This window comes from Scardinius erythrophthalmus, assembly GCF_964197995.2.
Source record: "Scardinius erythrophthalmus genome assembly, chromosome: 1".
Taxonomy (NCBI): Eukaryota; Metazoa; Chordata; class Actinopteri; order Cypriniformes; family Leuciscidae; genus Scardinius; species Scardinius erythrophthalmus.
In genome coordinates, this window is record NC_138221.1 from 28,202,298 (window position 1) to 28,274,386 (window position 72,089).

At 40.2% G+C, this 72,089-nt stretch overlaps 2 protein-coding genes and 1 pseudogene across 5 annotated transcripts in view; 1 reads left to right on the top strand and 2 right to left on the bottom strand.

Annotated features, from left to right (window-relative positions):
* Positions 1–9,506, bottom strand: part of ubn2b (ubinuclein 2b) — a 15,761-nt gene extending 6,255 nt beyond the window's left edge. The window contains exons 1-11 of one of the 3 annotated variants that reach the window (XM_081370868.1): positions 8,929–9,506; positions 7,557–7,673; positions 7,319–7,420; positions 6,884–7,015; positions 6,127–6,224; positions 4,837–5,290; positions 3,867–3,937; positions 3,547–3,783; positions 1,231–1,341; positions 686–829; positions 542–592 (exon numbers count right to left, since the gene is read on the bottom strand). In XM_081370868.1, coding sequence (XP_081226994.1) covers positions 542–592; positions 686–829; positions 1,231–1,341; positions 3,547–3,783; positions 3,867–3,937; positions 4,837–5,290; positions 6,127–6,224; positions 6,884–7,015; positions 7,319–7,420; positions 7,557–7,673; positions 8,929–9,198 — 1,787 coding nt within the window. In that variant the 5' untranslated portion in view covers positions 9,199–9,506. Of the gene's footprint in view, positions 1–541; positions 593–685; positions 830–1,230; positions 1,342–3,546; positions 3,784–3,866; positions 3,938–4,836; positions 5,291–6,126; positions 6,225–6,883; positions 7,016–7,318; positions 7,421–7,556; positions 7,674–8,923 lie in introns of all 3 variants that reach the window. The other 2 variants (XM_081370866.1, XM_081370867.1) reach the window with 2 other exon arrangements.
* Positions 9,507–13,507: 4,001 nt separating this feature from the next.
* LOC308693518 (nuclear factor 7, ovary-like) lies at positions 13,508–26,908 on the bottom strand. The gene is made up of 6 exons (XM_081370442.1): positions 26,504–26,908; positions 26,279–26,374; positions 21,417–21,647; positions 21,264–21,286; positions 21,064–21,182; positions 13,508–14,074 (listed from the first exon to the last, which is right to left on the bottom strand). The coding sequence occupies exons 1-6, from the start codon at positions 26,900–26,902 to the stop codon at positions 13,554–13,556; spliced, it is 1,389 nt and encodes a 462-aa protein (XP_081226568.1). The 5' UTR covers positions 26,903–26,908; the 3' UTR covers positions 13,508–13,553.
* Positions 26,909–41,843: 14,935 nt separating this feature from the next.
* On the top strand, positions 41,844–59,848 carry LOC308695660 (interferon-induced very large GTPase 1-like; annotated as a pseudogene). The gene is made up of 7 exons: positions 41,844–42,150; positions 49,096–49,708; positions 53,112–53,319; positions 53,474–53,593; positions 53,687–53,851; positions 53,937–53,976; positions 55,327–59,848. The product of its transcript is annotated as an interferon-induced very large GTPase 1-like (transcript).
* Positions 59,849–72,089: the final 12,241 nt, after the last annotated feature.

Here is a 72,089-nt window from a genome sequence, read left to right on the forward strand (position 1 = left end):
GTTCTTTGCAATGATGAAAATATGAATATATGATGTTATATGTATTAATGACTATGTGGTGAGCTGTAATTTTTCCTCATTTTATTATTAAATTCTATTTTTCAACCCTAACCACCGGTGACCGTTTCAACTTCCTAACATGAACTAATGAATCGCTTACAATAGATCTGTGAATGTGGACTGTAATGAATTAATCTAGATTCAGCCGTTAGTAAATGTTTAAAAATAACCAGAAACGCCATGATAAATGTTATATTAACACTCCAATTAATACTTTAAAAAAGTACATGGCATTAATCTGGTTCATTGATGCATGTTACTCCCCTAAAATGATTAAATATCAGCCCTAAATTGTGTCCCAGTCATAAAGTGTCAGATTACGAAAGCAAAATAATTTGTGAATGCCACAATCGTTTGCAGACGATCTGTGAAGAGAAGAAGGTCAAAAAAGGCTCCATGTTGTGAATGAAAATCCTAATGAATAAATCTAGATTCAGCATCTAGTTAGAGTTTAAAAATAAACCAGAGTGGAGAAACTCACGTGTTTCCAGTGAGATGATTGTGAGCTATTCGGCTCTCTTTAAACAGCATTCTGAGAAGCAGAGAGAAAGAGATGAATGTTTAGTGAATCAACGTTGTTCACCAGCAGAGGTCCGAGAACTGGTGCTGTGGTGCCGAAACCCACCTGGCCTGCATCCATCCTTTGGGCCAAAGCGGTTTGACCTCCGTCTCCATGAAGACCTTCAGGTAATCCTCAGGTGAGAGTGAACTCTGAGCCTCCAGCGCGTAACAGCCCAGCTTCACCCGCACCAGATTACACAGCAGAGTCCTGCGCAAACACACACAGATATCAAGCTAAAAATAATATATTTTCAACATTTTTGTGTTTAATTAAAATTAAAAATATAAAAAAATATTTGTAATGCTTAAATGCAATTAAAATCATTTAATGTTGAATTAAAATACAAAATTAGCAATATTTTTTATGTTTTAAACTCCTGGAAAGTTTTCAGTCCAAGGATCCAGTAAGCGAGTTTTTATGTTTTTATGTTTAATTAAAAATTTAATAACATTAAAATAATAATAATAAAATATTTGAATGTTTAAATGCAAATAATATAATTATATGTTTAATTAAAATACATAATTGAAACAATAAATTAGCAATATTTTTAGCAAATGCAGGTCTGTCTCATGACGATCGCGTTGGTGATCATCTATGACTTCCACCTGAGTTTGTCGTCCCACACGAACTTCTTCCTGGGTCCCATCACTCTTCGCCCTGGCTTCTCATCGTCTTCCTCCTCTGAGCCGTTTCTGTCGCCGTCTTCGGTCTGCTGCCTGCACACACACACACAATGGTTATGGTAAACACACAGAAGTCTCTTCGTTTATTAGGACCCTATTAAAAGTTTTTTTTTTTACGTATTGATTTTTATATATTTTTCCGGCTCCGTTTGAATGGTTCAATAAAAATGTAGTAATCAAAAAGCACGTCTAATTAATTGAAATCATGAAACTTACAAAATTTAACAACAATTTATTTAAAGTTGAACAAAGATTATGTGTTTAGGGCCGTACGAAATACAATATATTCGCTAAATACATTCAATTCCCTATCGTACACCCCAGAACACTTGGAATATACGACAGGTGTCACATGGGATCATTTTGTGATACTTGTGTCTTTTTTTTAAATAACTTGATGCTGGTCGCCATTCACTGCCATTATATGGACGAGAGAGAGTGGGAAATGTTTTTAAAAATTCTGTTGGTCCTGTTGTTAAAAATGGTCCATAAAGAAAGAAGAGCATACAGCTTTAGAATAAAACGGTTGCATAAACTGCTAAGACTAGACTAGTCTTAAAAGTTAGTCATCACAGTTTTTTCCTTTTAAACTGTTCATAACTGGTTTAAGTCAGTTACATATAAACGTAGTTTGGTCTAATTTGATACTAAAAAGTAAGACTGGTCGACCCTTGACTAACCCGTTAGTTAAAGGGATAGTTCACCCAAAAATGAAAACTAGCCCATGATTTACTCATACTGAAGCCATCCTACGCACAACGGAATGACGAATGAGGTTGCCCAGTCCTGTTTGTTTGAAGGCGTCAATTGCCGTCATTACGTTGTGCGTCAAGTTCAAGTGTCAGGGTCCGAAATTAACTTTTTGGCTCACCTGCCACGGGGACTGGTAGATGAAAAAATCCACCAGCCAAGCATATTTTTTACCGGCCAAAATAATAAACAGCCTTTTTTTGGTCACATATACATTCATTTCAGTACTTTTAATTGAGATAATAAGGTAGGCCTATTATGTTGAATACAAACATAAAAAATTGTCCAGAGCAAAATTTGAAATGTATAATAATGAAAAAAAAAAAAAAAAATTGTATATATATATAGATCAAAATGTGGGGGTCTATCTATAGAAATATTATCATTGGGGTGAAATAAAAAATGTTTTTGTCAGTTTTGTTACCTGACTTTTGTTACCTGACTTTTTACCTGACTTTTGACAGTTTTGTTACCGGCAAAGCGGCGGAGTATGCACGATCCGCGAGTGCTGAAGACGTTCTGCACGGCTTTGATGGGTGCGCACTGCGCAGGAGGACACAAATGGGCGGTGACCGCTTCTTCCAGTGGCGGGAGCTTTTTCCTCAGCGCCGTCAACAGATAGAGCGTTAACTGTACGTACACACCGCCGTCGACTTGAGCTGCAAAGAAGCTCTCGCCGCCCTGTCAAGGACGCTTGTCAAAAAGTACAGGGAAGCTTGACGCTTGGCCGCTCTGAATAGTGAGTGCCGGGCGCAGCCGGGGCTCTCTCTCTCGCGCGCACGCTTAAAATTTCATATTTTGGTATGAACATTCACCCGATAGTGTGGCGGATAGCCTTTTGAGATTTACTCGCCAAACAGAAAATCTACCCGCATTTGGCGCTTGGCGGGTGTTAATTTCGGACCCTGCAAGTGTTACTCTTTTGGTGTAAATCGATGCGTACGGCCGTCTGCCGGTAGCAAGTTACTTTAGTTGATAAAGTTTTAAATATGGATATTTTTCTTACACGAACGTATCGCTTCACTTCACAAGAACTTTATTAACCCCCGGAGCCGTCTGGAGCACTTTAATCATGAATAGATGCACTTTAATCATGAATAGATGCACTTTAATCATGGATGGATAGGCTTTGATGGACTTCCAAAGACATACACACATTCACTGCCATTATAAATCTTGGAAGAGCCAGGACATTTTTTAATATAACTCTGATTGTATTCGTCTGAAAGAAGAAAGTCATATATAGGATGGCTTCAGGGTGAGTAAATCATGGGCTAATTTTCATTTTTGGGTGAACTATCCCTTTAATACAGTAGTCAACATTTGAAGTGGATCAAAACCTTTCATCAGTTATACATGAATTCTGAACAATACCCGTTCTTGTCTTAGGACAACTTTGATGAACTTTTTTGATCCACTTCAAATGTTGACTACTGTATATATGTATAAAGCTTTTACTCCTTACTCAGTAACACTCCAGTTTCTTACTTGGCAACTTTGGCCATGCAGTCCATGTTGTATCGAGCGATCTGCTCCGGCATGACGCTGCACACGGCCAGCTTGAGTTTGAGCAGCGGCGTCCGCAGCCGGTCGTCCTGGATGTTCAGACTCAGCTTCTTCAGCCGCTTTAGCAGAGCCTCTTTATTACACGGCACGAATGCCTCCAGATGAGTGTAGACGGCGGCGCGTACAGACGCAGACTGTTCCTGCACCTGCAGCTCAATACTGCACACACACACAGAGAGAGAGTGAGATGATCGAACCAACCAGAGATGCTGGGAATGAAAACAACGGCCAAATTAACTCACTCCAGCAGGATGTTGTTCATGTCCAGCGTGAAAAACTTCTTCCTGCCCTCCATATCAAACTGACGAGACGCCTGAGAGGAAAACAAGCAGTTAACGACAGCTCAAATGTAATGGCTATCTTCATGCCGACAAATACTTTAAAAAAGTAGCAAAATATGAAAGGAAAAACAAGAAAATGTACAATTCATCTTCCATAAAACTAAAGCTGCAGCTCATATATCACTTCACAATCCAATCAAATCATGTTTACTTTAACACACGTTTCTGGTCTTGATGCGTTTTATAATTGTGTTATTAGCAAAAAATGATAAAACGTCACCATCACATCAAATCCTTATGGATTAAATCAAGTCCAGTCCTACATTTTCCAGCTGAATATTCTGGTTCACTTGGAAATGCATCACATTATGAAAGTAAAATAAGTTGCGAATGTCATACCATGTTTACTTCAAAAGATTGAAGACACCTCCCATAATAGACATCAGAGCAAAACTGCATCTTCTGATTTACTGACACTATTATACCCTGTTTTCCACCGATCTCCATCTTTCTAACCTTCCGCTCTTCCTGTTCTCCCTGTATTCTGTCTATTTTCTCTCTATCATGTTGATCTTCTCTTCCTCCTACACCTCTCTCTACCTCGTCTCCTTCACTCTCTCTCTTTCCTCTGGAATCTGCCTGGAAAGAAAAGATGGCACACACACAATCACACACACACCCACACACCAACAAACTCGAACACACACACAAATCACAATCACACACACACACACACACACACACACACACACACACACACACACACACACACACACACACACACACACACATCCAAACAAACACAAACTTTTCAAACTGCATCTCAAGAGCCGCTCCTTTTTCTAAAAGTGTCTCATGAAGATCATGAATTGTGTTTATGCAACTAAACGCAGCGACTGAGGTGCGTGTGTGTGTACAGGTCAGCACTCACCGCCCGCAGATCCTCTATGCGCTTGATAAGCGGAGCAGGGAGGCTGCTGGGAAGCGGCGGCGGCGGCACCAACCCCGTCTTCTGCACTCGACCCGCGACTCCGGGCTTCTGGGAGCCGTTCTCGCTCTGCCCGGGACTTGCCGGCTGAGGAGAGTCCAGAAGCCCGAAGTCCAGGTCGCCCATCAGCTCTTGCAGCATGTCGTTCTCCGTGGCTCCGCCCAGCAGCGACATCATCGCCGGGTCAGAGGTCAGGTCAGCCATGGAGAGGTCGTTGCTGGGGGCGACGGCGGCAGCGTTGGGTTGTGCGCGGACGAGCTTGACGACCGACGCCGGGTGCTTATTGCGGATCTCCTCTTTCTCGCGGCTGAAGCGACGGATCATGGCCGCCAGAGACAGAGAGTCCTTCATCAGCTTCTTCCTCTTCTTCTTCTCCGGCCGGTTCAGAGCCGACACGCTGTCAGAAAGAGAGGAACAAAACTGGTGTCATACACACTAGGGTTTGAAAGATTGGGAAGAGTACGGAAATTTATGCTTTTAGTCATTAAATTGATCAAAAACACACATTTATAAATGTTACAGAAGATTTATATTTCAAATAAATGCTGGTTTCCACAGAAATATGAAGCAGCTCAACTGTTTTAAACACTGATAATAATCAGAAATGTTTCTTGAGCGTCAAATCATCATATTAGAATGATTTCTGAAGGATCATGTGACACTGGAGTAATGATGCTGAAAATTCAGCTTTGATCACAGGAATAAATTACATTTTAACATATATTCACATAGAATACACTTATTTCAACTTTAATAATATTTCAAAAGTTTACGTTTTTTACCATATTTTTCATCAAATAAATGCAAACTTGGTGACCAGAAAAGACTTATTTCACAAACGTTAAAAAAAAAATCTTAATGACACCAAGGTTGAGTCTATATGTGCGTTCCACAGAAAAATACATTCAGGTTTGGAACCACAATTGTAGGTTTATGACACAATACAGGCTTATGACTTATTTACTACATATTTCTTTAAACATTCATGAACAAACTCTAATACTCTCAAAGACCCAAATGCGTCCCTTCAGCAGCAGCAAATGAACACACACAAAAGGACCGTTCATTCAGAACGTTTTTGCGCTTTAAAAAAGTGAGATGCAAAGCTGAACAATGGAAAAGGCATCGGGGTCTCGGAAAAAAGTAGTGAGACATGGCGCAACGGTCAAAGACGCGCATCTAGTATTGTTTAGCTCATAGCGTACTGAAACACAAGAAAGCATCTGAACTCACCCTGTCTTGGGTACTTTGAATTTCCTGGGTTTCTTCTCCTCCAAGCCGCCGTCCTGCTTCTTTTTCCTTCTCTTAATCACCCGCTCCTCTCCATCCTTCTGTGAACCAGAGTCGAGAACATCATCTCAGTCAATCACACCATCACAGACTCAGAAAGTGGATCAGATCTCTGATAGAAATCCCTCGGAATATAAAAGACTGACCATTAATAAGAACAGCATTACTTGGTAAAAAAAAAAGTCATATTGTGATTATTTTGAACTGCGATAAGATAAAAATCCACCAAAAAATTATTTTCAAGTTATGGCTAATAATCAATAAATAGGCCTATATTACAATTATAATTTAATTTGTTAAAAAATAAAATATAAACATAGTAAAAACTATTGTTATATGTTAAAAAATAAAATTATATATATATATATATATATATATATATATATATATATATATATATATATATATATATATATATAGTAATTTTTGTGGCTAAAAGTGTGATTAGAACAAAGTAATTAATATATTGTTGCTAATTCGATATTAAAGCTAACAAACAGAGAAACATGCTTAACAGAGTGTGTGAACAATACTGTATACGTTTCATCTTCAGCCTTCTGTGTTTAATAATAATCAGGCTAGGACATGTTACAAAAATGCAACACCACCACTCATATACTCATAAAACACATAATTCTGGCTGTGCTAAACCTGACACTTCCTCCACAGCATGTGCCATGATGATGATGATGAAGATCACCTTGAAGTGATTGGAGTCTTTTCCTCCACCCTCTCCCTCTGATTCAGACGCGGCCCTGAACTGAAGCATGCCGGTGTTGATGTAGAAACCGCCGAGTTTAGTGGTCAGGGACGCAGGAACGAGTTCGTCGTACTGCAGAGACACAACAGACATCATGTACAGTCGGCCTGCAGGTCATTAATGCAGCAGAGTGAAATATAGAGCCTTTACATTCATCCAGAAAAACTCTTTCATATGTACTTTGATAAGGATGAAGAGTCAGAATGGATTTCAAAGTAGTTTGAGATAACGTGCATGTGGTCAAGCACAAAGCTGTGTCTGAACTGACTCGGATACCCCATCATGTGCTGTCAATCATGTAACGAGCGGTCACTGAGAGCATTTCGGGAGGTAATCAGTGGTGGACTTCTGGGTGAAGCTCTCTCTGATACTCACAGCCTCGGAGTTGTCGATAAACGGATCGGTTTCATCATAGCCGTAACCGATATCGATGAGATCCTGCATCCGGTCTCGCCGCTTCTTCTTAACAGTGTTTCCCTGAGATGATAATACACTATATTCATTTGACGTGTCGTGATTAAGATTACATGTTTTCTGGGTAAACACACACGCACACACACACACATGTTGGTTGCAGGTGGATGTGTGCATTCGTCAATAAAAGAATACATACATATTTGCTCTCAAACTTCCTGGCGAGAGCCTCGACTTCTTGCCGCTCTTTGTCTTCGTCTGCAAACGGGTCGCTGGGATCCAGAGCAGGTTTGAGACCTTGAGGAACTTTCCTCACCTTGAGGAGCAAATTAAACCGGTCAGACACAACCAATCGACTCATTTACATGCAAACAAGCACCAATCATACCAATAACCCTTTATATTTGAAAGATGATAACCGACATATTGGCCGATAAATCTAAATTTTTGTATAATTTTTGAGAGCCTGATTACAAAAAGAACAGTCTCTCCATTAAAAGCCATGTCCCAAACACGCGATTATAATGTCATTATAATTTTATGTAGCCGATATGACAGTTGCGTTCGTTGCAAGTTGCACTTTACTTGATTTTCCTTTTCTGAAGTGATTCCCATCATATTTCAAGCAACTCAAAACATAAGCGTAAGTGTCTCAGCTGAAGGAAATACTCCATTATTTATCAGCTTTAATATATTGGCAAAATGTTCTTAATCTGGCCAATGATAACATTAAAACATACCATGACCGATACCGATATTTACTTTTACTTTACTTTACTTTATTGTCCACGTAGTGGAAATTTGTCTCTGGCTTCACATACATCAATACAACAACACATAACACATAAAACACAATACAATGTAATAATGTAATAAATATAAATGTAAAAGTATAATAAACAAAGCACACATCAATCATGTGGTGGCTGATATATTGTGCATCCCTATACAATATATACAATTCAATAATAAGGTGTGATATACCCGTGTGCAGTTGCAGTATTTTTCTGGATTTTACAGTGTAGGCTAATAGCTAATACTTACTGACATAAAAGGAAAAACAACATCAGATCTGTCAAGCTAATGTGAATAAACAAATATCACCCAAACTTATTTACTACTCATACTACTCACTTCATAAAACTGAGGTTAAACCACTGGAGTCACATGGATGACTTTAATGATGTCTTTACTAGCTTTCTGGTGCTTGAAAGTGGTAGTTGCGTAGGCTGTCAATGGAGGGACAGAAAGCTCTCAGATTTCTTCAAAAAGAAAACTAAACCACCCATCATTAATCTCAATCCGGCTACTGATGTAGTTATACTGTTACACTGAATTAACGATCCCTATATTTACATTTGACAGGTTGACAGAAACTTGGCTTCAACCTAAAATCTTTCAGCTTCCAGTTCAGATATTTAATAACCACTAAACCACACACTAGTCACTTATGTGCTGCTGTGGTTAAGACAAAAAGTAACTCTACAGTATCTAACGATGTATTTACTACAGGTTCGGTTCACCTGCTCGAGTCTGGGCTCGAACCCTCACCCGTTCCCCGCGGACCTCACCTGCAGGCTCGAGTGGACCAGCTCGCCGTAGTTAAACTCCGCTGACTTCTGCTCACTCGGTTCTGACAGGCTCAGGTTCAGGCGGACGGTGCGTTTGGGTTCTCCGGGTTCCGTTGCCGGTTTCCCGGCACCGAACACCCCCGGGGCGGTGACACCGGGACTTGGTTCATTCTCTTCGTCCTCCCGTCGGCGTTTTTTTGGCTCGGTTGCCGGCGGTGTGGTGCTGAACGAGGCGAGGGTGACGAACGGCACTTTTCTCGGGTCAGCCATTGGACTCTCCGGTTCTGCTGGAGCCCGAACACACACGCGCGTGCACGCGCGCGCTCCTTACTGTTAGCTTGAGCTAAAATTAGCGCTCACACTATTAAACAACAGTTCAATGCTGACACGAAACGAAATGAAGTCCGTTTTAAATTATATAATATTTCCTCGCAGCATTCGAGTCGAATCCGTTTCATTTAGTCGATTGTAAAAGTAGTTTTTGTTTCTCTCTGTGAAATCTCGGCAGCATATGTAGCGGCCATTTTCAGTAGCAGTAAATACAGGATGAGGCAGCGGCCAGCGGGGTCACTGATCATGCGCAATGCGCGCGACGCTGGACTAGGACCAATCAGAAGTCTCAGCGCACTCTAAGACCCGCCCACTTCCAAGACTCCAGCGGGAGAGGGTGGAGCCGCTTCCGTGCGCGCTGACCGCGGGAGATTCAGAACCGCACAAGTAGAGTGATTCATCCCAAAGAGTCGAATCTTTTGCAGGACAGGTTCACAAATTGACTCGTTTGCAGGACAGGTTCACAAAATTACTTTTTTTGTATATTGTTTGTTATCATTATTTTATTACAATTACCGAAACCTTATTGTCTCTTTCCCGTCACTGCTTTTCTTGTGTGTTGATGGTTTGAAAAATACTGTATGTTAACAAAGTATTTTGATATTGAAAAATGTAAAAATCCTGTAAGTTACACAATTACACCAGGTGGCGACAATGACTTTTGACTTTTGAATATAAGTAAGTATTTAAGCTAAAACCAGCTGAACACCAGCTTTGGCCAGCCTGGGAGACCAGCTACAAAGGCTTAAATTCCTAATTTTTTAGTCGAATATCATACATATTTACTGTCTCTCTATTTTTTTATTTTTTTTTAGCTCCTTCTTCATTTGTGCATTCTAACGACTGATCATCTTTATGTTAATTATGATATTTGGTGCTTCGCTGTAGCCCATCTGCAGCACTAGAGGGCGACACAGTCAGAATCGCTGTGGTAGCCTACTGAAAGTGAAACGTCCTGCATAGCCTACTAAATTAAATATTTTCATCATATAAAGCGATCGTGTCTCTTCAGAAAATTTGGAGTAAACCAATGAAATCAAATTAATTAGTTTTACGATCTCTTCATGAACTTTTTGAAGCATTTTAAACTAGTTGCGTAGCTGTCAATGGAGGGACAGAAAGCTCTCAGATTTCATCAAAAATATCTTCATTTGAGTTCCGAAGATTAAAGTCTTACGGGTTTGGAACAGGGCCGGATTCAGCCAGCCCCACTAGGGGGTGTAGGTAGAATATCAGGGGGGGCCAAGTCATTTTTGGGGTGTCAAATCCCCCCAAACCCCTAAAATGCATAGAAATCTATACTAACTATACTATCATCATATCAGTTCATCTATTCATATATCTTAGGGCTAGGCGATAAAACGATAACGATATCTATCGCGAAATAACATTTTCTCGATAGAAATATATATGAGACTATTGGATAGAACTCATTTGTCCAATTTTTTTTTAAAATAGACATAAGAATAGCAAATCAGAATTTAGTAGCGCTGTGCCGAACCAATCATTGTGGGAACAGAGCCATGTTCCCAGACTTCCCACTGTTACTACAGCACTTGTGAATTAGCAAGCGGTAGGCCTACACATGTGGATCGATGTCTGGGCTGCAGGAGTCGACCGGGCAGCGGAGAACATTAATGTTCCGTCTGATGAAAAATTTACCGAGAACTCCAGCGTTATACCATAAGAGGTAAGAAAAACAAAGAGATGTAAATATAATATTGGGACCGGCACAAATAGGACACTGGCTTGTGCCCTGTTGAGGCTGCATTTATTTATTTATTTATTTATTTATTTATTTATTTATTTATTTATTTATTTATTATTTTGTCTGTCTGTCTGTCCTTTCGTTTTTTATTTCAATCTTTTTTATTTCTTTTTTGTTTTTGTTTTCATTTCTTTAGCTCTGTACACTAAAAGATTTATGTATTTAATAGGGATGGGCGATATATCGCACGATATTGTTATGCGCATCTCATCAGTAAAGCCGGTTCCTTGATTAGTAGTAAATCGCCTTCACCTGCTTTCAGATGGAGCGGCATTTACTACAAAGAGCCGTAGTTAACTGACAAGCTGAGCAATATCGCATTAATATCGCGGACGTATCGGCAGCAATAATTAATGCGATATGGCTCAGCTTGTCAGTTAACTACGGCTCTTTGTACACAGCAAAAACTCCAGTGTTAAATTAACACTCCTGGGAGTGTATGAGTCCACACTCAAGAGTGTTTAAGTTAATGAGATAATTAAGTGATTAATTTAGTGATGTTTGAACATTATTGAAGACACCTGATGTTAACAAGCAGAATCACTGAAGGAGAAAATCACAAATTGTAAGTTACCATTAAGGTGATGGGTGTTTGCTTTAGTTGGGCTCTTGGCCATTATATGTTTACTTTAGATTTTGTTTGGCTGTTGTATCTGAATTATAACTGCCAGTTGAACAAAGAAAAAAGTGATCTGATGATGTTGGTTAAATTATAACATTCATCATTTGAACTTGATCACTGAACTCATTAAGATCCTTCTTTCTGACTTTGATTTATGTTGTTAGTTAAAGCATAACTGTGAATCTGCATAAATGCCCAGAATTTTTTATATAATATAAAGGATTTCTTAAAAGTTTTTAAAAAAAATCTTTCTTTTAGGCACACACAGACGTCAAGATTCAGTCTATGCATCTCAACAATGGTGATGAGCAGAATATTCAATTAGGAAAAGTAAATTACATAGACAATTCAGATCATAATTTATTCATACCGCAATGCATGATGGGAGCCATTAATGAGTTGTGATTGGTGGCAGCCACTGCAACATGCTTTATTATTGTCACCATTGTTGAGATTCACAGGCTGATTATTGATGTCTGTGTTTTAAATGAAGCAATCTGAACATCTATTGATCAGAACAATGTTTATTAAATATTTTGAATTATAAGTAAAGTACTGATAATCATAGGCTGAAGAATCACAAAACTGCTGCTAACAAGTTAAACCAAACTATCTCAATAAGTTTCCTTTTTCAGATCACAGCATGATTATGTCAAAACATAACCAACACTATCAGATCACATTTTACTTTGTTCATTTAACTGTTAGAAATCAATAACAGCAGACAAACAACAGTAAAAATTAAAGTAAACATATAATGGTCAAGAGCCCAACTAAAGCAAACACCCATCACCTTAATGGTAACTTACAATTTGTGATTTTCTCCTTCAGTGATTCTGCTTGTTAACATCAGGTATTTTCAATAATGCTCAATAGTCACTTAATTAATCACTTAATTATCTCATTAACTTTAACACTCTTGAGTGTTAATTTAACACTCATATTTTAACACTTTACACTCTTGAGTGTGGACTCATATACACTCCCAGCCCCAGGAGTGTTAATTTAACACCGCTCCATCTGAAAGCAGGTGATGGCGATTTACTACTAATCAAGGGAACCGGCTTTACTGACGAGATGCGCATAACAATATCGTGCGATATATTGCCCATCCCTATTAAATTGCATATAAAATTTCCATCCATTTGGATAGTTTTAACATAAACCAATCAATAATCTGAATGTGATTCATATTTTTAAGTCATACATAAATTAAACAGATAAGACTTATATAATTGTATTAATAAACTGAATGTGATTCATATTTGTTAGTCATATGTAAATGAAACGGGTAAGATTTATGTAATAGTACACAGAAAAACGCCCATGTTAAATGAACACTGCTCAGTGTTCATATGTGTGCACACTACAGAGGTAAAGCAGTGTTGAAGTTAATGAGATAATTAAGTGATGATTGAGCATTAATTATGAACACCTGCTGTTAACAAGCAGAATCACTAAAGGAAAGAGAAACACAAGAACTACAACTGACTTCAGACACAGCCTTAGATGAAATCAACTGAAGAGAAAAGAAGACATGAAAGCCCGGTTTACTGTTTTGGTTGATCAGATCACAAGTAGATGACACTAAATACATGTGTAAACGGAGTCTAAACGCTCATGTGATTGAATGTATTCGAACAGCCACAAAATACCATCTTGCCAATGCCTACTGACCTAATGAGTAATCCGATGGGATTTAAACTGTCGGCCGAAGGCCCAAGTTTGGTTTGAGGATGAAAAATGTATTAATCTCAATGTTTCCTCAGCAAAAATGTTACCCTTTTGAGTGGATCACCCTTCAATCTGATTTGCTGGATACACACACACACACACACACACACAAATTATATATATTTATATAAAATGGGTTGGGATATTTATTACATTTATTCATTAGCAGAATCAGATAGAGCAGTGGTTTTCTGTTTCTGATACAACTAGTTTAACTGGTAAAATCCTTATCCAGTTCATGTCCTCACGATTACAGAAGAATGGAAAGAGTGTGTCAGTGAAGGTGGTGGTGATTGAGTGTACATGTGTGTTAGTTACAGGATCAGAGAATGACACCGTTCCTCTGTCATAGTCCAGATCAACTCTCACACGCTCAAGTTTCTGTTCAACAGGAAAACCAGGTACAGACAGTCCGTACTTCACACTCCAGACATCAGTGTTATAGAAACATCCCTTCCTCTGGTTTGATGCTGTAGTTACTCCAAGACTCCAGGATCGTCTCTCTTTAACCTCCACATCCCAGCTGTGTGTTCCTGAGTCAAAACCCTCTGAACCCAGAACACAACTAGCCCCAAAAAATCTCTCTGGATTATCAGGAAGAGGTTGACAGTTCCCGATGTCTCTCACACTGGTCAGATCATCAGACAGGACGAGATGTGGATTTGCAGTGTTTGGATCCAGAATCACAGGAGCTGATGAGACACAATCAACAGATGCTTTTATCTAATGTTCAAATAATAATCAAGACTGAACTGTATACTGATTATTATGATTTATGAACACCACTGATCAAAGGCATCAGAGATGTTTAAATCTATCAATCTTCCCCCATGCGTCATTTCCAGTGTGTGTAACCAAAACAGCAGAAGTCCACACACTGGAAATATGTATTCAGACTAAAAGATGGCTGAAACATCTGCTCTCTGGTCTGTTTTTAACTCTTTCCTCACCAGCAATATTTTGTTGTATGAATATCTGAGCATGCAATCTATCAAAAGAAAGAACAGAGCCTCTGCTTTTAAACAACCAAAAAAAAAAAAAAAAAAAATTATATTCTAGCTTCATGCATTCTTGTTTCATCAACACTTGAATGTGGGCAAGTTTCATTAGAAAAGCAACATATTGAGCAAAAAGCTGAGAAAATCATGTTTTTGTCAAAGACTATCCATCAGATTCAGAACAATGATCAAAACACAGATGGAGTGGATCGAGTCCATCAACACCCCTAACGCTTCATATATCTTCCTGGGTCAACATTTCATTCAGTAACATTAGGCAGTTTTGATTTAGGCCTATATGCTGTTTAATGTTGATGATCGCGTTATTTTACATATGATTACATATGCTATCGCTTGTTTCTGTGTCGTCTTCTCCTGTGTTTTGATCAGGAGATTCAGATACTCTTTCAGATGATGTGTAATAGTGCCCCCTACCATATAACAGTGAAAACTCGGAAAGCAGGAAAATATGTCCCATTTAGCCAAAGGTATTATTGAGCATATACTTTTTACTCAAATATAATATACTTATGGAATATTGATTGTATGTTTCGAAGACACTCATAATGAATTTGTAATGCACTTGTAACACAAATAAAGTACACTTTATTATCATTAATCAAGCATGTAATTAGTCCCTACACAGGCATACACTTAAAGTATACTAAGTATACTTTATGTTGATCCAATTTAGCACACAAAAGTAGACTAAATACACTTAAAGTTATGCTTTACTACAATTTAATTACAACTAAAATATAGTTTTCATGAACACACTTTAAGTACACAGCAAAATCCCCAGTGTTAAATCAACACTGCTCAGAGCAAATATGGTCCCACTCTACAGAGTGTTAAAATAACACTGAAGCAGTGTTAAAGTTAATGAGACAATTAAGTGATTAATTGAGTGATGATCGAACATTAGTGATGAGCACCTGCTGTTAACAAGCAGAATCACCGAAGGAAAGAGAAACACAAGAACTACAACTGACTTCAGCCACAGCCTTAAATTAAATCAGATGAAGATAAAAAGACATTAAATCTGTGAAGATCTCAGCAGAGGAGGATTAAACAACTCCACAAACAGAATTACCAGCTTCACTTATTACTAACCAGACTGACTTTATTTCTGTCATATGTCTATGAACAGAGGTTTAGATGTTGATGTTTTAAAATGTTTGACCACCATTATGGTGATCAGTGTTTCCTTTAGTTGGGCAGTTTGAATCTTGGCCTTGTAAGTACAATTTGGGTCTTTGTAACCATAGACATAATAAATACATAGACGCCCTATTGGCCGCTTTGGAACGTTGCTGCGATACGTCAACGCGTCCGCCATTTTGCGGAGTGCAAGACTGCGCTGTAATCAAATGCAAGTAAACAGGTGAGCTGCGGTTTTTCTGTATAAAACCCCCCAAAAATATATTTATCAACCGATTTCAGTGGTTTGTATGTGGTGTACAAAAAAGTTCCATTTCTAGTTATTTAAAATCTCGATAGTTAGACTTATAAAATGTATTTATTTTTAATAAGGAATGGCCAAAGCTCAGGGTTGTCATGTATTTGGTTTTTCATTCTTGGATAAGAATTGTGAACACCCCCATACTGAGATATAATTTAATTTTCACATTAAATTAAATAAAGTTTTCTTATTGTGGGAAAAGCATTGTCACGGAGTCACTCAACAATGACACACCTCAATCAGCCTTAACTCAGCGCACCTGGTCCCGCTCATCATCTCCGGAGTTCTAATCATCTGCACCGGCACCTTATCACCACTCACCTCTGATGCACACTCTATATAAACCTCAGTCACTCTACAACCAGCGTCCGGTCTCGTCCTTTGACCTGTGACTCCCTGGTTCTCACATCGTTTGTCTGATTCCAGGAATTACCTCTTGCAAGTACCTGTTGTTATTTCCTAACATCTTGTCTGTGTTCCCCAAGCAGCCGCTGGCGTGGTGAGCACCCCTGAGCCCTTCATCTGTGATCTGCTGATCTTCTCTCCGTCTCCTCTCACGTGCGGTGATATTCCTAAGACTGTTCAAGCTTCAGCATCTATAAAGTCTGTTCACACTTCAGACAGCATCCATAAAGACTGAGATTTGAGTTTTCTGAAGTGACCCCGAGCCTTCTTGTTTTGTGGAGTTGCACTACGTGTCCAATAAACATTGTTTACCTATTTCTGTGTCTTCGTTCCTCAGTAGATTGTGACAAGCATATTCTGTCATTGACCCGATTTTAGTAATAGAAAAGATAACTGATGCATCCAATGGTAATACATGGTACAACTACAGTGCAATGCAAATAGTAAATATAAAATAAAGTGTGAAGTAGGCTAATAGTAAATAGTTTAGTCAATAACATAAACAAACAGTATACAGCAAATTAAATAGTAATGAAAAGTTTAATTATATAATATCATATGTACTAATATAATAATAATAATATATTGATAATAGCATATAGTTTATGTATAATACTATAATAATAGCAATAGAATATGAAATATCAATTACAGAATATAGACAATAAAAAATAAGTTAAATAGTTACTATGAATAGTACAATAATTTAACAGCATAACTATAATAGATTAATAATCGCAAGTGGTATATTATTATAATAACAATAATAAATAATGTAAATTTATATATTTTAAAATATTCTTACATAGGCTATATAAAATAAAATGACGCAACCCTGTCTCTTTTTGTTAAATTTCAGTTTTTAAAAGGTATAAGAAGCTATACAAGTCAAGAAATAAAGTAAACGATTCAGTCAAAAATACAGCGGGCTACACCGTTAAAGTCAAATAGCCTAAATATATAAAGTTATGAAACTTCACTTTGCCCTCAGCCAAAACAATCTGCCAAGGAACAAATAATAGATTAATGAAACCAAAGATCGCCCGTTAGATATACACAAGACGAATTATTCTCACTAGACTAAAGACATCAGATCCAGCGGCGAACGTCAGAAGCACTAGCCGAGGCAAGGCTGTTCTCGGCGGGGTACATGAGCGCTGAGCGCCCGGTGATCGCTGGCTCTCACAACTCCGAAACCGCCAGATAACATTTTTAAAAAGGCGCTCTCTTTATAAATAGACCACAGATTTGAGCTTTAAACAACTACATTGTCGACTGAAAAACTCTTAAAACTACATTTTGTGACACAATAACAGTAGTATTTTTAAATTTCGCAGCCTTTCTCCTCTGAAAATAAAAATAGTAAATGAAATACAACCAGGAACAAATTTTCAGTTTTGCTTGTGAAAGGAAATTCCCTTAGCCTGGCTAAAACCAGACCCTTCTCAGTTGAAACTGAGTATAGGGTCTGGGGAAGCTATGTAGACAAATCATTACCAAAGGGGCGTCACCAAACGACGTAGCTCAAATTCCTCTGGGCGCAATTTGATAGTCTTAAAACCAATCAGATCGATGAAGGAGATTACGTATGCTTCGAGTGTTGTTCTTTGCTCCGGTTTGAACGAAAATGGTAAGTTTAAATCGCTCAAAACAGACGCGATAACTGATTTGTTTATATACTGTCTATGATTCGAACGAGTGATGTTCCACGGTGGCAACCGGCGTCACATATTGACGCTAAAGGGTGCCCTTTGCGTCGGATATTGAAGAAATTTCAAAAGCGTCAGTATTATGACGCCCTAGGATGAGAATGCGTTGCATGTAAATCCCTCCCCAAACGTTTCTGATTGGTGCCGCGATTTCAGCGGCACAGTAATGAGTTTGAATGGGCTCTTCTCCAGACTATCCTGGAGAGAGAATTAAAATTCGCCGGAAGTAGTCTGGGTTTTCCCAGGCTAAAATTCCCTGAGACCTGTTTTTAATTGTGTGGCGATTTGTAAAGCCCCAAGCAGCACACGAAATAGGCATTTTTCTCAATTCTCGTTATGAGAGGTATGGGAAAGTTGCCCTCCGCAGTATGGCGCCGTTGACGTACGATCCAGCAGCCAATAGGGTGTCTATGTATTTATTATGTCTATGTTTGTAACAGTATGCCAAATGCCAAAGACAAAGGCGTTCAGGTGGTTTAGTTTTCATGATTATAAAGTAGAGTGATTCACTAATCTTTTCCCTGATCATAAGTTGTTATTTGTTATTAAAAAATAGCTTACACCTTTCTTGATACAGAGAAGACATTTCGATTTTTATATACATTAACAATTTTTTTGGAAAATCATTTTTTTTTTTTTTGTAACAAACAGACATCAAGAAGCAGCATATGAATCTCAACAATAGTGACATGCTTCATGCTGCAATGCATGCTGGGAGCCAAGCGTTTTATACTATGGTGCCTCCCAGAATGCATTGCGGCATAAAAAGCATTGTCACCATTGTTTAAATTCATATGTGGATTCTTGATGTCTGTGTGTTTGTCCAAAGATTACTTTCCCAATAAATCAAAAAAAAAAAAAAAAAAAAAAAAAAAATCAGCTTGATGTCTGATCTGAAGAAAGAAGTCAATGTTGTTAAAAATATATATATATTAATAACAAATAACCACTTTTAGTCGATGATAATATTTGTAAACTTTATGATATTGAAAACTATAGGCCTATCACCTGACTGTCTTTGATTCTGGCTTTCCTTGCAACAAATTATGTGTTTTAGTAAACACTGTTACAAAGACCATAAACTCCCATAAGAAGTCAAGAGTCAAATTGCACAACTAAATGCAACACTGTTCACCATAATGGTGATTTTAAAACATCAACATCTAAACCTCTGTTAATTCTCAATAAGAACTGTAGACGTCTGACATAAATAAAGTCAGTCTGGTTAGTAATAAGGGAATCTGGTAATGCTGTTTGTGGAGTTGTTTAATCCTCCTCTGCTGAGATCTTCACAGATTGAATCTCTTCGTTTTATCTTTAGTTGATTTAATCTAAGGCTGTGACTAAAAGTCAGTTGTAGTTCTTGTGTTTCTCTTTCCTTCAGTGATTCTGCTTGTTAACTGCAGGTGTTCATCACTAATGCTCAATCATCACTCAATTAATCACTTATTATCTCATTAACTTTAACACTGCTTTAGTGTTACTTTAACACTCTGTAGAGTGGGACCATATTTGCTCTGAGCAGTAGGGCTGGGCGATTTAAATCGCGATATTGTTATGCGCATCTCGTCAGTAAAGCCGGTTCCTTGATTAGCAGTAAATCACCATCACCTGCTTTCAGAAGAAGCGGGATTTAGGGCTGAGGAGATAATTAAGTGATTAATTTAGTGATGATTGAGCATTATTGAATACACCTGATGTTAACAAGCAGAATCACTGAAGAAGAAAATCACAAATTGTAAGTTACCATTAAGGTGATGGGTGTTTGCTTTAGTTGGGCTCTAGACCATTACATGTTTACTTCAATATTTACTGTTGTTTGTCTGCTGTTATTGATTTATAACAGTTAAATGAACAAAGTAAAATGTGATCTGATAGTGTTGGTTATGTTTTGCCATAATCATGCTGTGATCTGAAAAAGAAAACTTATTGAGATAGTTTGGTTTAACTTGTTAGCAGCAGTTTAGTGATTCTTCAGCCTATGATTATCAGTACTTTACTTATAATTCAAAATATTTAATAAACCTTGTTCTGATCAAAAGACATTCAGATAAATTCGTTTAAAACACAGACATCAATAATCAGCCTGTGAATCTCAACAATGGTGACAATAATAAAGCATGTTGCAGTGGCTGCCACCAATCACAACTCATTAATGGCTCCCATCATGCATTGCGGTATGAATAAATTATGATCTGAATTGTCTATGTAATTTACTTTTCCTAATTGAATATTCTGCTCCTCACCATTGTTGAGATGCATAGACTGAATCTTGACATCTGTGTGTGCCTAAAATAATGATTTTTTTTTTTTAAACAACTTTTAAGAAATCCTTTATATTATATCAAAAATTCTGGGCATTTATGCAGATTCACAGTTATGCTGTAACCAACAACATAAATCGAAGTCAGAAAGAAGGATCTTAATGAGTTCAGTGATCAAATTCAAATGATGATTAATATAACCAACACCATCAGATCACTTTTCTCTTTGTTCAACTGGCAGTTATAATTCAGATACAACAGCCAAACAAAATCTAAAGTTAATAATATATGGGTCAAGAGTCCAACTAAAGCAACCATTGATCGTCATAACGGTAACTTACAATTTGAGATTTTCTCCTTCAGTGATTCTGCTTGTTATCATCAGGTGTTTTCAATAATGTTCAATCATCACTAAATTAATCACTTAATTATCTCATTAACTTAAACACTCTTGAGTGTGGACTCATACACTCCCAGGAGTGTTAATTTAAACTGGACTTTTTGCTGTGTTCAAAGAGCCGTAGTTAACTGACAAGCTGAGCCATATCGCATTAATTATCGCTGGCGATACGTCCGAGATATTGATGCGATATGGCTCAGCTTGTCAGTTAACTACGGCTCTTTGTAGTAAATGCCGCTCCATCTGAAAGCAGGTGATGGCGATTTACTACTAATCAAGGAACCGGCTTTACTGACGAGATGCGCATAACAATATCGCGATTTAAATCGCCCAGCCCTACTGAGCAGTGCATTTAACACTAGTCTGACTGCAAGTATTCTTAACATATTTTTTTGTTTTGTTTTTCACCAGTGTGTAACAGCACAGATCTTCTTCAGACTCACTGTATTGGACGATGTCCAGCATCTTCTTCCAGACTCTGAACGGCAGGTTGCCCAAGTATCGTGACACATGAATCAAAGCTCCAGAAGCCATCTGTGGATCCGGCTGTGAGATCTGGACTCTGGAAGAAAATTCAGGAGTCAGAACTGCAGTGGCTTTGGATCAGAACCAGAGAGACCAGAGACACCAGTAAATCACTCACCTTTCCATTGAGACTGGAAACTCCTGTAGAACAAACACACCATTTATCATCAAGAACTCAATCAATCAATCAATCAATCAATCAATCAATCAATCAATCAATCAATCAATCAAACAATCAGTCAATCAATCAATCAATGATGTGAAATCGGACCTTCAGAAAGCAGACGTCATTGGCTTTCATCATCTCCTCCATGTCTTTGATTGTGCGTGAAAGATCTGAAATGTGTGTGTTCATCTCCTCCAGCTTCTTCTTCATCATCTGCTTCTTCTGCTCCTCTTCCTCCCTCAGTGCATTGATTGTAGCTTCTTCTTCATCTCTGAGAAACTGATGAAGCTTCTCAAACTGCTGTTTAATCTGACGCTCTGTGCGCTTAGATTGAGACTGAAATCAAATCACATTCACTTCAATCATCTCAAAGACGCAACTGATTCTGGAGCAGCACGAAGAGTGAGAGGAGAAATGTGTAAACTTTCTGAAGTATAATGTAGTAGTAGATCTGCTGTGTCTGTTGGATAAAACTATGCATTCTCGATCTCATCAGCCTCTCTTCACACAACAATACAGTTTTAAACATTGGAATGAAATGGAAGTTTAATGCTGCGTCTTAATTCACCTACTTATACGTCCTAAAAGTATGTACTCTTTTTGTGAAGAAAAAGTACATAATTTTGAGTGTGTAGCAAAAGAGTAGGCAAGCTGTGGACATACTGCTTTGTCATGCCATATCTCCTTGTACCTCGTACCAGCATACAAAGCCCTTGTTAACAGTGCTAAACCAACTAGCAGGATTGTTAAAGTTTGGCCTGCAGTTGCCATTAACCAACCCCAGGACTATTTCGAACACACAGAGTGGAATATATTTTCCGCTCAGTCAGACAAGAGAGACATTTACTTCATCTGTTTTGTCATATATTGGTTACTGTGTGGATAATGTCACCGTTAATAAAAAGATCAGAGTGTATCCAAACGAGAAACCGTGGATGGACAATGAAGTCAAACAGCTGCTCAGGGCAAGGGACACAGCCTTTAAATCAGGAGATATATCTGATAACAGAGTTGCCAGAGCTAATCTTAAGAGAGGCATCAGGTCTGCAAAATTAAACTATAAACAGCGGATTGAAGAGGATTTTAGCAATAATTCCAATCCACGGCGAATGAGGCAAGGCATCTGATCAATCACAGACTATAAAAAGAAGAATGACACACAGCATATGCCATTCAACGATAATGCTAACCTCGCAGAAGAACTTAACAGCTTATTTGCTCGGTTTTATAAAGATAATAACCATTCTCCAGTTCACTTGACAGGGGACTCACAGCCCCTTGTCCTACATACACATGAGGTACGGCGGGCACTTAACAACATCAACATAAGAAAAGCAGCTGGTCCTGATGGTGTGCAAAGACGTGTGCTTCAAGCCTGCGCTGACCAACTGGCAGAGGTGTTTACAAACATTTTCAACCTCTCGCTCTCCTTGTGTATAGTCCCCACATGCCTGAAATCCACAACTATTGTGCTTGTTCCAGAAAAAAACATGATAACATGTCTAAATGACTATTGACCGATTGCTCTCACTCATGTCATTGCAAAATGTTTTTAACGACTACCCAGCAAACACATTTACGCTGTGGCAACGTCTGTGGCACGTTGCATTTCTACTATGGCAACGTCGCTGTCTACATGCTCGCAACATTGTAACAACCTAGAATTGTAAGATGCGACAGGGCTGTAGCAACGTTGTTGCGCGACATTCAGCAACTGAGAGACTACGTTCTGACAATTACTTTTTTTAATATGCTAGTTATAGATAGCTCCCTTTTAGCATGTTATGTTTTGTGGTTAATTTTTAATTGGTCATATTTTAGATAATTATATACTCTTTAAATATTGTTTATCCTTATTGTTATGTAAGGGCCTAACTGTTACTTAATTATAATCAGCACCTGGCTGCAAATGTACACTTTGAAGAGTAAAAATGTCACAGCCTCTCCTCTGAATTGCAGAGGCAGTTCCTCCTGCAGGCAGAGGAGGGTCGTTAGTGATTGGAGCCATCTGGACTCAGGGTATTTAAACTGCTTCACTAACCACTCTTCCCTCTCTCTCTGTTCCTCCAGGTATGATCCTGTTTTGTTTGTTCCTTTGTAGTTTTACTTAACAGCTTCACAGTCGTTTTACTTTACATAGAAGGTTAGCTAATTCAACTTTATTAAGCATATGGTAATCAAATTGCACTTCCAAAAGTCATTCATTTGTGAGAAAAAAACCTATTATATACAGGGAGTGACTAACGTTAGCTAGCATGAGCAGACATGAAAACATCTAGCAAAGAAACGAATGAGACGACAAATCAAAGGAAAAATAAACAGGTGTGCGAGCAGTTACAAACTTTTTTTTCTCTGTGCGTTAAAAAAGGAAAAAACATTAACGTGCAACAAGTACGCGCTTAGTCGCTGCCTGTTCAAGGAGTGCTGAAATCAATTACTCATCATTAAAGTAATTTTGACTTCATTATGGCTATTAACTTTTGAAATAAAGTTAAATATTTGTCATAGGCTACCAGACCAGTAGATGTTCAAATAAATGTCACATTAGACAAGGAAGTTGTGGGTTGTGTTTGTATAATTCCGTGTCTTATTTAGCCAAGGTAAATTAAACGCAATTCTCACGTATCCTTGCTCGATGAAGAATGACACGGCCCAGCGGTTGGTAGAAATTTAAAAGGCTGATTTTCGAGCTTCAGGGCAGTGATGAGTACATATGTCGTCCAGTGGTTGTCCAGACACCCTAGGCAAAAACCTTAAGCAATGGCCCTGAACGGTGGTTTAATGTCAACATTGTGACAACGCTTGTTAAAACGTTGTTGGAAGGTTGGGTACGTTGTGCCAACGTTCTGTGTTTGCTGGGTAGTAATCACTCACATCAGAGACTCTGTACCAGCTGATCTAGACCAATATCAGTTTGCCTATCGGGAAATAGATCGACTGAGGGCTCCATCTGTGTAGCAATGCATGCTGCCCTCTCGCATCTGGAAAAGCCCAACACATACTATATTAGGATGCTCTTTGTTGACTAAAGCTCGGCATTTAACACAATCGTACCAAGCCAGCTGATCAACAAACTTCATGCATTAGGACTAACTCCCTCCATATGCAGCTGGTTACTGAACTTTCTCACTAACCGCCCCCAGTCAGTGCGGTTGGATAAGCATATCCTCTACCTTAACCCTGAGTATTGGTGTGCCACAAGGATGTGTGCTAAGCCCCCTTTATGCACTTTTCACCCATGACTGTCAAGCTACGCATGAGTCGAATATTCTGGTCAGATGATTTGCAGATGATATGACTGTCATTGAGCTCATATCAAACAAAAATAAAGCTGCATATTGGGAGGAGGTTCAAAATCTGACAGCGTGGTGTGATATCAACAATCTGGTCCACTAAAAACCACTAAAAAGGACCACTAAAAAGATCACTCACAGCCCAGTAACTATCAAAGATGAGGTTGGGGAGAGAGTCCCCAGCTACAAGTTTCAAGGAGTTACCATTACAGAGGATCTCATATGGGGTGACAACACTGTCGGTGTAGTAGGCAAAGCACAACAACGCCTCTACTTTTTGAGAGGATAAGGACAGTTAACCTTCCCCAGAAACTGTTGGTTAGCTTCTATGTACTATAGAGAGCATCTTGACTAATTATATGACAGCCTGGTATAGCAGCTGTACCAAAGCTGCCAAAAAAGTCCTGCAGCAGGTTGTAAAAACAGCACAGGTCATTGTTGGCTGGCATTGAACTGCGATCATTTGAAGACCTTCATAACACTCGCTGTTTGAGAAGGGCCAATACCAATAACACATCAATGACATCACTCACCTTTGTCATAACTTGTTTCAGCTCCTCCCATCAGGCAGGCGCTTTCGGTCAATCCGTTTACGCACAAACAGACTAAAAAACTTTTTTTTTTCCGGCAGCAAAAACCATGTTAAACTCTGATATCTACCTGTTGGACCATGTATAATAAGGTTGTTGGCAATGTGCAACTCACTGTGCAATAAAAATTTGTGCTGCTATACACTATCCATTGTTGTATGGATATGGCATTTTCTGAGCAATTTTAAATATTGCACTTATTTATTATATTGTTATGCTAATTATTTATATCTATTAACTATTTCATCTTGAATTAATTTATTTATTTGTATCTTAGTAGGCTACATGTATTGTTAACTACTTGTGCTGTTTTATTTAAATGGATATTTTTCTCTTGATTTAATTTTTCTGATTTAATTTTTCCTGCACCTCTGGGGTTGTAACAAGAGTAATTTCATTGTGCTACAAAATGACAATAAAGTACTTGAACTTGAACTACATTTTAAATGGTAGATCTTGTTTATGGAGAGCATGGTTAATCAGGCCAATAAGACTACTACAACTCTTCCTTTTATCATACAAATGTGTAATTTAAAATGTATAAAAATGTATAAAACTTAAAAAACAACAAAAAAACAACAACATACAGACACCAAGTGAATCGGACCCAAGCGGTGAACTATTGACATTTTCAAAAAAGTTTCAAAATAGTTATCAAGTGACAAAGACTTGTTTACTCAAATCACATGATTTCGGCAGATTGATACGCTCCAAATCACTGGTTCAAAACAAAGGATTCGCAAAGGTTTCATAAAGCGAATAACAAAAAAGCTGAATATTCTAGAGAATATTTGATGAAACAAACATCAAGGCATTTGTATTCAACAGTCATCAGTATTTTTATTTTTTTACAGGCATATTGTAATAGAAACCTCTAACATGCATATTACTAAAGGATTATTTCATAAACTTTGACTTTGGACTATGGTATAAATTATCTTATGTAATTTTGTAAAAATGTAAAAAAAAAAAAAGTAAAAATACCTTATGTAAAAATTAACTTATTTATTATGTAGGCCTACTAGATAAATACATGCACAGCACATTTTTATTTTTGAGTGTGCTTGAAAGAATCAGCCCTCACCTTGATGTGTCGAACAGTTTTCACAAACTCTCCTTTAATGATTTTGTTGCGTTTAATTTTCTCTTGTAAGGACTTCAGTGCTGTATTTAGCTCCTCCTGGAATTAAAGTGGAAATCTATGAGACACCAGAAATTTCTGTGATATGTTCATGCATGTAATGATGAAAATGGTACAGAGAAATGTGTATGTTTATGAACAGTTTTTATTCTCAGATATAAGCCTTACCTTATATGAAGAAACCACTTCACTTATGGGTCTGAATGTGTGATTGTCGTGTTTCTGTGAATCTCTGCACACTAAACACACAGGCTGTTTGTCCTCCAGACAGAAGAGTTTGAGTTTCTCACTGTGTAAACTGCAGATCTCCTCAGACCCTGACGAATGCCTCTCATTTCTCTCCTTCAGGACTGACTCACACAAGTTCTTTAACACAAGATTATTTGAAGGCTCATGTCTTGATAATCTCCTGCAGACAGGACACTCCTGAGTTTTCTTGGTTCTCCAGAACTGTTGAAGACACTCTTTACAGAAACTGTGACTACATGACAGAAGAACAGGAGCCTTGAAGATTTCACAACACACTGGACAAGAAAGTTCTTCTGCAGATACATTTAGTGAAGCCATTTTCCCTGTTTCATAAGTCACTTCCTGGTATGTGTTGTAAGAGGGTGGTGTTTCTGATCACATGGGTGTGTTAAAACAAGTCAGATGGCATACTTTCAGGATTTCTTCAGGTGTGAACAAAATGCATTCAAAACATACTTGAATTGAAACAAATATAATGCTATACAATCTTAGAACACACAAAAGAACAATGGGAGAACATGAATATGCATAATAAACAATAAAGACACTTTATTTGTGAGTTTTATTTTATACACCTTATTTGTTGATTGTGTTTGAAGCTCACAGAGATTCAGGGTCTGACATGAAGAAATCTTTGTCAAAATGAAAAGATTTCAAAAGGCTCCAGTAATAAACACTCGTCTGCTTATTGTGCTGTTTGTCAGTGTTTGGAGACACAAGCAGCACTTATATCGTCAAACCAGTTTCTCCATCTGATCTCCATCATCCTGTGTGTCAACAGAAATAAATGCAGAAAAAAATCGAGCAACCTCCATCAGCGCCTGAGCGAGTAGATCGCTCAGGCGCCTCCGGCCTCTGATCACCTCGCTCCATCTCCTCGCTCCATCTCCTCCCACCGGCCTGTTGGCTCTACCTGGGTTCCGTCGTCCCACCGGCTCCCCCTTGGTTAGTTGTCACACCACCCCCGCCACGGAGCTGCGGATCTTGTGCTGCGCTCCTTTCCTACACCCCTACGGCTGCAGCTGCTCCTCCTTCCCTTCAAGTACACCTCGGTCCTCCATCACACCGGCATCGACGCAGTCCTCAGGCAGTCTGGCTGCACCTCAGACGCTAGTCTCCATTGGTTCTCTGTCTGCACCCTGGGATCCAACGCCTATATATATATATATATATATATATATATATATATATATATATATATATATATATATATATATATATATAGGGGCCTATCATAATAAATTTGTTTACACATTGTTGACACACACACAAGTACTGTCCCTCTTTACTTAATGTACACATAAATTGTAAGAATATGACTAATGCTGATAAATAAACAGAAGGCCTAGGAGGAAAGTTATTAAATAGCAGTCCCAAACTAGTTTTGTTAATACAATGTTGGTATGTGAAAATAAAGTGGCATTTTGGGGTTATGGAAACAACATTTGCTATGGTGAATATACAATACTAACAAGAACTGTTAATGAAAAATGCCCTGCGTGGGACTGTTTTTTTAATCCCGCTCCCGCAGAATTTCTGACCCTTACCGCCCGCTCCGGCAATGTGAGTGTTCCACTCCTGCCCGCACCCGCTATATTTGTGTCTGCTCCCGGCCCGTACCCGCATAAGGCCTACAGCTTGTAGAAATTATGAAACAGTTTGACACATATTAGGGCTATAGGCCAATGCTAAACATTCAGAACAGCAGATATAAAACATTGCGTTTAACTAAAATTAATGCTAGCACCACACATGACAAACACATTCGTACAGTTTTTTTTTTTTATTACTTATAGCCTACAATATTATCAACTGTTAAAACAATAAGGCTAGTCGATCCCAAAAACACATTTTACCCTAGTTTGTGCTTTGGGGTCAATATGACCCAAATCAACTTTTCTTTAGTTAAAGGAGACATATCATGCTTTTAAATCGTTCCTTTTTACATATAAATCATACATTTGTAGTATATATAAAGCGGAACTGCAATGCTTGGGTCTGAATTCCTCATTATTATAGCTCCACAGGCCCCTTTCCTACCCCGGGGGCGGCAGTGGCTCAGTGGTTCATGTAGGTTGTCTACAAACTGTAAGGTTGGTGGTTCAATCCCTGGTTCCACTTGACCAAGTGTCGAGGTGTCCATGAGCAAGACACCTAACCCCAGCTGCTGGATGGCGCCTTGCATGGCTGACACCGCCGTCGGTGTATGAATGAGTGAGTGAATGGGTGAATGTGAGGCTAAATGTAAAGTGCTTTGGTGGCCATAGGTCTGTGAAAGCGCTATATAAATGCAGTCCATTTACCATTTACAATTGAGACACTTCATACCCCGCCCCCTCTCCAGTTTGCAGAGGTTTAACTCCACCCCGTTCGGCCATTTTTGTAGTTTGATAGCAGACATACGATTATCTAGCGGGACAGAAACTTTTTATTCACACGTTATTAACAAAATGTCAACAACGGAAGACTTGTCCAGCCAGCCTTACATGTTCGAGCCAGAGTCGGAGCCGGAGCGAGATGAAAATGAAGACGACGAACCTGTAGAACAACGTCTTCATGGATGTATCGCAATGGTGTGTTACTGTATTTACACATGAAACTTTGGTCTTCCGACCTTTTACCACCGTGTCGATTTATTTTGATTAATATGTGCGAGGGAGAGAGAGCAAGAGAGCGTCTAGTTTGGAGACGGTGAAGTCTTGTTTACACTTACACAGAGAGAGAGTGCGCGCGACCGGGTCTCTCTCTCTGCTCGTTCTTTCAGTTAAACATGCGCCCTGTCACAAGCACGGCAGTTCATCTACATTAGACGGTGTAATGAAGCGTGTGGGTTACTACATCCAACAACCGAACATTTTAACTTACCCTCTCGTAACTTCTGCATCCTTTAGCTTGGACTACAAAATTGCAGCGAGAAATAAATATGGCGGATTGCTAGAAGTGTGGGCCGGAAGTCAGTGTCCTTATTTGGCAGTTCCGCTGCAAATACTGTGACGTAATAGTTCAAAAAATGTCATAGATAACAAAACAGAATATAAAGATATCAACAAAGCACCTGAAGAGAATAATTTCAACTTTTCTGTACTTCTAAACACTCCAAATATACAACTAAATGCATTTAAGGGCTAAAAAAGTGGATTTAGTATGATATGTCCCCTTTAAAAAAATGGTTTCCTTCATCTCAGTGGAATAAAATTTTTGTGACTTTTTCTCCACACACACATAAAAAATAATAATAATAAAAAAAAGTGGCTTGATTCGGTTGTTCTAAGGGTAAAAAAAAAAAAAAAAAAAGTCACACTAAGGACCTTTGGGGTCAATATGACCCCACATTGAAATTAATGGGAAAAGCGATTTTTTATTTTTATTTTTTATGTTTCACTTGTCAATAAATAAATAAATAAATACCGAATAAATCTGAAAATTTTCATACCACAATAAATCACTAATAGAGCACAAATGCAATGCGGAATGAACATGACACACACACACACACACACACACACATACACACACACACACACACACACACACACACACACACACACACACACACACACACACACACACACACACACACACACAAACAGGTGTGACTGCCATAGAGCATTTTTAGTGAAATTGGCAAATAAAAATAATAATTCCAACATGAATCTAAAAATGTTCTCACATAAATGAAGGCCTGGTATTAGAGCACAAAAGCAATGTGGAACGAACATGATCACACACACATGCATGCGAGCATACACACACACACACACACACACACACACGCACGCACACACACACACACACACACACACACACACACACACACACACACACACACACACACACACACACACACACACACAGAGAGAGACAGACAGACAGACAGACAGACAGACACACAGAGACAGACAGACAGTGTTTACTCTTCACTCATGTTCCTATCTGCTTATTGCTGTTTATATATAGGCTATACTAGTGCAAAATGCCCGTGCAAAATCAGTTTTTGTGTGTGTTTTTAGTAATGGTCTTTAGAATCGCGTGGGTGGTCTTTAGAATCGCGTGGGTCTTTAGAATCACGTGGAAAGACAGTATGTCACGTTATAAAAGGGCCCTAAAAGCGGCCAGGGCTGAGCACCTCCGCAAACTAATAGAAAACAACCAAAACAATCCTAGGTTTTTATTTAACACCGTGGCTAGACTAACAAATAAACAGACGTCACCCGAACAAAATATCCCGTTATAGTTTAGTAGTAATGATTTCATGAACTTCTTCACTGAGAAAATAGAAAACATCAGAACCACAATTGTAAACGTTCAATCCTCAATCGCACCTTATAATTCAGCCTCAATTATCCCCCCGCAAGAACAATTACAGTGCTTTACAACTATAGAACAAAAAGAGTTAAATAAACTTATCACTTCATCTAAAGCAACAACATGTTTATTAGATCCTATACCAACTAAACTACTGAAGGAAGTGTTACCTGTAGTGGAAGAGCCTCTCCTCAATATTATTAACTCGTCTTTATCTTTAGGTCATGTTCCAAGAACATTTAAACTGGCAGTTATAAAACCTCTCATTAAGAAACCACAATTAGATCATAATAATCTAGCAAATTATAGACCCATTTCAAATCTACCTTTTATGTCTAAAATACTAGAAAAAGTTGTGTCCACTCAACTGGGCTTTTTCTTGCAAGAAAATGATATCTATGAAAAGTTTCAGTCAGGATTCAGGCCGCATCATAGCACTGAAACTGCGCTCGTTAAAATCACAAATTATTTACTCTTAGCTTCTGACCAAGGCTGTCTCTCAATACTAGTTTTACTTGATCTAAGTGCTGCGTTCGATACTATAGATCATACAATAATCTTAGATCGACTACAAAATTATACTGGTGTTCAAGGACAAGCATTAAGCTGGTTTAGATCATACTTATCTGACCGCTACCATTTTGTCTATTTAAATGGAGAAATATCGATCATAATTCCAGTAAACTATGGAGTGCCGCAGGGATCTGTGTTGGGCCCTCTGTTATTCTCAATATATATGATGCCACTTGGAAATATTATAAGGAAACATGGAATTAGTTTCCATTGTTATGCTGATGACACTCAAATATATATTTCATCACGGCCGGATAAAAACGCTAAATTATCCAAATTGACAGAGTGTGTTAAAGATATAAAAGATTGGATGACGCGTAATTTTCTTTTATTAAATCCAGACAAGACAGAGGTAATACTTATCGGTTCAAAAAACCGCCCACAGAACCTCTCACAATACAACTTTGACATCGTAGAATGTCCTGTTACTTTATCCTCTACAGTAAAAGACCTGGGTGTTATACTCGATTGCAACCTGTCTTTTGAAAATCATATTTCGTATGTTACAAAAACAGCCTTTTTCCACCTTAGAAACATTGCTAAGCTACGTAATATGCTATCAGTTTCTGATGCAGAAAAGTTAGTTCATGCATTCATGACCTCGAGACTAGATTACTGTAATGCTTTATTAGCCGGTTGTCCTGCATCCTCAATAAACAAGCTACAGTTAGTCCAAAATGCAGCTGCTAGAGTTCTTACTAGATCAAGAAAATATGATCATATAACACCGATTTTATCATCACTACATTGGCTACCTATAAAGTTCCGTATTAATTATAAGGTATTGCTACTGACTTATAAAGCCCTAAACGGCTTAGCTCCAGTCTATTTAACGGATCTTCTATCACCCTATAATCCATCGCGCTCTTTAAGATCAATAAATTCAAGGCTTTTGGTCATACCTATGATATCCAGATCAAACAAAGGAGGGAGAGCATTTTCACATTTGGCTCCAAAACTCTGGAATAGCCTTCCTGATACTGTTCGTTGCTCGGACTCGCTCTCCCAGTTTAAAACTAGATTAAAGACGCATCTTTTCAGCCAGGCATTCATATAATATTGTTAATCTCACAGTTTCAAACTACAATCCGGCCTCTAGTTCATAAATGCCAGAGGAGAACTGGCCCCCGACTGAGCCTGGGTTCTCCCAAGGTTTTTTTTTTCTCCATTAGGTCACCTGATGGAGTTTTAGGACACCATTAGGTCACTTGATGGAGTTTTTTCGGTTCCTTGCCACTGTTGCCTTTGGCTTGCTCAGTTGGGGATATTTTGGGGATATTTAATTTTATTCTATTAATCAATAAATTCCACTAGAAACAAACTTTGTTGTATTATTTTATTTTAATACTGTTAAGCTGCTTTGATACAATCTGTATTGTGAAAAGCGCTATACAAATATACTTGATTTGATTTGATTTGAATTGTTGGTTTGGTGTATTTGAGTGCTCATTGTTACAATTACACAGCAAAAGTTGAGTGACATTTTTATTTGTGCATGGTAGAAAGGGATATACTATTCAGAAGTAAACAGCATAGCTGACTTACAGATTCAGTTTACATCCACAAATGAATAAGCGCGTCGATTCAGGGAGCAGTGGAAAGTGCCCGTGCAAAATCAGTTTTTGTGAGCTGATCGCCGTCAAAAAAGTTCAGGAGATATTTCTTAGCGATGGCTGATTTCAACAGTTTCAATATGATAAAAAATAACTTTTATATTGATTCAATGGATTAATTGCATTTTGAAAAAAAAAAGTGTCATGAATTTATTGCATTTTTGGGGAAAAATATTCCGTTTTTATAATAGATCTTTGAAAATCAAAATCTGGATTTGAATTTTTTATGATATTATAACCTAAAGATGCTATGTGAAAGTTTGAAACAGAAAATAGTGGTTTTCATCTTGCCACTTTCTTGGTAAAGAAAACACATTTTTACTCAAATTAATCAAAATGGATTTATCAACCAAACTATAATATTCAGAAGTAAACACTGTAGCTGACAGAGTGTTTATGTCAGAATGTTTATTTTTAAACCACAACCTTTTAAAAATTTACACTTACTCGTGACCGTAGAGATATGTGGTTAACAGACACACAGACAGACAGACAGACAGACGTTTCTGTAATTTTTATATATATATATATATATATATATATATATATATATATATATATATATATTTTTTTTTTTTTTTTTTTTTTGGTTTACTTTTATTTACTAAAAATTTGTTTCTTATTCTAAAGTTAGTAATTTTTTACATTTGGATTGTTGAAATAAATAATATGTAGCCTAATTGTAATCCAGTATTTTCTTTCAGTGGCAACTTATGTGGCATTATTGCAATAACAAAGCACTTAAAAAGACCTCAGATAACAACAAAAATTCTAAACTTTGACAAAAAACTGATTTAATGTATTTTAAAATGTTTAAATATATATATTCATTACAAAAGCTGTTATAAGAGCAGCCAGTTACCTCTAGAAAAATTATATATACCTTATACCTCTATGGATCTCTATGGGGCCTCTGCTGGAAGTATATGGTAATTACACTTTTTGGAGAAAACGTCTCGGTTACGTATGGTAACCCTCGTTCCCTGAGTCCAGGGAATGGAGACGCCTCGTCGGGGGAGTTCCCCTGACGAATTGGGATCACGCCAGGGATCCAACCGCCTTCGAGAGAGTTAACAACGAGCCAATGAAAGAGAAACTGAAATGGCATGCAATATTTGCATTCCGCGGCCCGCCTACCAGCGCGGGTATAAAAGGCGGAAGTAAACATTGCGCAATGCTTTTCGCTGAGGAGCCGAACAGTGTCCAGTCCTCCGCGAAGGTACAGCAACATGGCGACGGGACGAGGCGTCTCCGTTCCCTGGACTCAGGGAACGAGGGTTACCATACGTAACCGAGACGTTCCCTTTCGTCAGCAGGGATCTCCGACGCCTCGTCGGGGGAGTTCCCCTGACGAATTGGGATCCCTACCAAAACGCCATGGTGCTGGCCCCTTCCAGCGCCCAGCTAAGCTACCCTGCAGCAGTTTCCAGAAAATTTTGCGGGAGCTAGCTAGGGAATCACACTGCTGTTCCGCAAGACCCAATCAGTGGATATTGGATAACACTGGGAAAGCGTGCCCATCCCAAGGAAGACAATAAGGGGGGGACGCTGCGGAAGCTGAGGCAGCCTAGAGGAAGGCCCTCAAATACACACATGTACTAACTACGTAGGGTAGTGAAACATATGGCAATCCTTGAAGGTAGTCCCAGTCCAGAGGAGTGAGGAGCGTACTCAACAGGGATGACAGAATGAGTCTGTCAAGGGGAAGACACGGCTGAAGTGCACGTGGCAATCATGGGTCACCGCAGGGACCACTGGAAAGACACCCAGTCTACTAGCAACTCCTTACTGAAGGTAGCAGATCTGGAGCCGGACGGTCCGCAACGCCTGGCACCGGAGGGGGTGATGGAGGAGCTCACGAGGTTAGCCGTTTGCTGGGTAACCAACGGAGCAAAAGACGCACCTATCCGCTTACGGAAAGGCGTCGCAAGCCGACACACCTATTCTCTCTAATTACTGGCCGTAGCGAGAACTCGGGAGAAAACAGGTTCCACACGTAGGCTGTAAAACCTAGCGAACGTGTTCGGTGTCGCCCGGCCCGCAGCTCTACAAATGTCTGTTAGCGAGGCGCCCTGTGCCAGAGCCCAAGAAGCGGCAACACTCCTAGTGGAATGAGCCCGCAACCTGGGTGGGCAGGGCTCACCCTGGGATTCATAAGCCCTGGTGATAGCATCCACTAGCCAGTGGGCTAACCTCTGCTTGGAGACAGCCTTCCCCTTCTGCTGGCCTCCGTAATGAACAAAGAGCTGATTTGAGGTCCTAAAGCTTTGCGTTCTGTCTATATAAACCCGGAGGGCCCGGACGGGACAGAGAAAAGCTAGGGCTGGGTCTGCCTCCTCCTGGGGCAGCTCTTGCAGGTTCACTACCTGGTCCACGAAGGGAGTGGTAGGAACCTTGGGCACATATCCGAGCCGGGGTCTCAACACAAAATGAGAAAGGCCGGGCCCGAACTCTAGGCACGATTCGTCGACCGAAAAAGCCAGCAGATCCCCCACCCTCTTGAAAGAAGCCAATGCCAACAGGAGTGCTGTTTTAATGGACAGGATATTAAGCTCGACTGTCAGTAAAGGCTCAAAAGGAGGACTTTGGAGCGCTTTAAGCACTAACGTTAAGTCCCAAGAGGGTACAGAGTGCAAGTCGCGAGGTGGATTTAGCCTCCTAGCACCCTTGAGGAATCTGATGACCAGGTCGTGCTTCCCCACGGACTTACCTTCAACTACATCGTGATGTGTGGCTTTAGCGGCAACATACACTTTGAGGGTGGAGGGAGACAGCCTTCGCTCCAACCCCTGTTGTAGGAAGGAGAGCACGACTCTGATCGGGCAAGTTCGTGGGTTCTCCCCGTGGGAAGAACACCAGCCGACGAACAGGTTCCACTTCAGAGCATAGAGGCGCCTCGTAGAGGGGGCTCTAGCTGAAGAGATGGTATCTACCACTGCCTGTGGCAGGCCATCGGTCGCAGTGCTGTCCGTACGGACCAGTACGTGCTTGTGTCTGAGAAACCCCTTGAGGCGACACAAGGCCAAGCGTACTGCTTGCAACTCTAGGCAGTTGATGTGCCAATGCAGCTGGGGCCCCGTCCACAGACCCGAGACTACATGCCCTTTGTACGTGGCCCCCCATCTGTGAATATCACAGCATGCCTGGAAACCTGGACTAGGGGCACTCCGGCCCGTAGAAACACAGGATCCGACCAAGGGGTGAAGGTTTGGCGACAGTGCGGGGTGACTTTGACCCGGAACGTGCCGCTCTGCCACACCCACCTCGGGACTCGATTGTGAAGCCAGTGCTGGAGAAGTCTCATATGCAACAAACCGAGCGGCGTTACTGCGGCTGCGGCTGCCATATGCCCCAGGAGCCTCTGAAACTGTTTCAGTGGAACCGCTGACCTGCCTCGAAAGGACTTGAGGCAGTTGAGCACCGACTGGACGCGTTCCTCCGTGAGGCACGCAGTCTGAGCGACCGAGTCCAGTTCCATACCGAGATAAGAGATCCTCTGCACGGGGCAGAGTTTGCTCTTCTCCCGGTTGACCTGAAGCCACAACTGACTGAGGTGCCGGAGCACCATGTCCCTGTGATCGTACAACATCTCTCGCTAGTGTGCCAGAATGAGCCAGTCGTCGAGGAAGTTGAGAATGCGAATGCCTTGTTCTCTCATGGGAACAATGGCTGCCTCCGCGACTTTCGTAAAGACAAGGGGCGACAGGGCCAGCACGAAGGCTAGGACCTTGTACTGATATGCTCGACCCTCGAAAGCAAACCGAAGGAATGGTCTGTGTCGGGGAAGAATCGAGACATGAAAGTACGCGTCCTTTAGGTCGATCGCTGCAAACCAATCCCGGGGACGGATGCATTCGAAAATGCGTTTCTGCGTGAGCATCTTGAACGGGAGCTTGTGCAGGGCCCGATACTGGCAGATCTACTGGCAGATCCAGGATTGGCCGTAACCCACCGCCTTTCTTGGGTACAATGAAGTAAGGGCTGTAAAACCCTGACTTCATCTCGGCTGGAGGGACCGGCTCGATCGCGTCCTTCGCCAGCAGGGCGTCGAACTCTTTCCGCAAGACAGGGGCATCCAGTGGACGCACACGGGTGAAATGGACGCCCCTGAACTTGGGAGGCCGGCGTGCAAACTAAAATGCATAGCCGAGCCGGATGGTGTGAATGAGCCAGCGCGACGGACTCGGGAGCACTAACCAGGCCCCAAGTGACCGGCGCAATGAGCCCACCCGCACCACCGGCGTACCCGCGGAGGGGCAGCGAGGTGGAAGGTAGGGACACGGCTCCGGTGGCATTATAGCGGCCGAAAGCGGGGTCTGGGTGTGTACTTGGACAACACCTACCTGCTTCCACCGGGGGACAGACGGCAGAGAAGACCCGAGAGTGTTCTGCTGCGGGCTGTCGCCTGGCGAGGGAAGGGGAGGAGACAAGGAGCAAGGCCCGAGGGCGGCTGCTGGTCTCGCTGCCTTCCCGCCCAGTGGCAGACAGGAGTGGCGTGACCAAGGTGGCGCCACTGCTATCTGAGAGCTGGGGAGAGGGGACTGAGAGTGGCGAGACCTGAGGGTGGCGCACACTGCCGTCCCACTCTCTAACGGGAGAGACTGCTTGTTCAGCAGTCTCAACCGTGAATGACCCAGAGGAGGAAGAAATTGCTCTTTTATTGAAGTTTTGGGAACAGAAACAAAAACAAACAAAGGATTCTCCACCCGGCCCTCCTCCGGGGGAAGGAGGGGAGCAGAGGCCCCCTCCTGTAGAGCAGCTCTTCGGACCTCTGGGAGCCCGTCTCAGGAACGCCTCTTCCCTTTGGCTTTCTTGGGGGTCGGAGGCGGCTGAGCAGGCGGGGGAGCCCTCTTACGACTGCCGCGCCGCCTCTTGGGGTTGGACTGCTGCCCAGGAGGAGGAGTGGAGGCAGCCGCAGGAGGGCGCCCTCGGCGACGAGTAGTCCGAGGTTCTTCGGCCGCAGAAGACGGACCAGCAGCATTCCGTCTCCTGGGCAGGACATGCCGAAGCGCCTCAGACTGCTTCTGGGCGGCGGAGAACTCTTGGGCGAAGTCCCCCACCGCGTCGCCGAAAAGGCCCCCTCGGGATATGGGAGCATTCAGAAATCTAGCTTTCTCTGAATCCCGCATATTCGCGAGGGTAAGCCAAAGGTGGCGCTCCTGGACCACCAAAGTGGACATCACCCGTCCCAGAAAACGTGCGGCGACTTTCGTCGCCCGGAGGGCGAAGTCCGTCGCCACACGCAGCTCCTGCAGCACCCCTGGGTCGGGACCACCCTGCTGCTTGTCATGAAGCGCCTTGGCCTGGTGGACCTGAAGCAACGGCATGGCATGCAGGGCGGAAGCGGTTTCCCCACACGCCGTGTAAGCCTTCTCGGTCAGACCAGAGGAGAACCCACAGGCGCGGGAGGGGAGTGAAGGGGCACCCCGCCAAGTGGAAGCGGTCTTCGGACACAACTGCATCGCTACTGACCGCTCCACTGGGGGGATTTCCTCGTATCCCTTAACCGCCCCACCATCCAGGGTGGTGAGGGAGGAGGAGTGAGTCGGTCTATGTCTGGCAGTCAGGGGTGCCATCCATGACTTCGTCAACTCCTCATGCACCTCTGGGAAGAACGGGACCGGGGCGGGACGCTGAGAACCAGCGCGACCCGCCCCAATACACCAATCATCAAGCCGCGAAGGTTCGGGACACGGTGGAGGGTTCCACACAAGCCCGACATTCGCGGCCGCCCGGGCAAGCATAGCGGCCAACTCATGATCCGGCTCAGCCGCAGCCACCGCACCCGAAGGGGGTAGACCCGCTGAGTCGTCACCCGAGGATGACCGCTCTCCCTCCGATGCAGCGATAGACATCGCATCTTCAGGTGGCGCCCCGAAAGAAAACAACCGGAACCGCACGGGGAGGCTCCAGTGGCTCCAACAAGGGCACCGATGGCAACGGCGCTACAGAGGAGTGGGAACCTCGTGAGGGTATTTCACCTGGCGAGATATTCCGCACTGTAACCCTCATACGCTCACCAACAGCCACAGCCGAAGTAGTCGCCTGCTGGACTGAACCAGCAGACGAACTAGAACGGGTGTAGACTGAAGGGACCCCTTCAGCAATTTTCTGCTGAAGGATTTTAAGTCTCGAGCGGAGCGCCGCCAGAGTCATGTTCCCACAATGAGAACATGACTCATTCACAAATGCTGCCTCTGCGTGCGCTAAGCCCAAGCACGAGACGCAGTATCTGTGACCATCACCCTGAGACAGAAGTCTACCGCATCCAGAAACGCACGGGCGAGATGACATCTTTGTCACGTAGACAAAGGCGCAGGTCGCCCGAAAAAGCTCTTTCAGGAAAGAGAGAGAACCTCTCTTTCACGTGCCGAAGCACACAGGGACCCACCGCGGCCACACACGGGGAAACTGCAAGCCCGTGTGGGCACTCAATACCAGCCGTGAAAACGGCTTTTGATTTAATCAAAAAGGCACGGCTGGCGGCAGGAAGCGGCGATCGCTGACAGGCTGTAAAACCTGCAGATAGAGAGGACTCTTTCCTGAAGAGGACTCGATGAAAAAACTCTTTTTCTTTATCTCTCAGGCAAAGGAAACAGCAGCAGACAGTGTTGAATCCTGTTCGGCTCCGAGGCGATAAGCATTGCGCAATGTTTACTTCCGCCTTTTATACCCGCGCTGGTAGGCGGGCCGCGGAATGCAAATATTGCATGCCAATTCAGTTTCTCTTTCATTGGCTCGTTGTTAACTCTCTCGAAGGCGGTTGGATCCCTGGCGTGATCCCAATTCGTCAGGGGAACTCCCCCGACGAGGCGTCGGAGTTCCCTGCTGACGAAAGGGAACTATATTATCTGCATATCTGCAAAAAAATAAAAATAAAAATTCTAAACAGCAGATGGAAGAATTATGCATGTAACACCTAGATCAATATCCAGAAACAACTCATATTTAATTTTGATCATCATTTTGATTTTTTTTTTTCATAAAAATGTAATATTTCATATGCATGCTAATTGTGTAGCTGAGGAATTTTGCAGTAAATATGTACAAAAGTACTTAAATCTCCAAAAACACAGCATTAATGTATAGATGAAAAGTACAAAAAAAAGAAGAAAAAAAGAAAAAAGAAATATTATGTGTATTATTAAAAATGTAAAATTTTATTTCAAATTAAGACGTGTTGCCCTACAGTCTGAGAGGTCTTTACTGTAATATCTCCTGCTGCAATTCTACAGTCTCACCACCAGAGGACAGTACACAGATTTGGCTTACATAAAAAATTACACTATATTTAGGATTTGATCATCTGCAATGTGCTTTTGTTTACATTGAAAACATGCAGGTAGGTGGGATTTAAATAAAATGGTATGTACAAAAATAAAAAGATATATGGCACTCTCAATTGTGCTTTTCATGCTTTTGGCTGGTGTAACTTAAGTAATAATTACTTAAGTATAAGGAGGAGGGAAAGACTGTGATAAATGCACTGGGTTGATAATGTGTTACCATGATGTGTCATACAAAAAAATGCTAAAAAGTTGCTCAACCAACAAAAGAGGAGGTGCAACCAAAAACAAAACAAAACAAAACAAAAAAAATCATGTAAATTGGAAAAAGGTGCTACACTCACTTTTAAAGAAATCCAACTTTATTGGTAAAAAAAAGTGCCGTTCAAAATGCTCACGACCAGTCAAATCCTCGCGCAGATTCGCCCGGGGGACTGGTTCATCTCTCTCGATCTGAAAGACGCGTATTTTCAGATTCAGATTATACCCCGTCACAGGCCATTCTTGAGATTCGCCTTCGACGGTCAGGTATATCAGTACACCGTCCTGCCGTTCGGCCTGTCCCTGGCACCCCGTACATTTAAGAAGTGCATGGATGCGGCTCTCGCACCCCTGAGATCGAAGGGAATGCGAATTCTGAACTATCTGGACGATTGGCTCATTATAGCGCACTCAACAGAGGAACTAATTTCTCACAAGAAAGCGCTTCTCGGTCATTTGGAAAGCCTGGGTCTTTCCGTGAACTGGGACAAGAGCTCTCTAACCCCCAGCCAGTCTATCTCTTTTCTGGGTATAGATCTGGATTCGGCGGCGATGACGGCCAGATTGTCAACACAGCGCGCACGCTGTGTTCGACACCTCGCCGCTTCCATTCAAGTGGGAAAAGTTTTTCCACTGAAAACATTTCAGAGGCTTTTGGGCCATATGGCGTCAACCGCAGCGGTCCTGCACCTGGGTTTACTTCGAATGCGCCCGCTTCAATGCTGGCTAAAGTCGGAAGTGCCCCGCAAAGCATGGATTTCGGGCCGTGCACCAGTCAGAGTGACTCAGCGCTGTGTCTCAGCCCTGCAGCCCTAGCTGGCGGCCAAATGGTATCAGCGGGGAGTGACGATGGGGGTCATCGCACACCGCAAAGTGGTCTCGACAGACGCGTCCAACATGGGTTGGGGAGTGACTCACGAGGGCAGTCCGATTTGCGGCCCATGGTCGAATACGGAGAAAAGCCTTCACATAAACTTTCTCGCTGAAGCACTTTCTACCGCTTCTACGGGGACACCATGTGCTAGTTCGCTCGGACAACATGTCAGTGGTGTCTTACGTGAACCGCCAGGGCGGAATCAGATCCAGAACCCTGCGCGCTCTCACAGAGCGCCTCCTATCCTGGGCCCAGGGCCCGCTGCGCTCCCTAAGGGCAGCTCATGTACCCGGTCGTCTGAACGACGGCCCGGACAGACTGTCCAGGGACAACGTTCCCCCAGGGGAATGGTCTCTACACCGCCAGACGGTCCAAACGCTTTGGCGTCGTTTCGGCGAAGCGGAGATCGACCTCTTCGCCGCGAGCGAGAACGCTCAGTGCCAGAGGTTTTTCTCAAAACACGAGGACGCGCTGGCCCAGACCTGGCCCAGCGTTCCGCTGTATGCGTTCCCCCCGATCTCAATGCTGCCTCAAGTGCTAGCGAGGATCAGGGAGGCGGACTGCGCAGTGCTCCTCATAGTTCCGTGCTGGGAAAACCAACCGTGGTTCCCCGAGCTAATGAGACTGGCGGACACAGCCCCATGGCCGCTTCCGGTGAGGAGAGATCTTCTCTCTCAAGCCCGAGGATCGATTATGCATCCCCATCCAGAGCACTGGTCTCTGTATGCGTGGGAAATCAACGGATATTTGTTGATCTGCCAGAAGGGGTAATTAACACGATCACGCAGTCCAGAGCCCCCTCGACGAGGCGGCTCTATGCGTCTAAATGGTCGGTGTTTAGCAAATGGTGTGTGGAAAAGGGTTCTAATGCTCAGTCCTGTGGAGTCCCACAGGTATTAAACTTTCTCCAAGAGATGTTGGACGCGGGCAGGTCCCCCTCCACGCTCAAGGTTTACGTCGCGGCCATAGCAGCGTTCGCCGATTCGGCGCGCGGCCGCTCGCTGGGCAGGAACAAACTCATTACCCGCTTTCTGCGCGGGGCCAGGAGGATGAACCCTCCTCGGCCCCCGTCAGTCCCTATTTGGGACCTGTCTCTGGTCCTAGAGTCCCTAAAAGTGCATCCCTTCGAGCCTTTGGACTCTGTGGAGTTGAAATACTTGACGCTGAAAACCGTTTTTCTGCTAGCTCTGGCTTCAGTCAAACGAGTGGGTGATTTGCATGCGCTGTCCGTCAGCGCGTCGTGCCTCGAGTTTGGACCTAACGACTCGTTAGCCATTCTCAAACCGAAGCACGGTTATGTCCCCAAAGTGTTAGGTACTCCCTTTAGGGCTCAAGTCATTACCCTATCGGCCCTGCCGTCATCCGGCAGCGAGGAGGGTGTTAACCGCCTTTGCCCGGTCAGGGCGTTAAGGTGTTATGTCATGCGCTCTGCAGCCTTCAGGCTCTCAGAGCAGCTTTTCGTCTCGTTTGGAGGGCGCGCTAAGGGTCACGCCGCCTCGAAACAGACGCTATCCAGATGGATAGTGGATGCTATTGCAGCAGCATATGCGTCAAAAGACCTGCAATGTCCGTTGGGCATACGGGCTCATTCCACCAGAGGCATGGCCTCATCGTGGGCATGGTCCAGCGGGATTTCCATTCATGACATTTGTATGGCGGCGGGCTGGGCGTCCCCCTCTACATTTGTTAGGTTTTATAACCTGGAAGTTCCCGCCCTGCAGGCTAAACTTCTGTCAGTCTAGTCGTGTTCATGTCCTGCTCATGTGCGCAGGCTGTATTATCGATTAGCTTGTCTGATTGAGCTGCACGCTCAGGGTATCAGTATGCATAGACCGGCCGTGCCGTTCTTGTGTTCCCTAAGTGTGCTTATGAACATGTGTTGGCCCGCACCGCTGGCCACCTGTCATTTCACCTCTATGCTTTCATTAAGAGTCATATGTGATCGTTAGGCGCGCACGGCGTGGACAAGGGGTTCCCGCAGCGTAAGCAAGCTTACGCAATACGAGAGAACCTCTCGTAAGAGAACGATACTTGGTTACTCACGTAACCTCGGTTCTCTCTAGAGAGAGAACGAGTATTGCGTTCCCTGCCGTGCTTAAAGCCTATAGCTCGTGTCGCTTCATTCGACAGAAAACAGAGAATATAGCCTACGAGCCTTCCTAATATACGCTCTGACGCCGCCCATTCTGGCGGGCTGTGACGCGCGAGGGCGCGCACGCCCTCATTGGGCGTGACGTCACGCCAGGCTCACTGGTAGGCTTAAGCAGTTGCCGCGCGGCAGCCAATGAGCGCGCAGAATGCCGCTCTAGCTCAGCTGCCCGCAGCTGCACTGCGTTGACAAAATATGAAATTAAGGATAATTTTTGGCTTCAGTATCTCGAGAAAAGACGACTTTTCCCACAGCGTAAGCAAGCTTACGCAATACTCGTTCCCTCTCTAGAGAGAACCGAGGTTACGTGAGTAACCAAGTATCGTTTTACTCAATCTGTATTGATGTTGAACTTCTTTATGATCAGCTGCTATTTTTTTCCCCAGGTTTGTTTTTCACATTGTCTCATTTTCACAGAATATTTAACTAGAACTTTTAGCACCAGTTGTCAGACAAGAAAGGCAACAACAGGTTTTTATCTTTTCATCGAAGTGACTGACACGTCCCACAAACCTTTACATGCATTCTTGTTGGCAAAAAGAAAGCACAAGCATGATGAAGCCTTGACATACAGACAGGTATCTTTTTTTCGTTATAAATATCCTATTTATGTTTGTTATACAAAATGTACCGTAAACGTGAGATGATGAGTTTACACTAAATGAGTTTAGTTAATATATGAGCTGCAGTAACATTGCACTTTCTTTAATCCAAAGTGACTTCAAGATTGAGAAGCTAAATGCTAAACCTGTAACACACAGCAGGTTTAAAGGTAAAGCTCTACTATTTACTAATTTAAATACTCAGTTCAATGCAGTTAACAGAAATCTGTTTAACAAAAACATGCACAAAAATAGAGAACATGGATGGTGTTTTTTCTTATTCTGGTCACATGAACAGAGACTGAAATATATAACTGGAAGATAAACCCACAGATGTCAGGAGTCAGAGATGATTAAATGAAAAGAGATCACGTCTGAAAGAAAGAGACGGAGAAGAGAACACAATATCAACATGTCCAGCAGAGACGGCATAGGTGAGAATCACAGAAAAAAACTGTTTGAAATGTAGTTGACCACACTGTAAAAAGAGTTAATGCCTTAAATTTTTAAGTACAATCAACTTTGATGTTTAAAGGAATAGTTCACTTCAAAGTGAAAATTCTGTCATCATTTACTCACCCTCAAGTTGTTTCAAACCTGTATGAATTTCTTTCTTCTGCTGAACACAAAGGAAGATATTTAGAAGATTGTCAGTGTAAAGACCACCCATTGGCCCAAAGACGGAGTCCAACGGTGTGGGCGAAGGGATAATGTGTGTCTTTTCAGCGCTCCAGTGAAGTTCACTTTGTTTATTAAAATTTAGTTTCAATATTACTTTAGCTCTACACTTAATCTGACTTCAATTTCTTATATTGTTTCTTATTAAAAAATAGAAATATTGATTATGACTTCTGAGGAATCCATACTTTCAATTATTCATTCATTAAGGGACCCCATGCCGCACAGAGTCACACGCTCCGGGTTTACGTGGATTTCACGGACACAGCCTCGACAGTCTGATCTTGGTCAGAGGGTGCAGGGTTTGCTAATACCTCTGAAGTTGGTTGCCTACTGCTCACTCATACAAAAAATGTGTAGTTTATTTAGCCACTTCCGTACAACTAAGTCAGTGATAGACAGAAATCAAAAGGTCTTCAGATGACGTGCCAACTGTTCCATTCATATACGCCTTTAGTTTGGCCTATCCTGGACACAGAGCTGCGGCAGCACCAGCCTCCTCATAGTCTACTAAAATAATGATTTTCAGAAAACTTCAGAATAAATCAAGATGTAACATTTATTTTTCAGGTAAAAATGTATCATGCCAATTACACAAGTAAATGATTAAAAGCCAATTCAGAAATAATAAATACATGACATAATTTACTCAAAAATGACTCTAAAAGTAAGCAAAGTATTCCTGACAGAGACACACAATGGTGTGTGGGTGTTTTCCAAAGGGAAAACACTGAAACAGCACTCTATGGGGTTTTTCCTGGTTACAGGTTCCCAAAGACTGTTCTGCCACTCACCATTATATACCCAGATCAGAACAAAGGGTTGTACCAATATTTTTTAGAGTTGTTTTGGGTCAATTCTTGTACCCCAGGTTTCAGGGGAGAGGGGAGATATCTTGAAGAGACATCACCCAAAGAGGGACATAGGATTCTCCTAAGTTCTCAATCTTTCTCATAATACCAATAACTGCAATGAAATTAAGACAATTTTACCAATCACACTTTTAACATGATACCAAACATTTAACATGATACCAAACATGAAAAGGAAAAAACAATAGAATCACAAGTTACCTCATATGTGATATATAGACAATCTCAGTGAACTTTAAGTGACTTGAGGAGGGAGAGGGGGATGCATATATAAACAAGGAGATAAGTTTGGACAAGTTTGGTCCTGTGCTCTTTCTTTGCGATCTTCTGTCCAGGGTGCGTTTTATTGCTTTATTAGTTTTATCTCAGCTTTTGTCTTAGCAGGAAAATCAGTTCTTACATCAGTAACCAAACAGTTAACTGAACCCATTGACTTCCATAGTAGATAAAAAAATACTGTGGAAGTCAATGGGTCCAGTTAACTGTTTGGTTACTGACATTCCTTTGTGTTCAGTGTATCTCTTCAATTCATTTCACTTAAATTACTGATTTATTTTTTTTATATATATTGTATAACTTGTTCAAAATAGCTTAACTTATTTTGATGAGTTAAAGCAATGTAAAAAACTATGTTGTCAACTTATTGATCATATATTTTTTATATTTTATATTTGTATATTTTTTTTATATATTAGATAACATCTGAGGAAATTTTAATTCAGATTATCCACTGCATATATAGCAAAGTTATTTTTATTACCTTAATGCAAGCACTGACAAATTTTATTTTCTGATCTGATTTCCCAAGAATCACTCAAAAAAATGTTGTTTTCTGTTAGTATGTGCTGCTGTGATTAAAGTCCAATTTAATGTAAGTATTTTGTTTCATCCAGTGACTGTTGCCAACAAACCTGCTCTAAGAAGAAAATCGAGTAAAATGGAACCTCCTTCATGTCTGTATACAGATCAGCCCCATCTGGATTCTGCAGGAATTTTTTCTTCTTCTGATTTTCACATTTTTGCTGTGAAAATTTGCTGTGATGTACTTACAGTATGTAATTAGTGTTAGTGACAATAAGAGCTGACAGTACAGTTGCTTGTACACATTTTAGTGCATATTACTGAAATTGTGGTTCTTGGCCCCCATGTACAAGATAGCATGTGACACCAGCATAGAAATACTTATAATTCTGCTGTAGTAAAATGATAGACACATTAGTTTGCACATTGTCACTGAATTGGTTCGTAAAGAAAGCGTTCTTAGAACAATATTCTTGGAACATTCTTTAAATACTTAGAATGATAACTACCTTCAAGTGAATAAGGTTGTGTTTGCTGTTCTAAAAGAACATCCTTGACATTCTTCGAATATCCATTAAATATTAAGGATCACTAACTTAAAAAGTGGCTCAAAGTTGGATGCTACACAACGAAATTCCCTGTGTTTCATGAACCGCTCAGTGTTCATGTGTCCACACTACAGAGCGTTAAACTGAAGCAGTGCTGGAGTTTATTATATAATTAAGTGATGATTAATAATTAGTGATGATGACACACTGAATTAAAGAGGAAAATACATTTGAAGTCACCATCAGTGTGTCTTGTAGTTGGGCTCTTGACCCTTGATTGTTTTGTGGCTGCTTTAATAATATGTTCAGAAAACAGGTTTACTGTGTCAGAGAAAGTTGAGACAGAATGATGTAAGGTGGTCTGATTCTATTATCACATATTAAGTCTAATTATTGAATTGTGTTTTTTTATTAATATGTTTAAATATTGTGCTACTGACCATGTGAAATCAATTTGACAAAGAGTTATTTTGAAAATTTATGAAACATATTATGAGTAGGAAGTTATTAGTCAGACACTTGAATACACACAGTAAAATCCCCAGTGTTAAATTAACACTGCTCAGAGCACATATGGTCCCACTCTACATGGTGTTAAAGTAACACTGAAGCAGTGTTAAAGTTAATGAGACAATTAAGTGATCAATTGAGTGATAATTGAGCATTAGTGATGAGCACCTGTTGTTGTTAACAAGCAAAATCACTGAAGGAAAGAGAAACAGTAGAACTACAACTGACTTCAGCCACAGCCTTAAATTAAATCAGATGAAGATAAAAAGACATTAAAATAAGGAGAAAATCTCAAATTGTAAGCCACCGTTATGACGATCAATGGTTGCTTTAGTTGGACTCTTGACCCATATATTATTAACTTTAGATTTTGTTTGTCTGAGGTATCTGAGTTATAACTGCCAGTTGAACAAAGAAAAAAAAGTGATCTGATGGTGTTGGTTATATTATGACAATCATCATTTGAACTAGATCACTGAACTCATTAAAATCCTTCTTTCTGACTTAGATTTATGTTGTTGGTTACAGCATAACTGTGAATCTGCATAAATGCCCAGAATTTTTGATATAATATAAAGGATTTCTTAAAAGTTGTTTTAAAAAAAAAACATTCTTTTAGGCACACACAGATGTCAAGATTCAGTCTATGCATCTCAACAATGGTGAGGAGCAGAATATTCAATTAGGAAAAGTAAATTACATAGACAATTCAGATCATAATTTATTCATACCACAATGCATGATGGGAGCCATTAATGAGTTGTGATTGGTGGCAGCCACTGCAACATGCTTTATTATTGTCACCATTGTTGAGATTCACAGGCTGATTATTGATGTCTGTGTTTTAAATGAATTTATCTGAATGTCTTTTGATCAGAACAATGTTTATTAAATATTTTTAATTATAAGTACTGATAATCATAGGCTGAAGAATCACTAAACTGCTGCTAACAAGTTAAACCAAACTACCTCAATAAGTTTCCTTTTTCAGATCACAGCATGATTATGTCAAAACATAACCAACACTATCAGATCACATTTTACTTTGTTCATTTAACTGTTATGAATCAATAACAGCAGACAAACAACAGTAAATATTAAAGTAAACATGTAATGGTCTAGAGCCCAACTAAAGCAAACACCCATCACCTTAATGGTAACTTACAATTTGTGATTTTCTCCTTCAGTGATTCTGCTTGTTAACATCAGGTGTCTTCAATAATGCTCAATCATCACTAAATTAATCACTTAATAATCTTATCAGCCCTAAATGCCGCTCCATCTGAAAGCAGGTGATGGTGATTTACTACTAATCAAGGAACCGGCTTTACTGACGAGATGCGCATAACAATATCGCGATTTAAATCGCCCAGCCCTAGAATCAAACTTTTGAAAGACTGTTTTTAGGCTTTAAAACTAATGCATTTCTTCTTTTACAGGTTCAAAAGAGAGTCGAGATGATCTGAGGATTGTGCTGCTGGGAAAAACTGGAGCTGGGAAGAGTGCAACAGGAAACACCATCTTAGGAAGGGATGCGTTTACAGCAGAAGAATCTTTTCAATCAGTTACAAGTGAGACTCAGAGAGAAACAGCGGAAATCAACGGCCGACACGTTACTGTGATCGACACTCCAGGACTATTTGATACTGAACTTACCAATGAGGAGATCCAGAGAGAAATCACCAACTGCATCTCCATGGTACTGCCTGGACCGCATGTGTTTCTCTTACTGATTCCACTGGGACGATTCACTCCAGAAGAAGCAAAATCAGTGAAGATCATCCAAGAGACATTTGGTGAAAACTCTTTAATGTACACCATGGTGCTCTTCACAAGGGGAGATGGTCTGAAGAACAAAACCATTGAACAGTGTTTGGGAAAACCTGGATCTCCTTTGATGAATCTTATAGAAGCGTGTGGAAACAGATTCCATGTGTTCAATAATAATCAGACTGGAGACCGAACACAGGTGTCTGATCTACTGGAGAAGATAGACGCCATGGTGAAAGCAAACGGAGGGAGTTTCTACTCGTGTAAGATGTTCAGACTAGGGCCGGGACTCGATTAAAAAAATTTATCTAATTAATTAGAGGCTTTGTAATTAATTAATCGAAATTAATCGCATTTTAATCGCATATAAATTAGGGCTGTCAATCAATTAAAAATTATTGTGTTGAACATGTTATTGAAATAATGTTCAAATGGTGAGCATTGGAATAATTGTGCCTAGCAAATAATCAATACAATACACTTGAACATTATTAAATTATTGAACATTATTAAATTATACATTTAATATTAAACATTAAATTATAAACGTTATTTACACTTGCTTTACAGGTTTTTAACATTAGCCTACTTCGAAAATGCTGCAATTTAAAGTTTGAGATGTTTTTCATCTGTTTTAGAAAGTATTTTTAGACTTGTTTTTTTCAGAATAAAACTTGTCTTGCAATCTTTTGCATGTGTTATATTTTTATTAAATGTGTTTAATTAAGCCATTGCTGCAGGTAATTTGACAGTTAACAATATTTTAGTGTACAGTTAATCACAAATTCAGTCAGCATTGTCATGACTCATTATCCCATGATGGACGGTGAAACAACGTCACGATATCAACGTTGATTCAATTTGCAGCAAAACCGAAGCATAATTCAACATTGGTTCAACGTCGACATACAATCTTTGTTCACCCATATTTAAAGAAGAGACGGTGAAACAACGTCACGAAATCAACAATGAAACAACGTAACGACATCAACAGTGAAACAACATCACGATTTCAACGTTGATTCGTTTTGCACAATCGAAACATAATCCAACATTGATTCGACCTTGGTCCCTTACGTTCACCGGTGAATTAACGTTGAAATGCCGGCTGTTTTTTTTTATAAATAAATGTTCCAATCAATGATCCAGGCAGCGCCAGCGCGTTCTCGTCTCCCTCCTTCATTTTAGAGTCGAATGGTGGCTAGAACGGCTCCAGGTTCAAAGGTCAATACGGAATGGATTAATCTGCGTTATTTTTTTTTAACGCGTTATTTTTTTTTAATGTCCCAGCCCTAGTTCAGACAGATGGAAAGAGAAAAACAAGAGCAAACAATGAAGTTCCTGATGGAGAAAGAGGAGCAACTAAAAGAAAGAGAAGAACTCTTGACCAAACACGAAGAAGAGAAAGAAAGAATGATGATTATGATGGAGGAAGAAAGACAGAATCATGACAGAGAGATAAAGAGAAGAGAAGAAGAATTTAGAGAGAGAGAGAAACAATATAAAATAGAGATGAGAAGAGAACGAGAGTAATGTGAGAAACAGAAACATAGAGAAGAAAAGATGAGAATAGATGAAGAGGATGAGAAAAGAAAAGAGAAGCAACAGAGAGTTTGGGATGAATTTAATCTGAGACTTAAACAAGGGAAAGAGAGAGTGAAAAGAAAGAAAGAAGATATTCAATCTAAATATGAAGCAGAAGAAAATATTAATCTCCTAATGGAGATAGTGGAACAAATGAACAGAGAAAAAGAAGAATTGATGATCAAACTAGAAGAAGAGAAACAGAGAATTAAGATGATGATGGAGGAAGAAAGACATAGACAGAAAGAGAAGAGAAGAGCAACTCAAAAAAGAAATAACAGAACAAGAGGCACATCAGAGACAGATACGAGATGAGCTGAGAAGAGAACGAGAGGCATTTGAGCATGAAATTGAGCAAATGAAGCAAGAAAATGAGAAAATAAAAGCAGAAAGAGAAAAACTTCAAATCAAATATGACGCAGAAATAGAAAAACTGAAGAACAGAATAGAGGATGAAAGACAGAGTCATGACAAAGAGAGAAAGAGAAGAGAAGAAGAGTTTTATGAGAGGGAAGAACAATACAAAACTGAAATAAAAGAGAAAGAGAGAGAGATCCGTGAAAAGCTGAAGCAAGAACGAGAGGAATGGGAGAGACAGAAACAAAAAGAAGAGAAGAGAAGAGAAGAAGAGGATGAGAAAAGAAGACAGAATGAACAGAGAATATGGGATGAATTTAATCAGAGACTGAAACAAGAGAGAGAGAGAATGGAAATAGAGAGAAAAGATATTCAATCTAAACATGAAGCTAATGATAACAACATGAAGATCTTGATGGAGAAAGTGGAGCAAATGAACAGAGAAAAAGAAGAACTGATGAACAAATTAGAAGATGAGAAAAAGACAATTAAAATGATGATGGAAGATGAAAGACTGAAACGAGAAAGAGAGAAAACAAAGAGAGGAGGAAAATAAGAGATTGGAGAGAGAAAAACAGATTTCTGATGACCGATATCAGAGACTCAAGAGTGAAACAGAGGGAATAGTCAGAGAGAAAGAGAAAATTGAAAGAGAGAGAGAAGATATTCAATCTAAACATAAAGCAAATGAAAACAACATGAATAAATTGATGGAGATAGTGGAGCAAATTAACAGAGAAAAAGAAGAACTGATGAACAAATTAGAAGACGAGAAAAAGACAATGAGGATGATGATGGAAGATGAAAGACTGAAACAAGAGAAAGATAGAAAACAAAGAGAAGAGGAAATTAAGAGATTGGAGAGAGAAAAACAGATTTCTGATGACCGATATCAGAGACTCAAGAGTGAAATAGAGGGAATAGTCAGAGAGAAAGAGAGAATTGAAAGAGAGAAACAAGAACAACTACAAGATTTTGAGAAAAGACTGAAAGAAGAAAGAAACACGAGAGAAGACCAACAAAAGTATTTTGAAGAAACATTGAAACTCCTTGAAGAACAGCATGAAGATGAACTAAACAGAAGAAAATTGGAGAGGAAAGAGGAATATGAACAAGTGAAAGATGAGATGAAGACCTGCTCTGAAACTGATGATTCACTACAGGTGAGTGTTCAGAGAAACCTGGAGAGAACTGATTCATGTACATTGATAGCATTTTAACACCTTAAACACCTCAATAGGAATAATGGCTATTTGTTCCAGATAACAGTGGTGCTGTGTCGTGTTTTTTAAAACAATTTTCTTGAGAAAATGAATCAGTTGTAAACAGAGTCTAAAAAGTTTTGTGATCAAATCACTGAGGCTACATATGAAGGCCATCAGAAATGGACATGATTGCGTTACATTTGTAGTATAACCACTCATCTGTTCATTGTTTTGGAAAAGCAAGTGATTCAAACTTGTTTCCTGGTACAGAAATAGTCAGTGAAAAATTCCTACCTCGAATGCACAGACTGACAGTATGTATGCAAGCTGATTAATACAAGCAGTGAATAGCTAAAATGTAAGAAAGCCCAGATGAAACGTCTCGGTTACTAATGTAACCCTCGTTCCTTGAAGGTTACATCAATACTGACGTAGGCCATTCAGCGGTAGATCAGGGCTTTGGCAGGAGGGACGTAACGTCTCTGTTTCCTCCTTCAGAGAATGAGGGTTACATCAGTAACAGAGTAACCCCACATCAGTAACCCCAGCCGTCCAGCCACTGAACCCCACATCAGTAACCCCAGCCGTCCAGCCACTGAACCCCACATCAGTAACCCCAGCCGTCCAGCCACTGAACCCCACATCAGTAACCCCAGCCGTCCAGCCACTGAACCCCACATCAGTAACCCCAGCCCTCCAGCCACTGAACTGTGTTACAAGTGTCGGAGACACAGATGCTCGCAGGCTGTAACGTGCCCATTTGGCAACTGCTCTCACACAGTCGTAACCTACCCAGCGCCAAATTTACCAAAAGAAAAAGTGTGTGCACTGACTTGTACCTGAGCTTTAAAGGGGACTAAAACTTTAAAGTAGGCCACTTAAGTCCTCACGTCTTGTCCAGAGACCACACCTGGATATTAGAGAGGTCTGGACGAGGGTGCCATATGGTGCCACATACCTGAGAAAGCAGGTCCTTGCTCAGGGGAATCCACCAGGAAGGGATTGTTGCGAGGAGTTCCAGGTCAGAAAACCATATCCGGGTGGCCAGTAAGGCATAACCATCAAGACCTGCTTCTTCATTCTCCCTGACTTTGCACAGTGTCTGTGCGAGCAGGCTCACTGGGAGAAACGCATACTTGCGTATGTGTGTCAGCGCATCTGTGCCGAGGGTCCCCTTGGTCAGAGAATAGAACAATTAGCAGTAGGAGGACTCCTGGGAGGCAGAGAGGTCTGCCTGTGCATCCCCAAATTGACTCCAGATCATCTGGACCACCTGGGGGTGGAGTCTCCGTTCTCTTTGGAATATGAGCTGTCATGAGAATGCACCGCATGATTAAGCTCCCCGGGATGTGAATGGTGCACAGCGACTTGAGCCTTTACTGATTCCAGAGGAGGATATGGCAGGTGAGTTGTGAGTTGTGACATGCAACGTGAGCGTACCCAGCCTTGGCTATTGATGTACAAAACAGTCACAGTGTTGTTTGTGCGGACCAATAGGTGCTTGCCCTGAATGCATCGGTTAAAACCGCTGCAGGGCGAGCATCACTGCCAGCAACTCCAGGCAATTGGTATGCCAGTGCAGGTGAGGTCCAGTCCAGGAGCCTGAAGTTGTACGCCTGTTGCACACAGCACCCTAGCCCGTTCTGAAGGCATCTGTTGTAACAACAACATGCCTGTACACCTGTTCTAAGGGCATTCCGGCCAGTAGAAAGACAAGGTCTGACTAGGGTCTGAATGCACCAGGCACCCGGTCCCTGTGTTCACATAACTGATCCCAAGAGTACGCTAGAATGAGGCAGTCATCCCTGAGGAGGGTACGGGCAGCCTCCGCAACTGTGGTAAAGCAAGGGGAGACAGGGACCACTTAAAGGGGAGGATCTTGTACTGATATGCTCGAACCTCAAAAGAAAAATGTAGGAATGAGCAGTGTGGAGGTAAGATCTAGACATGAAAATACGTTTCTTCAGGTTGATCGCTCCAAACCAATCCTGGGGCGAACGCAAGTGAGAATGCGCTTCTGCATGAGCGTCTTGAACGGGCCAAATTCAAGAGACGTAGATCCAAGATTGGCCGTAACCCTCCGCCTTTCTTGGGTATGATGAAGTACGGGCTGTAATACCCATACTTAATCTCGGCTGGAGGGACAGGCTCTATTGTGTCCTTCGCCAGGAGCGCCACAATTTTCGCACGCAGGGCAGTGGTGTCTTTGTTTGCCACTGAGGTAAACAGGACGCTGCTGAACCTGAGGGAATGTCACACCAGGTGGCAGCACTTTGCGGGCATAAATGCACCGCAACTGCACGCTTCACCTGTGGAATCTCCATGTAACCCTTGTTGGCCCCTCCATTGAGGGTAGTGAGAGTGGAGGAGGCTGCAGAGCGGTTTCAATGAAGCCAACAAACGACCGCAACCAGAAACAGAGTAACACAATACGTCAGCATTAATGTAATGTTGAACGTGATTGACTGAATGGGAATTAAAGTTTTGTTTAAAAGAGTACTGGAAAACGCTGATAAATATGTATCATTGTTTTTTTGTTTTTTTTTTCTATTAAACAGAGAGAAAACAAAGGCATTAAACCAGCAGAAGTCAGCCCAGATCAAGACATACAACAAGATAAGACAGAAAGAAAACAAATAGAACATCTATTTCACAGACTTCATCTTGACAAAAACAAAAATGAATTTAAAAGAGAAGAAGTTCTTCAGTTAACTGCACATTCATTACAGACCTGTCCTGTGTCCTGTGCTGAAGAAGAGGAACTGCTTCTGAGTTTCATACAAAAACTACTGATGATGAACTACAGAGTAAGATACACTAATGTTAAAGATACCAATGAACAGGTTCAAACACAACAAATAGACAATGAATCAACTGAAGGCAACAGTGAGCAATTCCACCCGATGGATGTTCAGATGGCCGTGTTTCATTGTTCTGATGGTTTCCTGAAGCAGTTGATGGTGTCTAAACTATCACAGTGTCAGTACGCTCTGCCTTTGCTTATTCCTTATCCATTCACACAACAGATTGAGCTTCCTCTCTGGACATTCAGACAAATCAACAAGAGCTGGAAGATGAGAAACATCAACAATGAGATCATCAGTCAAACCCATCCGGTCTACAAGGCAGAAACTCCAATGGTGTTTTTCTTCAGGTTTGGCTCTGTGTCTTCATCGAAGTCTCATCTGATGAACAGTCTGATCAATGAGAAACACAACACGTTCTTCCACAGGAACTGCCCAGGCAGCAGCAGAACCAGAGTCCTGATGGATGGAGTGGTGGAGATCGCCTGGTTCTGCCCCTCTGCGAAAAACAGATAAATTCTCTGACTGTGATGCGTTCTGTAATCTACATGGTGATGCAGGAGACCATGAGAAACAGCTGCAGATCCTCACTGAAATGGCCTCAGTCAATGTTGTTCTTCTACCTCAACTTCCCAGGAACGACAAAAGCTCAACAATAATCCAAAACCTGTGCACAAACAGAAAGCCACTAATTTGTCTTTTCACTGAAGATGAATCTACTGTAACTGTGATGGACAAAGGGAAATTCAAAATTGGTTTGAAGCACAGACATCTGTCAGATGTATCTGAGGAACTCAGACAAACTATAAATGATTGTCTCTCAGAATCATCTTCCACTTTTAAACTTGAAGATGTGTCCAAACACTCAGACATCAGAGTAGATGAGGAAGATGATGAAGACTGCAGGAGAGGAAGAGAAGCAGCACAACAGATGATGAGTTTACTGGAGGATAAAGATCTGACAGAAATCAAAGAATCATTTCTGCCTCATCAAGGAAAACTGTGGCATCAGTGGAGTCAAAAGAACAAAGAACTACATCGGCCTCAAGCACATGAGACAGAAATGGACATCAGCCAAAAACAAGCCAACCTGAAGTGATTACATGAGCAGCAGCATGCATTTAACATAAGTACTTTTATACAGTTCTTTATTAAAGAAATGCACTTGCATGCTCAGGGTCAAGTCTATTTCCTTAAATGGCTTGAAATCGTCCTGGATGAATATATCTCACCAGATATTTCTGCTCTTCATCACAAGTATCATGAAAAGTGGTCAGCAGTTTTAAAACTTAAATACAACAATGAAAAACCTGAAAAACTGAAAGCTGAACAGACAGAACTTGAGAGAATATCTGAGGATCTTCAAGCTGCAATCTTTGGTTTGGAGCACATCATGAGGGAGATCGGACAGATCTATGAATCATGTTCATCTGTGAGGAAGAACAAGAAAGATCTGCATTTTAACTTCTCTTCTCTCCCGAGTCTTGCAGCAGAGATGATGATCTCTGGATTCCCACTGGAGCTGATGGATGGAGATGCTGCTCATGTTCCTCTGGTCTGGATCTCTGCTGTTATAGATGAACTCATCCAGAAACTGTGAGACCAGAGAGTCTTTGTGCTGTCAGTTTTAGGGATTCAGAGCTCTGGAAAATCCACCATGCTGAATGCCATGTTTGGACTCCAGTTTGCCGTCAGTGCTGGCAGGTGCACCAGAGGAGCTTTCATGCAACTGGTCAAAGTCTCAGACGAGATAAAACCAGAGCTGAACTTTGACTATATTCTGATTGTTGATACTGAAGGTCTTCGTCCTCTAGAACTGGCTGGAAGATCAATAAGACATTGTGACAATGAATTGGCCACATTCGTTGTTGGTCTTAGTAATCTGACCTTGATCAATATATTGGGAGAAAACCCAGCTGACATGCAGTCAATTCTTCAGATTGTTGTTCGGGTCTTTCTGAAGATGAAAATGGTTAGACTGAATCCAAGCTGTGTGTTTGTGAATCAGAACGTTTCAGATGTCACAGGCGGACTTAAAAACATGGAGGGAAGGAGACGACTGCAGGAGAAACTGGATGAGATGACAAAAGTCGCTGCTAAAGAGGAAGTCTGTGACGCTGAATGTTTCAGTAATGTCATTAGATTTGATGTTCAGAAAGATGTGAAGTATTTTGCTCAGCTCTGGGAGGGCAGCCCACCCATGGCACCACCAAACCCAAACTACTGCGAGAACATTCAAGAGCTAAAAGAATCTATTCAAACATATGCATCAAAGTCACATGGAATGATGCTGACACACTTAAAAGACCGTATTAAAGATCTCTGGGAGGCTTTACTGAATAAACAATTCATAATCAACTTCCAAAAATCTCTGGAGATTTCAACTAACAGAAAACTGGAGACTGAATACAGCAAATGGACCTGGAGTCTTCGCAGAGCCATGATGGAAACTGAGAACAAACTACACAACCAAATAGAAAACGAAGCAATCCATAAGGTTGAGGAAACTGATCTTCAAAGAGAAATGAAGACAAGAGAAGAAGTGGAAAAATCAATGTCTGAATTCTTTGAAAAGGACACTGATGCTGATATACTGATTCATTGGAAAACATAATTTGAAATCAAAATCAAGGACCTTCAGGAAAAGAAACAAAGAGGGAATTAAATGAGGTTCTTCAGCAACGAGACCTGAAGAAAAAGATTGATGCTCAGAGGACACATCATGAAAACACTCTCTATGAAAAGAGCAAAGAACTTGCCTTAAAACTGAAAGATAAAGTGATGAAGAAACACTGAAGAAAGAGTTTGATTTGTTTTGGAAACAGAGTGTAAAGAAGATCATCTCAGACACTCCTCCAATCAAAGACATTGACATAATGAGAGATGTGAGAGAGATCCTCAGTGACACCTATGGAAGTGTTTCTGTAGGCCAACATAAGGAGAAAAGTGAGTACAGAGATATTTTTTCTGTACCAAGTTATTCAGAGTATGTACAGTTAAAGAAATCCAGTGGATTTACAGGATCAGTCACAAACACCCACAGATCAACTAAGATATTCGGTTGCAATCTATCAAGAGAGGATGAAGCCCAAATAAGAGCATTAGTCACAGACGTTGCTCGACATACAGACTCAATGATCATGTCATCTAACATTTCAAAGATGGGCTACAACATCAGATGTATTAAACACCTCACAGATTACATTAAGAAAAGAGTAACAGAACATCAGGAAGGACCAGTGAGATATGATTTCAAGAATGATTTCTTCAGGGATTTGGTTATTTCCATCTGTAAGAGAGCAAACAAGATGATCACTGACCAACACAAAATGTTCAGGGATGCCAATAGTCCTGTGAAATATGATGAGAAGAAGAGAGGAGAGTACTATTGTATTTTCCAGAAATACTGTCATGGAGCAACATCGGCTGCCATTTTTGGTGAGATCATCTGTCAGAAACTTCAAGAGCCCATTGAGCAGAGTGTCTTCAAGAAGACTGCCAGAGATTTGGCTGGTGAAATGAGATCAAACTCTGAATCACTGAATGGAAACAGATCAAAACTGGAGAAACACATCCTGAAGACACTGGCAGAAGAGAAGGATGTTGTCAATTACATGAACTACATTCATAATCCCAGAGATCACTTCAAGAGTTTCATCAGAGATGAAGTCAGTCGGTACATCACTGATAAGTTCAGTGTCAGTGTTTTACCCAAGATGAAGGAGAACATTGAATTCCTGCAGCAGAAGATCATGAAATCAGCTCATGAATCTACTGAACATGTTCAAGAGTACAGAGGAGATGTTGGTTTGTGGTTGAAGAGCTTCACACAGCAGCTCTCAGATGTGCTGGTCTTCTCTGAAAAAGACTTCAGTGGAGTAAATCATGATGATGTTGATGATTTCAACCTCCTAGAAGATGTGATAAGAAAATAACTTACTGCTATAATGTCAGACATCATCAGTAGATTTAACACAACAACTTTTCCAGTAAAGCTGGACTATAAGTTCAGGCCAGAAAAGCTTCTGATTGATCACTTCGGTCAGTGCTGTTGGGTTCAGTGTCCGTTCTGTAAAGCCACCTGCACCAACACCATAGAAAACCATGATGGAGATCACAATGTTCATTTCCATCGCGTTATTGGACTAAACGGGATGCATTACAAGAATACGACAAACCTGTCTACTAGCATCTGCACATCAGCGGTGGCAAGCAGTCGATCTTTTTATCCCAATGCCTCAGATGATAATGTCCTCTGGCGAGAATACAGAAGAGCAGGAGGAGATTATGCAGACTGGAGCATCCCCTCTGATCTCTCTGAACTGCCCTACTGGAAGTGGTTTGTGTGCGTATTCCAGAAACATCTGGAGAAATACTACAGTAAAACATTTAAGGGGAAGGGGAAGATACCAGATGAATGGAGAAACTACTCAAAACAAGAAGCTATTGAGAGTTTGGATCAATATATCTAATGGAATAGATCAAAAATGAGAGTTGTACATCTATTCTGCGATTTCTTAGATCAAAATAAGAAAATAATTTGTATTACACATCTCAATACACTGGATTTAAGAGACTGAAAGACAAGAATCAATTCCTCATACACACATTTGTTAAATAATTTGAACTTCAAAAAGCACACACCTTTTTTGTAAACAAAATTATAAAGCTCAAAACATCCAGAAAAGGATATTAATAATAAAATGTTAATGACACAAACATATATATAAGTGTTAATATATATGTTTGTGTCATATATACGAACAAATATATAAGTGTGAATATAAATGTGCGCTGACACATCATCTCTCAGTTGAACTCTCAACTTTCATCAGTTCCCAAAACGAACAAGCAAACAAAGGTATTAACACAGAAAAATAAGGCCCTGAAATGTCACTCAGTAATTTCAGGACAATTAACTCATTATGACATTAACTGTCATTTAGTGTCATATGAGATGGACACATTACAAACAAAGTAAAATGTTAACAGTTCCCGGTTCAGTGCTAAACCATGAAGAATGTTGTTCACGTTTCTGTTTCATTGCTTTCCCAAAAACTCTTGAGTAATTGATTCACTCTAAAAAATAAATAAAGCAAAAATATAAAAAGTATTTTTTAATTATTAAAAAACGCTGTTTTATTCATGCCAGGCCAGTAGTTGGCAATGTCACTTTGTAAAGAAACACTACGTGGCTATTGACTAAACACGTAACACGTAACACGTATGTGCATGACATCACCGCTTTCACAAAAGTGCGTATTTGTAGTTTACACGAAATGGTATAGTTTTAAATGGTAAAAGTTTGCGTGACCGAATGATTGCATAAAAAGTTTTCAGTTTTGAGTCTGACCAGGGGTGTGAACCCACGACATCAGTCGCCACGGGTATTTTGGTGGAATTTGAAACGGAGGACTGGCTGATGGACTTCTGTACGGAGGGATCATCTCTCACCCTATCCCACCCCGTTTCTCGTTCTACATTGCTACATCGCAGCACTATGGGTTGTATAGACTCTTTATTTATCTGAACCTTCATCACTGTATCTAGACAGCACAAATAACTTCTTTTGACTCTGATTCCAGCTAGGAGGAAACGTTCTCAGAAAGTTGGCTAGCATTCTCTACAAGTTTGGTTAATGTTTTAAAGAAAACATTTGAATGTAATGTTCAAAGAATGTTTTAAGGATGTTTTTATTGAAATTTATTGAAAAGATTTCTGGTACAGGATATACAATCCTCTATTCCAGACTCTAAAAACACAAACAAATATATATATATATACATATAAAATTCACATTTTAACATTTTATAAAAACCCATTAAATTTCATAATTGAAGTTTTTTCTAACAATCATAACTAAAATACATAAATTAATTACATTAGTTAATAACAAGCTTTATAGTTATACATAACATCTTTTGACAGGCAAAATGCGTCCAACCTGTTCTTAAAGGAATGAATAGAAGGGGAACACACAACTTCTTATGGAAGCTCATTCCATGATTTTACCACACAAAGTGTAAAAAAGTTCTTTCTCTTTTCAGACAGACATGTTCTAGGGTAGAGTATTAAAGAATTCCCTCGTGTCTATCTATTGTTCCAGAACTGAAGAATAGGCTCAACTGTTACATTGTATATTCCCTTTATATAAGTTTATATACCTGAATCATATCACCTCTATATCTTCTAAATTTGAGTGTTGGTAAACTTAATTTCCTCAATCTATCTTCATACGACATATTTTTCATTCCTGGAATTAATTTAGTAGCTCTTCTCTGGACTCTTTCAATTTTTTTTACATATTTTAATTTATATGGACACCAGACCGAGCTTGCGTATTCAAGATGTGATCTTACCAGGGATTTATACAATGGTAAAAATATATCCTTACCTAAATTTTGAAAAGTTCTTCTTATTAATGCAATCATAGATGTTGCTTTTTTAAACTTTTTCAGAAATATGTGTGTGGATTTCAAGTGAACCATCCACCACAACACCTACTGTACGTCCCTCTCCTCACGTACAGGATTCACCACTATATCCCCAACTACATAATTGGCTATAGTGTCATTCTTTTCCCCAATATGTAAATGTTTACACTTTTCGGGATTCATCTTTAATAGCCACTGGTCACACCATTTGCTCGTGCTACACAGATCTTCTTGAAGATAGGCTCGGTCTGTGTCACTTGTTATTATTCTAAAATTTTAGTATCATCCGCAAAAAGGTAAACATCAGACTGCATCATATCTGGCAGATCGTTTATATATATTACAAATAGAACAGGGCCCAAGACTGATCCCTGTGGGACCCCCGATCTCACCGGCTTCCAATCTGAGGCAGCACCATTCACTACCACCTGTTGTTTTCTATTGTGCAAAAAATCCTGTATCCAATAAATAACTCTGTTGTCTAAACAATAAGATTTAAACTTTGATAGTCTTTTATGAGGGACAGTATCAAAGGCTTTTTGAAAGTCCAGATAAATACTTTAATATTTTAATAATTATTTATAAATTTTAAATTATTAAAATAAATTTTAATAATTTCAATATTTTCTGTTTGCTGAACTTCCAACCTTGGTACCTCGGGTATCTGCCCATCAGGCTCTTCAACAAATACACTGCAGAAGTATTCTGACAATATATCTGCCTTTTCTATATCTTTCTCTGTTTTATAGAATTAGTCTTATTCTGATTGCAATATAGATCACCCACTGCCGTTTTTATTTTTGTCCTTTTATTTATATAATTCCATATAACCTTTGGTTTATATTTAGATTGCTTGGCTATTTCTTCTTCGTATTTTCTCTTTAAATTTCTCGTTCTCATCCTCACAATGTTTCGAACTCTCCGATAAGCCTGCTGTATTTCTGGATTTTTATTTCGTAATGCTTTCCTTCCAAGATTATTTTTTTCTTTTATTTTTGCTTTTGTAATATCGTCTAATCGAAAGAAGTATTTTTTATTATTATTGTTATTCTTATTATAGGGCCTAATTTTAACAATAGGTACAAATTTCTCATCTATTTCCTCCAACTTAGACTTTATAAGTACCCATTTTTTATTAACGTCATAATTGGATAAATGTGATTTCCAATCGAAATTCTCCAGTTCCCTGCGTGCTTAAGCAGGGAACTGGCAAAATCCCCAGTGTTAAATTAAATCAAATCAAATCAAATCAAGTATATTTGTATAGCGCTTTTCACAATACAGATTCTATCAAAGCAGCTTCACAGTATTAAATTAAAATAAAATAATACAACAAAGTTGGTTTCTAGTGGAATTTATTGATTGATAGAATAAAATTAAATATCCCCAAAATATCCCCAACTGAGCAAGCCAAAGGCAACAGTGGCAAGGAACTGAAAAAACTCCATCAAGTGACCTAATGGTGTCCTAAAACTCCATCAGGTGACCTAATGGAGAAAAAAAAAAACCTTGGGAGAACCCAGGCTCAGTCGGGGGCCAGTTCTCCTCTGGCATTTATGAACTAGAGGCCGGATTGTAGTTTGAACTGTGAGATTAACAATATTATATGAATGCCTGGCTGAAAAGATGCGTCTTTAATCTAGTTTTAAACTGGGAGAGCGAGTCCGAGCAACGAACAGTATCAGGAAGACTATTCCAGAGTTTCGGAGCCAAATGTGAAAATGCTCTCCCTCCTTTGGTTGATCTGGATATCCTAGGTATGACCAAAAGCCTCGAATTTATTGATCTTAAAGAGCGCGATGGATTATAGGGCGATAGAAGATCCGTTAAATAGACTGGAGCTAAGCCATTTAGGGCTTTATAAGTCAGTAGCAATACCTTATAATTAATACGGAACTTTATAGGTAGCCAATGTAGTGATGATAAAATCGGTGTTATATGATCATATTTTCTTGATCTAGTAAGAACTCTAGCAGCTGCATTTTGGACTAACTGTAGCTTGTTTATTGAGGATGCAGGACAACCGGCTAATAAAGCATTACAGTAATCTAGTCTCGAGGTCATGAATGCATGAACTAACTTTTCTGCATCAGAAACTGATAGCATATTACGTAGCTTAGCAATGTTTCTAAGGTGGAAAAAGGCTGTTTTTGTAACATACGAAATATGATTTTCAAAAGACAGGTTACAATCGAGTATAACGCCCAGGTCTTTTACTGTAGAGGATAAAGTAACAGGACATCCTGCGATGTCAAAGTTGTATTGTGAGAGGTTCTGTGGGCAGTTTTTTGAACCGATGATTAGTACCTCTGTCTTGTCTGGATTTAATAAAAGAAAATTACGCGTCATCCAATCTTTTATATCTTTAACACACTCTGTCAATTTGGAAAATTTTGCGTTTTCATCCGGCCGTGATGAAATATATATTTGAGTGTCATCAGCATAACAATGGAAACTAATTCCATGTTTCCTTATAATATTTCCAAGTGGCATCATATATATTGAGAATAACAGAGGGCCCAACACAGATCCCTGCGGCACTAATCCCAAATTAACACTCTCAGTGTTTATATGAGTCCACACTCAGGGTGTTATAAGTAACACTGAAGCAGTGTTAAGGTTAATTAGATAATTAAGTGATTAATTGTGTGATGATTGAGCATTATTGAAGACACCTGATATTAACAAGCAGAATCACTGAAGAAAAAAAACGTAATTGGTATGCTACCATTATGGTGATCAGTATTTGCTTTAGTTGGGCTCTTGACCCTTAAATCATTAACTTTAGGTTTTGTTTGGCTGCTGTACCTATAACAGCCAGAACAAAGAGAAAAGGTGACCTGATGGTGTTGGTTGTGTTTTAATTAATCTGAATCACTGAACTCATATAGAGCCCAATTTCTGAGTTAGATTTACTTTAGTAATTATATCAGCACTGTCCTTGAAAAGCATACTACTTGTAACTTGTATAATGTAATCCAAATAATCTCTTAAAACCTGTTCACATACAAAAAAACTGTATTTTGTTTGTAGACACAGACATCAATACTCAGCCTGTGAATCTCAACAATGGTGACAATTATAAAGCATGTTGCAGTGCATTCTGGGTGCCACCAATCAAAACACATTAATGGCTCCCATCATGCATTGCTGCATGAATAAATAATGAACTTATGTTCAGAGTTGATCTGTTTGTCACCATTCTTGAAATTCATATGCAAATTCTTGATGTCTGTGTGTGCCTACACAAAATACTTGTAAGATTTTTTAAATTTTTAAAAAAAAAAAATTTTAAGTTGATTTGATCATTTGGATTTCATTGAAAAGGCTAAATGGTAGTGATGGGATTTATGGCTCTTTGAGGGGATCCGGATCTTGGCGATCCGTTCCTTTCAAAGAGCCGTTCAAAAGAACTTGAACTTTTGGCTCTTTTTAAATATTTAGTCAGTCTTAAGAAGCCATCTTGGGGGCATCTCAGTTTATCCTGGAAATAATCACTGGGAGGAATGATGAGGTGAGATTTTCAAATAATTAAAACTCAGATATCACACACCAATATCTGAGTTTGAATTATTCTGAAATATTGATTATTACCTCATTTGTCATGTGTGGACTATATTCCATAGGGTTGCACAACATCCCTCTGCTTAGACAGTGACATCACTATTTTGGATTTACCTTTAGTACAACGTATGTGTATGTGTAAAGCTACGTTGACTTATGTTATTCATACAATACCTACTCACAAATAAACATCAAAAACAAAGCCGGCTGCAATGAATTTCTGTGCAAAACAGCTTTTACTACAAACACTTCCACACAAGAACATTTTGATAGAAAACAAAAAATATTTTAAGTTTTAAATATATACTGTAGATAAAATTAGAATAAATAAAATGGAAATGTCTACATACAGTCCACTATTACTACTATTACTACTGTAAACTTTGCAAATAGGACATCAGCCCCTTCAAGTCTTAAATGAACAATAACAAAGTGGGCTGCAATGAATGTCTGTGCAAAACAGCTTTTAGTGAAAAATTTCTATACAAGAACAGTATCACAAAAGAACATTTTGATAGATAACAAAAAATATTTAAAGTATTAGACATATACTGTAGATAAAATTAGAATAAATAAAATGGAAATGTCTACGTACAGGGTTTTTTTTCCACTGGAGTACTCACGTGAAGGATGCGTGCACAACTATCATCATGCTGTGATCACCCCTGCGCTGGGTGCGCCCCTCCCCCTATAACTGTTCTGTCTCACGGAGGAGCTAATTTGTGTGCATCTGTGTGAAACACGCATAGGAAAAAAAGAACGACAGAAAGAACGGCTCCCATCGTTCATGTTTATGAGCCGTTCAAAAGAATCGGTTCGTTCGCGAACGTCACAACTCTACTAAATGGTATGCTCTACAAGGACAGTTCTGCTATAATCCATAAGGTAAACTTAACTCAGAAATTATTCTCTCAATGAGTTCAGTGATTCAGGCCAGCTAATGATTATGTTAAAACACAGCCAACACCATCAGATCTCCTTTTCTCTTTGTTCATCTGGCTGTTATAACTGAATTACAACAGCCAAACAAAATCTAAAGTTATTAAAATAAGGGTCAAGTATCCAACTAAACTAAACACCAATCACCATAATGGTGACCATTTTAAAAATGAATTTTCTCCTTCAGTGATTCAGATGTCTTCAATAATGGTCAATCATCACACAATTAATCACTTAATTATCTCATTAACTTTAACACTGCTTCAGTGTTACTTATAACACTCTGAGAGTGGACTCATATAAACACTGAGCAGTGTTAATTTAACACTGGGGATTTTGCTGTGTAATTGGCCTTATTATAGTTCCTTCTTGTGGGTACGTTATTTAACATTTGTGTATAACAAATTACCTTAAACAACAAGACACAATGATCACTCTTGCCTAAAGGGCTTAGATATTGAATGTCATCTATCATGTGTTCCTCATTTGTTACAATAAGATCCAATACATGTGGTGTATCACCACCTCGCCACCTTGTTGGTTCTAAAACATGTTGGAACAACCATAGATTTTGAATACAGTCCAAAAACCTGTTGTCTACTGATATGGGATTATTTCCCTTCACTTCTAATAATCTCCAATCTATATTTGGCAAATTAAAATCCCCCATAATTAATTTGTATGAATGTTTTATAATCAACACGTCTTCTAGTAAAACCAAAAGGTTATCATTGTTGCTCTCTGTTCCACTATCTGACCTGTAAATTAATCCAATAATCACATTCTCGATATTGCTACATTTAATCTTAACAAAAATACTTTCTTGGAATTCTGAAACAGTTACCATTTCTTTTGCTTCTAAAGTTTTAGTAAGCCTCTACCTATATCATTCTCTATATTCCTTTAAAACATATTATAATCCTCTATATCATCCAAGTTGAATTCTGTTGGGATCATCTGTTACTTATGACTCTTTGATTTAACTTCTGTAATTCCTATAATATGAATAAGTGGGAGTAATCTCAAACGAACAGCAAATTCAGGCAATTTGTTATGAAATTGATCTGCATTGGTGTATAAACATAAGATGTTAGGCAGAGATTTACACTCCTGTGCTACTTTAACAGAGATGGGATCAGGCTGTTTAAGTCACTCAGTCTTAAGGATTCTCACCACTCTCCTTGCCCAGGGAGGTCGACAGACTCTGAAGGTGTATTCTCCTATTGACTTACGCTGTTTTTCCTTTGCTTCTTCATATAGCTCCTTTTCCTTTTCTCTCTCAGTCTTTGTCAGATCATTTGCTAATCTTACGTTTCTATGCTTGTCCATTTGGTGCAGCGCAGAGATCTTCCTGAACAGGCTGATCTTTAACTCCATACTTTGCAGAGCATCCAGAACAGGTCTCCACAGTCTCACAGGTTCATCTGCACCCTCACTCCTGCTGTATTTTCCAAGCCAGGCAACTCTCACGAAGGAATCCACAGTTGTACGGACCTTACACGTTTTAAACACATCTTTTACGGCGTCTACATCTTTCTGATGTCGCTCTTCCCTCTCCTCCCCATCACTCTCTTTTATTCCAAACAGCACAATGTTCCGTTCTCTTAAATGTTCCCATCCCTTCGCCATCTCCTGCGATGTCGAGCCTAAGGTCGAGATACCTCCATCAACACCTGAGCAAGTGGATCGTGTGTCTACGCCTCCGGCCTCTGATCACCTTGCTACATCTCGGCCCGTCGACCTGTTGGCTCCACTTTGGCTCCTCCCACCTTCGGCTCCACTAGACACCCTAAGCCTTTTGATTCTACCAGGTTCACCTCATCCCACGTGCTCCCCCTTGTTCAGTTGTCACACCACCTCTGCCATGGACTTGTGGTTCTTCTGCTATGCTCTGTTCCTCCACCCCTACGGCTGCAGCGTGCTCCTCCTTCCATTCAGGTACGCCTCGGTCCTCCATCACACTGGCATTCCTCAGGGAGTCTGGCTGCACCTCAGATGCTCGTCATCGCGGCATCGCCTAGGCCTCCTGTGCCAGCGATGTCGCTTGGCTCTCCCTCTGCACCCTGGGATCCATAGGCTCTGCCTCCGTCAGTTGCCTCTACACCACCTTGGCTCCTCCCTCTCTGGACTTCACCGCGGGCTGTCGTCACTGTGCTCTAGGTCTGTGCCATCGTACGTACACCATCATTGCCGTTGGGATCTCGTTGTCGTCCATCTGTCACGATTCCTCCGCTGCCTACCATCACCATCCCTTCGCCATCTCCTGTCACCATCCCCACACCATCTCCACACCCTCCTCCTCCTCTCCTCGCCGCAAGGTCGTGCCTTCTGGGAGGGTGACTGTTTACTGCACGTTCTATCTTTTCAGCGTGGCAAAGTAATTTAATTCCAATTAAACTTTTATCTGACTCCATTTTATCACAACCTCAAATTTGGAATGCCAATTGATTATTGGTCATTTGTGTGATAGTTTATCTACGCTTTCGATTTATTCTATTTAACTCTTTATTAAAACTACACTCATTCAGCTGGATTCCTATAACACTTTGAGTTTTGCCTGGGATGTGAGATGTGGGATCCATGGGTATACAATTTCATAATCACAAATTCATCAGTCTTGGTCATTAGACAGAGGCGTTTGACTAATATCCTAGAGGACCATACTACACTTTGCTCATTCTAGAATATATATTCTATAAATATTACTTAGTCCCCATAGATCTGAACACACTTAATTAAGGTAAGACTATACCAGAGGTCATGGCCATTACCATAGAGTCAAGCTGACCAACTTAACTTCTTATAACGGTAACTTTGTTTAACCATGCCATGGGTTCCCATGTACACTTAGTTAGAATAATATTACAATAATCAGAAGTTGAGGCTCACCTCTATTTACAGTAGGTTGGTCTTAACAGAAAATCCATTATCAGCCTCTACAGTCTAAATATACATGATTAATGCCAATGTGTTAGTCGGATCTCTAAAACTTTAGTCAGTGTGCCCCTCTGCACCACGTAAGCTGAATTTTAGTCCGTTACTAACCTGAGCATGGAATTGTGGTGTTATGAATGCTAATTTTGCAAGAGAGAGTTCAAATTTTAATTTCCAGAAATGTCCTTTGTTTTATCTGGGAGTAGTCGTTTCTCAGTCCATGCAGACAGCTCGGCATCTACCAGTTCTTCCAGTCTTTCACCCACCTATGTCAAGCCACGAATATTAAGATCACCTGTCAAGAGAAGAAAAACAAAGATATGTGAACAAACTACAAACTAATTTCTGTGCACCCTGACGCAGTATTTCAATCACTATTTCAAAAACGGCAGAAAAAAAAAAAAAAAAAAAAAAAAAAAAAAAACCAAGGCTAAATGTATAAAACACTGAAATTAAGAGATCAAATTCAGTAAACACCTGATTGATGATGCATACTATATACATGCAAGCAGATCAGCCAAGAATATGAATGCAGCGCGCTGCACATATAGTTTTCAATGGGAAAACGATGATGTGAAACTTTGGGTTTGGAAATCATAGATTATAGAATGCATCATCAATAAGCTGTATACTGAATTTACTCTTTTATTATTCGCTGCCTTAGTACATTAGTACTTAGTACAATCCTGGTAAAAATCACTGGCGCGAAATGGAGGAAGACTTTGTTTTGCCCTCCAGGTGAACGTTTATAAGGGTGTGATCCATGTGAGTCCCTTTCAGGAAAAATCTGTTCACTCTGTGGCCATATTTACAATGCCTCCGGGCAGCTATTTCGGGCATGCAAGACCAAGTCCTATCTTGAATGGGGAAATCCTGAAATCTGATAAACTGCTTGCCAGTCAATTAAATAACATATCAAATCAGCAACAAAATCTGACATGAACCGTCCCATAAATGTTTATTGTGCTCATATAGCGTTAACAGCAAGTATAATCACGAATGCTCAATCATTACTTCATTAATGACTTAATTATCGGTAACACTTTATTTTTGATGGTCCCTTTTGGACATTCTGTTGAGTATAAGTTACTACGTTAACTTATTCCAACCCTAATCAACTAATACTCGTCTAACACTCTAATGTGAGTTAGTAGTGTCAAAATAAAGTGAAATCTAATTAACTGTACACTGTAAAATCGAATAGTATTCCTTACTATAAAAATACTAGTAAGTTTACTTGATTTTAGCCAAAATGTTGAGTTTACTACAAATTTTATATTGTTGCTGAAATATTCGAAAATATAGCTCCCATAACTAGCGTAATTTAAGTAAAATTACTCAAAATGTCCAAGACGGGCTGTTACGCATGCGTACTGGTCCACAATTCCCCCTCCCCCACTGCACAGAAGCACATGCAGCAGCTTTTGCAGAGAGGAGCTTTGTGAATTTCAAGGTAAACTCTTTTAATTAAAACCTAATTTTCAGATTTTTTATTTTTTTTGTTTGCTAATCTTAATCGTTCAAATGTCTGTACTTTGTTAGTTGCATTCTTGTTTTGTTGAATATATTAGCCCATGTTAAGAACTATAACAAACACGTTTTGACCACTGTGCTGAAGCAATTTTTCTTCAAACAACTTATTTGCCGCATTATATCTTTAATCCAGCTGCCTGGTTGCCTATTACTTACTATTAATTCGTTAATTTGTTGTAGTGATGGGCAGGGTTAGTGAGTAATTTGAACTAATGATTGGTCTTGATGCAGACGCAAATGTTTAAAGTCTGCGTGAACCGGAAGTTGCAAACTTTTCTCCAGTGTTGTGACGTGTTTCCCAGTGAAACGGAATATTGAACAGAGGGCAGGGTTTTACTCTAGCGCTCCTCCTCTCCATCTCTGCTCATAGCAGACTAACGGTTTGAGGGGAGTGGTTAAGCGTTTCCCAACCCAACTCCTCAAACCTACGTCATCAGGGAAGGTCCTCAAACGCAGAGGGGAGGGGCATTTTCAGATTTTGATTAAAGATTATGAAGCCAAAACATTTTTTTGTGTGGATTGACTTGCATGGATGAATTGTTCACCACAAAACGATCAATTTAGGCAAACAAAGTAAGTATGGTCAATTTTGATTTCATGTGGACTTTAACGTTACAGAAATCAAAATTTAGTGACAGTTCTACAAATCGTGTCAAATGGGTCACCTCAGTTTGAATGTTGTGTTTGTTATGGTATGATTTTTGTTGACGCTCAGCATAATGTACTGTGATAATGTTAGCTGGACGCGCCAATTTTGAACAGGCAGCTCAGAGACACGGCTGCATTCATTCGACGGCAAAAATTTTTTTTTCGGTGTTTTAACTTGCATGGATTAATTGTTCACCATAAGACTAGTAATATGCGCTAACAAAGTAAATAGGGTCAATTTTGTTTTCAGTTGGACTTTAATAAAAAGCTTTGTAAAAAAAAGCTTTGTATTTTCTTTTTCATGTTTGCCTTTTCATTTTAATATTGGCAGTCTTGCCTCAAGATTGTAGTGAAAATGAAACATGAAAGCGCCAATTGCATTTTATTTTTCAAATTGACCGAGATGATGCATTGTCACTGTGAAAACTTTAACAGTCTTGGTTTTCAAATAATACCTAATGCATGTGATGTTTCCATTTAACTCATTGACCTACTGCTTTGCATGTGTCCAACAATTAAAAAAAAAAGAGGGAGAGAAAAACCAGTCTATGCATCTGATTATGTTGTTTGTTCTTTGACTTTTGATTGATGTCATTTTGTTTTTATTTTTTATTTTTAGAATACCAGTTGATAAGCTGCAATGCAGTGGAAATGTAAGTTA

Bases quoted from the DNA above. Each gene is read 5' to 3' on its own strand.
- LOC308693518 (XM_081370442.1), bottom strand. From the start codon at position 26,902: ATGGCTTCACTAAATGTATCTGCAGAAGAACTTTCTTGTCCAGTGTGT. The intron at 21,648-26,278 runs GTGAGGGCTGAT...ATTTGATTTCAG, and splicing joins AAACTGTTCGACACATCAAG to TCTCAATCTAAGCGCACAGA. The intron at 21,183-21,263 runs GTGAGTGATTTA...ATTTTCTTCCAG, and splicing joins TTTCCAGTCTCAATGGAAAG to AGTCCAGATCTCACAGCCGG.